The sequence below is a fragment of the Cryptomeria japonica genome, chromosome 11 (genome assembly GCF_030272615.1).
Source record: "Cryptomeria japonica chromosome 11, Sugi_1.0, whole genome shotgun sequence".
Taxonomy (NCBI): Eukaryota; Viridiplantae; Streptophyta; class Pinopsida; order Cupressales; family Cupressaceae; genus Cryptomeria; species Cryptomeria japonica.
The window spans coordinates 421,649,342-421,721,430 of record NC_081415.1 but is presented as its reverse complement, the minus strand read 5'-3'; the positions used below and the strand labels follow the sequence as shown (position 1 = coordinate 421,721,430).

At 37.1% G+C, this 72,089-nt stretch overlaps 1 protein-coding gene across 1 annotated transcript; it reads left to right on the top strand.

Moving 5' to 3' along the window:
- The first annotated feature begins 42,724 nt into the window (after nucleotides 1-42,724).
- Nucleotides 42,725-61,797, top strand: LOC131073632 (signal recognition particle subunit SRP54 2). Its single transcript, XM_058010123.2, has 9 exons — nucleotides 42,725-43,234; nucleotides 58,555-58,654; nucleotides 58,921-59,074; nucleotides 59,365-59,515; nucleotides 59,610-59,758; nucleotides 60,092-60,192; nucleotides 60,322-60,479; nucleotides 60,566-60,680; nucleotides 60,883-61,797. Exons 1-9 carry the CDS (start codon nucleotides 43,004-43,006, stop codon nucleotides 61,203-61,205), a joined length of 1,482 nt encoding a protein of 493 aa, XP_057866106.1. The 5' UTR covers nucleotides 42,725-43,003; the 3' UTR covers nucleotides 61,206-61,797.
- Nucleotides 61,798-72,089: the final 10,292 nt, after the last annotated feature.

Genomic DNA, 72,089 nt, shown 5'->3' with positions numbered 1-72,089 from the left:
AAAAAAGGAAAAAATAGTGAAAAAGCAGAAAAATCCAAAAACAGTGAAAAAGAAAAAGAAAAAAATACAAAAATAGTGAAAAAAAAATACAAAAACAGTGAAAAAAAAAAATCAAATAGGAGAAAAAGTGCAATAAAAACAGTTGGTGAAAACCTAGCAAACAGGCGTTGTCTGTCAAGCTAGCTCTTCCATCTATTGGTTCATGCATCCTTCCGCTTGCATTCTTTTCCTTCAGCGTTGTTCATATCCATCATAAAGCCTTTGTACATACGCAAGCATCCCAAGTGATTTCTCGTCATGGTTTGGTTCATTGACTGTATCATAATAAGGCCTGTTTCTAGGCTGGGGGCAAAATCCTGAACTTGGCTCGGGGCAAAAAGCTTCGATCATTTTGAGCTTGATCAAATAGGTAGAGCAACAGTTAGACAACGCTTGTCAAGCAAAAAACTGAGACGCATCGAACGTTGAACATAAGATCACATTGTCAACCATTAACTATCACATATCAATCTAAACATGACAAAACACATATCAATGGATGATATATCTTGACTCATGATTTTAACACTTTGGCAATAATGGTTCAACTATTTTATTTTGATTTTTGCTATCATGATTTATGAGTAACTCCAGGATGTCTTTGACTAGAGGAACGAGGAAGGAACATGATTTTTTCTTGTCTACTGTTTGTAAATTAATCATTAATATGTGCAAAGTTGTCTCAGGACATGATCATCGGAGTATCATGGAAGACATTTCGAATATAGAAATGGTTAATACTGCCTGTTTTATGCAAGCAACACTCAGGTCATCTTGGTTCAATTATACCTCGATGCTTGTGCTAGCTTGCAATATCAAAACCCAAGAAAGTAGTGCTTAGGTCATCATGGTTCAATTATACCATTGATGTTTGCACTCACTTCCCACATTTTAAAGGCTCAATGATGAAACAAAGCAATGACTCCATGACTGGTCCGATCACTGCATTTCATTTTCATTTTTGCATTTGCATTTTAAAGTAGATTTGGATTTCATTGTGCATGGGATCACAATGCTCATCTTTTCCAAGGCCAAAGACTAACATGGTGTTATCTCTCTTATTACATGATTAAGTACATTGGACAATAACAAAAAAAATCAATTCATTCATCCTGCATGATAAGTTAGTTCATCTCATGTAACCATTGCATACTAAGGCATCATTCATATAAAGCATCAAATCATTCTTTCATTTAGTTGGATCATTGCATGGTATTCATCTAATCTCAAATCATATAAAGTAGCACCATTGCATTGCATTGCATCCATCTCATATTAACATGCATGAGAAAATCATAAAAGTATCATAAACATAGAAAGCATTGCATTGCACATACATCACAACACTTATAAGCATCACCATACATATTTGCATTTGCATACATCATGTAAATACTACATCATCATGTATCCATCATCTAGAGTGCATAAGCATATAGAAATTAAAGCATGCATCAAGCATACATCATGAAAGTAACTGCACAACATAATCATATATCAAATAGAATGCATCTATCATCTCATAGGTCATGTAAAGCGAATAGGATCGACTGCATATCATTTCATCAAAACAAGATCAATGCCCAAGGTACAATGATATCACAAAATATATGAGATACATCACAAATATACATCATGGGAATCATCAATATCTCATCACAAAAAGGTGTGTACATGAATGGATCAATGTCCCATATCAGTGTGACCACTAGGACGCAAAGCGAAACTCTGTCCTGACGCAAAAAGTATAGTAGCACCAGCTGCTACCCTTGTACCCGAGTCCCCACCTAGGGGAGCTCTCTAAAGTGGCCTTATCACTCCTCGACTCTCATTCTGGCTCTGTCCCGATCTCTTGCTCAGCTATGAAAATCCTGGAGCCCTTCTATCAGGAGGAACAACAATAAAGTATAAGGTCCTATAATACTCAGCCTCTCGGATCCCCTGGCACATCATCTTTAGGGAAGTCTTCCCTAAAATAGACTCTCTTAACAACTGTACCTATACCTCGGCCTGCCGACACCTATCCCTAGCTACATCTCTCTCGACTAGGAGAGAAGCCATCTGAGTCTCTAGTTGGGCCATCTGAGAGTCCCTCTCTGCCAGTCGACTCTCTAGCTGTTGAACCTAAGCCTATAAGTCTGTAATCTGAGCCTGCTGTTGATGAGACAACATCTTAATGAGGATCCGTCGAGGTGCCTCTACCTGTGGTTGCTCAGCTTGTGATACTGTCATAGGTACCTACTCAACCGAGGGAACCTCCTACTCTGAAACCTGATGCCCTTGATCCCATGTGTCTGACCACTCGGGCCATCCAATCTGTATATACATCTCTGGCAGATCTAGAACTACTAGCTCCTGGTGTGTCTGTCGCTGCCATGGCCAGTACTCGACCATCTCCCCCATCATTATCTCCCTCATCCCCCCCATCATCATCATCTCCTCCATCGTCATCTCCAGCACCATGATCTCCTGCATCTCCTCCATATCCATCTCCATCTTCGCTATCATCTCTGCTTCCACCTCCTCCCCCCCCCACCATCCCTCCGTTGTTTGGGAGCTCTACGTTGTAGCCTCTCATCATCCTCATCTAAAACTGGCTCTGGCTCATCTGAACGTGTCAACCTCAAAAACCTGTGTACACTACAATGCACGACATACTCATGTGTCATCCCGCTATCCATCACACTTGGAAGATAATCCCAATCCAGAGGCCCCAATGATTAATACTCTGTGCATGCCTGGTCATATGAAATAGAAGGCCCCCAAGTAGCCACATCTAATCTCCGGTGAGCATAATGAGCTGTACCCTGTGGTATCCCTTGTATCCTGTCATACTGTCTCAACACCCTCATACAAGGGAATCGCTCGATGACATAGGGTGTCGATCCAATCAGATATCATGTCATGAATACATATGACGTCCCCATTGCATCCTTGGGCCAAATCTCACAATCCCTGTATGGTCTCCATATCACAGTATCCAGATCATCCAAGGTCCATTGCCAGTACTCTAATTTGCCCAGCTTTCGTTGGACAATGATACCTGGATACCCGTCAGCATAAGGCCTGCCTATAGGTCTCTCTCTATTAGCCAATGGTCATGTGATAGGTAGGTGCTCCCAGGCCCATATCTGAAGCACAATCACCCCTGCTGATAACACAGCCGATCTATGATACACAACTCGGTGTAGGTCATGATACAAGTGCCCCAACATACATGACCCCCATGCAAATCGGGTCGCCTCTGTCACCATCTGCTCAAGCAGACGACCCCATCCAACAAATAATCTCTTTGACCTGTGATCAGGACAAAGGAAACCTCCAATAAATCCAGCAAGCACAGTCGGTAATGTGGCATATCCTCACTCTAGCATCTCCTGCCATACAGTGTCGTATCCAACTATCTCATCATCCTCAAACACTCGACAAAGTGCATCTGTCCCACCCCGCTCGCTGAGATCATAATACACTAGCTCGCCCATCATAGGGATGCGCAATATCCGGTAGACATCCTCGGGTGTCACCGTCATCTCGCCCGTCGGCAAATGAAATGTGTTATGCTCACTATGCCAGTGCTCTGCTAAGGCTGTCAATAATCCCTAATTTATCAAAGGTCGGGGCATGTTAAGAAGGGAAGATAAACCACACCTGCCAATGTGGTCTCACTCCGCCTAGCTAAGGCGGGGTATCAACATCCATGTCTTCGGGAAGTGCTCCCGAGACTAAAGAACAATAAAGTGCTCTTGCAATCAAATCATCTCATCATATCAGTTTCTTGATTTATCTATCTATCAAATCAATCTATCTATTAGTCTATTTTGCTCAATTGAGATTTTTATCAAATCTCTTTGGGCCCCTATCAATGACACTCATCTATCATGAGGTCATTATCAATCCTATCTCATCTCGTGCGTACATCGAGATAATCAGAACTGATCATAAAATTTATCAATTAGGAGCGTCTAATTTTATCAATTAGATAGTTAATCAAATCTTACCCTATCAACATCAAACATCAAATCAAATTGACAACAAATCCAACTTCTTTATCAAATCAATTCAAAAAATGGCACAAATTGACACATCAAATCATTTTCTTCAAATAATCGACAAATCAAATCATTTTCTCAAAATCACCCAAATCAAAAAATAAAAATAAAAAACAAAAAAATCGAAAAAAAATCGAAAAATCAAAAAAATTAAAAAAATTAAAAAATCGAAAAAAAAAAAAAAAATCAAAAAATTGAAAAAATTGCCAAAAAATCGAAAAAATAAAAAAAATCGCCAAAAAATTGAAAAATAAAAAAAACGAAAAAAATCACCAAAAAAAATGAAACACCGAAAAATCTAAAAATAAAAATAAAAAAAATAAATATATATAACCCCCCCCCCGGTGGCGCCCAAGGTGCCGCCAACAACACCGGCGCCAAGGCTCCATCACCGCCCCCCAAAAAATGCAAAAAAAAACAAACGAATAAAAAAATGAGGCATTTAAAAAAATTTGATGTATTTTTTTTTAAAAAAATGAATGCATAAATAAATAAAAAATTTGGGATGCGAATTGAAAATTTTCAAAAAAATCCTACAAACCCATTTCGTAAATCGAAAAACCCATCTCAAAAATGTAATTTTTTTTCCAACCCATCTAGCGAAAACGCTAAAAAATGATTTTTTATGCAAACAGCTAAATTTTTCAAAAATCAACTAAAAATTAACAAAGTTGGGTTTTCTTGAAGTACATACTGGTAGACCGTATGTCGGAGGACGCTTGTATCACCGAACTCGCTCTAATCTATGCTAGTGGTACGAGATCGCCATTCCTTCCTCCAGAGCAATTTTTTTCTCAAACAACTAAAGTGCACAAATGAGGAGTGGTGAAAGGAATTCACCTTTTTAAACTCACGATGGGGCATTTAAGTGGGATTTTCATTCCACTGATTTTTAATCATCTAATCAACTAATCAACCTGGCAGGGCAGCGTTTCAAATTTCTTATCGGGAAATGAATCGGATTGACTCTGAAAATCTCTAAAAAATCGGAAAATCATTAAAAATCAAATTTTTTTCAAAAAGTTCAAAAAAAAAATCGCGAAAAATTCAAACATTCAAAAATTATCCATTTCATCTCCCGAGGGGGCATCCTCGCATCAATATTTATCAATCAACGTCTGGGGCATCATATCAAGATTTATCATCTCAAAGATCAGATCTGCATCATATTGAGATTTATCATTTCAAAGATAGAATCTACATCCTAACGAAATCAATATCATCAACGTCCTCAATCGAGTTTTTATCATCTCAAAATCAAATCAGTATCATATCAAAACAAAATCCATATCAAATCAAGATCGAATCTACATCCTATTGAAATCAATATCAACAACATCATCAATTGAGTTTTCTTTGAACCAATGCGTCGTCACACATCGCTTCAAAGAGGGGCAAAAATCCTCGCATCAATATCTATCAATCAACATCTAGGGCATCATATCGAGATTTATCATCTCAAAGATCGAATCTGCATCATATCGAGATTTATCATCTCAAAGATCGGATCTACATCCTAGCGAAATCAATATCAACAACATCCTCAATCGAGTTTTTATCATCTCAAAATCAAATCAGTATCATATCAAAACAGAATCCGCATCAAATCAAAGATCGAATTTGCATCCTATCGAAATCAATATCAGCAACATCATCAATCGAGTTTTCTTTGAACCAACGCATCGTCACACATCGCTTCAAAGAGGGGCAAAATGTATACACCTAAAAATGTTCTGAAGATAGTTGATTAAATATGCAGTTATTTGATTAATTCCCCTTCCCAATTAATTGAATTCACAAGCAATTTAATTAATTTCTCTATTCATCTACTAGTAAATAAATCTACATGATTTATTTATATAGTTCATTTCATGTCCCCCTTTGATTAATTAATTATAAATAAATTAATGTAATTATAAATAAATTAATGTCCCTCCATATAAATCAATTCTTCTAATCCCTAATTAAGATTAATAAACTCAAGTTTGTTGAGATTAATTGCCATTTTCCAATTATTTGAATTTCTAAATTCAAATGAGCACATGGCTCCTAATTTTTAACCATCTAACCTAACCATCCCCTACCCTAACCCATTCCATCTAATCCTGGGTCTAACTAACCCTATCCTATCTTGCACATCCTAACCTCCTTATCCTAACCTCTTATGGTGTGGATATTCTCCCCTTGAGACACATGACACTTTTGCCACATGTCTCCTCGCTTGGACACTTGCCCTCTCATGAGCAAGGATCCTTGACACTTGTCACCACAAAGATGACAAGTGTCCCTTCCTCCAACCTCTTCTCCAACTTCCTCAATCTTGACCCTTGATATCTTCAGATCGGATCTGGACCGTTGATTCCTGCCACCTCAACTTTGGCCTTGGAAATCCTATAAATATCCCCCATTTTGGAGCAATAAGTATCCCTTGCATTCATAGCTTTAGCATCATTGCTATAGGCAATTTGCATTTCAATTATCTAGTAATTAGCTTTTGGATTAATCATAACATGTTAATCTAGTTTCTTAAATCATGCATTTCATATCATCTCCATAGTCAATCATGATCAAATAGCTACTCAACTCTTGAGTTTCCACTTTGGAGGTCATTGCTCCTCTGAGAGCCCGTCAATTCAACACCTTCAAGGTCCTCAAGAATAGAAGAAAATGGGACATTTCAAGGAAGGATTGTGGTTTGCATTTCTAATCTAGTTTTCAATTAAGCTTTCCATCTATGTTTTTATTGTCTCATTATACATGTATGCCTTCTATATACCATATTTTTAGTATCACACTTTCAGCTACATCACTTATGTTTCTTTTCCTTTTGAATCAGTCACTTCACCTTCTAACGCCTCACTGCTTTCATCAATACTCCCTTCAAAATAGCATTGAGCAAAGAATTTAGAATTTTCAAGAAATATAATTATTTGTCGATCATCATTTTACTTGTCAATGATCAACATTATCAAGAACACTTGGCCTGTACATGGCCTCTACTTGAAAAGTCTTGTCTACAAAATCAAAGTGAGGTAGGAGTAAAGAGGCCGACACAGCCAATGAATTAGCTCTTGTTTATGAATTCTAGGGACTGATTCAATTGAGAAGGCATCAAAGGTTTCAGTGCAATCCCAAACTCTATTTCTATAATGATTCAGGAAACTATTTTTCACAGTATAAACTTTTCTCGCTTGCTTGACAATCAACTCAGTATTGCCTATAGCCTACAACTGTTTGATTCCCTTTTCCTTAGCTAATTCTAAGCCAAGAAGTAAAGGTTCATATTGCTCTGAATCCAACATTAGCACAACTTCCATCAAACTCAAGTGTCCACAACTCATTTTTAAGATTAGGGTTGATCTGATTTGAACTATCACATGGGTCTGAAGAACACATATAAGTACCAAGCCAAGTTTCAACAAACAAAACATCTGCCCTAGGATCTACAGATTTTAGTACGGTAAACTTGGCTTTGGATTCAGGGTTAACACACATCTTCTTGCCCTCAATTGGTATTAGAGCATGTGACCAATCCATTTGAATTTCTCCTCCCAAATATTTACAAAAACTCCTACTTAAAAGCATCTCATAGATGGCAGGTATATCAACCACTAATATTGTTAATTTTAGTCTCTTTTTGGGAAAAGTTGTAAGAGCTGCTTGGGTGTCTTTAATTTAACCTATGATTGGAACTGTAGAGCCATCCATAGAGTAGCATTTCCCTTTGGAAGAGGTAATGGATAAACCTAAATCTTGGGCTACGTGAGTAGGCATTATATTTTCGGAAGCACCAGAATCAATAATACAATTGCTTAGCCTAAAACCAACAATAAACAAAGATATATAAAAAGGTTTTGGCTTAGCAGAATTATCTTTGAATTTACGCATCATTTCACTAAGTTCCAACATATTCTCTTCAAAACTATCCAAAAGGTCGACATCCAAAGTGCAAAGGTTCTCCTTTATTTTCAACAAATCACTCAAGTAATAAAAATGCTCCCATGTTCTCTCCCAACTTGTTGTAGCTCTGTTAAAAACTTATTTCTTTTATTCCAAATATTTACATATAACATTCTGAACTTAGTAATATAACTGACACCAACACTATACATTTCATCAATCCAATTATTGGCATATCCTAAGTTACCTTTGACTTTTCTCATAGTGTCTAGATCAATTCCTTGAACCTATGAACTTGAAGACTCTCTACTAGTAGGATTTATGAAGGATGAAATGAAACCCTTCAATGATTACACTTGGGATTAGAGCTCAAGATTCTTCTTCTTCTATTCGCGTGCTCTCCTGATCAATGCATGGACTGAGAAGTCAACATGATAGACATCCCCTTCCAAGGTAGACGGTCCCATATCCACATGGTTGATCTTATAATCCTTCTCAGCTACACTACTTGCATCTATGCTCCCAACAGGATCAACAATTTCTAAGATTTGGTGGTCAACACAGAATCAGAGATAATTCGAGACATTCAATTAGCCTTTTTAGGCTTACAAGAACTTTGTAGCAACAATGCAACTGTTCTATTTCAGTGGAGACATGAGTGGAAAATTTTATGTTCTTTTCAACCTCTATCTTCAGCCAAGCTGGAGAGGTTATTTCAGATTTTGATCCTCTATTGATAATGTTGGGGGTACTTTGTAAATGAGAGGAGGGGATTTCAAGCAACGCAGAGAAAGACTGATCATCAATTATTTGTTAATAAATGCCTTCAGAATCAGAGAGGGGTGATTTTCCTTTGGGTGGTGTATCTCGGCCATCCCATTCACAAGTGGACTTTATCCTAACAATAGTTTCTTTAGGATTTTCTCCATCACTTCCTGATTAAGAGTTTCTATTTAGCGAACTATCTGTAGACTTAATTGCTAGTCTTTGAATAGGGGAAGAGGAAACTACTCCATGGTCTCTGTGAGATGAATACTTCTGACTTTGAGAAGAGTTGACCTGTTGTTTCCATTTGTCATTCAGCCACTCAGATGTTCTTAATACCAGAGCAGTATGAATCATCAGGTTTGAAACATCTTGTCTGGACCAGTTAACCTTTGCATTAGCAATAGTGTGATACTGGGTCAATAATGACCTCATATTCAGTAACATCATTGGGAACATTGAAGGAAACACCAAGGGTGTGAATCTGTTGTAAGGAGAGCCTCATATAACTCCTCTTAAATACTTAAACATCATCTAAACAATCCTCCCAGAAATCTTCAAGCTCGGGATGATGGATATAACCCTTGGCTCCATACAAATGGTGTCTCACATACCCTTTACTTTCAAAGCTGCTTCTGGCTGGTAGGGATGAAAAATGGAACCTCTCTAGAAGTATTCCCACTGCTTTGGCAACACTATTAGATTTACAACAAAAGACACTAGCGAACAATGGAAAAGAGTATCCCTTCTTTCCCATATTCATGTATTTCACATTTACTACAAAAATTTGGTGGCAGACTTCTAAAAACACAATATAATCAGAGGGAAAATGGGGCAATTTCAGTGGCTCTTTCTCAAAATTTCCAACTCTAAGGTATGAGAACCAGTCGAATTGGGTGTAAAATCTTCCAAATTTCATCACAAGGTCAACAGAGACATGGGAAAGCCATAGGCCAGGGTTTTGTTCTAATTTTCTAACTAGGCCCATTGAGAACACATCGTTAACAGGAGAAAAAAACATGTATACCCTTCCACATGGTTAGCTGAGGAAATTTTTGGTAAACAAGTGTGAAAATAGGAGGAGGGTGATGCATCTCTAAGCCCGGCCAAGCAGACTCTTGACTAGCTAGGATGTAAACAAGATATGAGTACATATGAAAGACTAGGGACTGATGGAAATTTCACAATTGCTCATTCAAATGAAAACTAATGATAGAGGCCTAGTTAATTAAACTTTTGGGAGCACAGATAATAAGAATGAAATGAAATGTCCATAATTCAAAAAAATCAGTGGAATTATTACCCACAACACGGTGCAAAAGAACTATAATCTCTACAACTTCATCTTTGAAATTCATTCTTTTAAGATTGGTGGGTAGTTGAGACTTACCTCCCTTTTCTGACTTCAACCAGTTCCTAGCTATACAATTCATGCAAAAGTCTCCATGTGCACAAAAATATTCCTCGCTAGCTGAAATAGACATATTCTCAGCAACTTCTTTTTTAGGGAGTCACAAAGTGCGAGAAACACTTTTATGGTTAATTCGTGCGACCACCCTACCACTTTCTGCCCGAATTTCTTGAGTCTAAGGGTTGTATCTCTCAGAGAAGGCAACAAACAAATCTGTGCGGGGAACGACAAATGGGAAACCAACTGCAGAGGCCAAACCACGCTGAACAATTTTCTCTCGCAGCGGAGTTCTTTCTCCTACTTCAAGCTCTTGCAGAAAGGTTTCAAAATTCAATTGCTATGTCACCGTGTCTTGCACGCCTACCCATTGATTTTGTATTATACTCTGCATGAGCATGAGATAGATGGTACACTTAGCTAATTCAAAAAAATGGAGACCAGTTCCAAAATCACTCGCCACCCCATTCATGTACTTAAATGATGTGACATGCCTTAAATGCCGCATTTACTTCACCTTTTTAAATGGTCCCTTTATTCAACTTGTTCCTGCTGACAAGGCAAACAATGTTATTCCATATAAAACCTAACACAAAGGTGGTGCCCCGAAACCTAGGAAAGATTTGACAAGTCGCTCGATCGGGGAAAATGTGAACTAATGAACCTATGGTTGGGACTTGCGAGCTTTCTACAACCTACAACAGAGCGACCAAACACATGATGGGAAATATCAGACAATTGGGGACTTTTAGAACTTTCTTAACTCCATGACTAACATAGAAAAGGGATGCAACAGACGACATAACTTTGAGAAATCACCAAGCCCATGACTAAAGGGTAACGATTCCAAAATTTAAAATAAGGGTAACACAACGTTACTACAATCCTCCTCCACCCTAGAGCTACAACCAATATTACTACTAATGCTCTGCAAAATGGACACAATGGTTAGACAAAAGCCCGTGGTCGTATAACACACAAAAACACAAGAAACTGTTAGTGTTAATCAACCAAAAACTAATCTAAGCAGGCATATCAAAAGAGACACTAAAATCATGATAAAGGATTTAACTATGGAAGTAAATACCACAAGACATCTCCAAATGCCTTTTAACATGCTCTTAGCTCCTTCTCCTTTGTTCCTCTCCTCTCCAAGTTCCAAATTAGTGTAGCTCTCAACAACTTTTTGCACTATGGATGCTTATGGAGGTTCAAGATTGTGGATGATTAACTATGCTATGCAAGTGTAAAACAAACTAATTAGATATATTATGAAATGAACTAAGGTTTTATTTTAGTCCAAAATGAGAATATATGTGATTTATTCTAAATGCTCTCTCTAAAATTCACTATAAATTAAATGCATACAAGTTTTCAGGATCTGGATTATGAATAAATGGGCTCTATTTAAAGGAAAAATGGAGCAATGGATGGTTGAGATTGAGTAATCTCAACAAGGGTCAGGATTGAATGATATCAAATCCATGTGAAGGCTTTCAACCCAATCCCAGGATGACAAGTGTCAATGTGAGATAGGTTGAGAGGAGAGGGAATAAGAATTAAATGCTTGACATGACCTGAAGGTTAACTTGGGAGTTAAGGTCAAGATTGAGTTGAGTGAATAATTTCTTTATTCAAAGAATAAAGCTTTTATCCAATGGATAAACTCTTGTGCAAAGGTAAAAGGGATAACCATGGTCAAAGCAATAAATGCTTGAGGAGACACATGAGTCACGTGAGGGTTGAGCTAGGGGTTAACCATAAATGGTCATGTAAGAGCCATAAGTGGTTTAGAAGACTTTGGAGGTTAAATTGTTGAACACACCAAGCGTTTAATGCTTTTCAAAGACTTTGAAAACTTTGAGAAGTGACTCCAAGTTGCTTAGGAATGTGATAATATTTAGGGGATGGATAAGGCTAATTGATTAGGATTAGACAGGTTCTAGAAGAATTTAGGAAGGGCAAGTGGGAGATGTAGGAAAATGCAAGTGGGGGGGAATAAATGATTTAAATAAATATTTAATTTAATTTATTTAAAAGAGGAAAGAGGATTAAATTGAATAAATAGAATTTATTCATTTAATTGATTGTGAATCTGGTTTAATGAATGAATTAAAATAAATTGAATGAAAATGATTTGAAGATGAATTAATTAAATATTAATTTAATTAACTAATGGCTAGTGGATTTTTAATTAAATAAATACGAAATATTCATTTAATTAAAATGGACAGATTTATGTGACTACAACTACTATTTTTTATACTTTAACACCAACACAATAATGATGGGGGAGACCTCCCTCCACCAAGTTGCTTGTTTGTTTAGTTTCTGCTTGGCACAATGAACCACTAAGTGGCCTTGTTTGTAAGCATATTCTATATCTAAAGGGGATTCCTTCATAATCTGCTCGTTGTAACCAACTTCTATTTGTAGATTTCAAAAATAAATACGTAGGGTGAGTTTTCTTCATATCCATCTCAACCAGAATTCGAGCATAGGTGGTATGCAAAAAACACAAAGAGCCCTCATCCATCCCCAAAAATTTACCCAAATAGTTTCCTATAGCTTCAAAGAAAGATTCAAACTAGTACTGCAATGGATTATTTGGAAGTCTTACCCAGGATGGAATCTTGTCAAAGGATTAGTTACAAGGTTGAAAGCTGGGTGCCATGGTTTCAACAAAAGCATACATTTCTCCTCCCAACTCCATTAATACTAACATAAGATTTTATTTTTGTCCTAAATGTCATAAAAAAAAACTACAAAAACCTTTGAGCTCCAGGATAAATCTAAACATCCCCCATCAGAATGGGGCTCCAAAACTCTGTAATCCATTTGTGTAGCTCACCAAGACTCATCCAAAAACCTTTGAATACCCCAATCAAGCCTATTTCAGCAAAATAATTCTCATTCTCTATCACTTCATTTTCTATATCTTCTCCAAAATAAATTGTAGGCCTATCAATAGTAGGTATACTCCAATTAAGGCATAAGGCAACATTATTGGAATCCCCATTCACTCAAATCCCTATGCATCACTCCACCCTCTTGTACTCATCCGTCTACTTCTTCAACACATCTTTCCACTCCTTCCAACCCCAATCCCTTTTGGCCTTCATCTCTCCATTGAATGATGGACAAGCACCAGACCAAGACTCATCATGAAAATTGAGCTTTCCATCATTCGAACTAGTTTTGTCCTTTGAGGAATCTTGACATTGACCCACCCCACCAACATTCACTCTACCCGCAAACCATCCATCCCTAGTGCATTTCTTTGACCTCTACTTTTCCTCTACTCACTTCATCCGTGTAGGATTACAATACTCCTATTTTGTATTAGCCTATAATCCACCGTGAAATGGGGGATATGGATCATTTCTAGAACCATCACAAAACCTATCACCATTCTTGTTGAACCAAAGCTAGTCATCATAGCAAGACTAGAAGATCTCTTAGACCAATCATTGAATTTGTGAATGGGTGCTGAAAACTTTGACGATTGACGATGCCAATGGTGGAAAGTCAACCCACTATGTAGACCCTTCGCAGAAACCCTAGTAGCGACATGGACCCAAAAAAATGTCATTGTATATGATAGAATATTATTGTTATTATTAATATCATTATAATTCTAATATTATGTAAACTTTCATGGAAATGATACTACTATTATTATTATATTGAAATTAATATTGTTATGAACAAAAAGTGCAGTTTAGAAAACTGAAAATATAAATGTATTCATATTACATAATCATTCATTTAATACAGATAGTACAAGTGAAACATTCAATATTTGAAGTGTTAAATAAAAAGAAACATACTCGCGTGATTAAAGAATTTCCTTGAACTAAGAGCTAAATACATTTGTTAGATGCATTTGGGATTAAATGGAATTAAAATAATTTCAGAAACATTTATTAAGACTATTTTTTAGTTGTTCATAACATAAAACTAAATAATATATACATGAATAACACAATTAAAAAGAATGTTAAGCCTTAAAAAAACCATGAAACCAATGTTATTAATACACAGTTTTTTCAAATTATAAATTTTAAGTTTATTTATAATTTGGGATCTACTTCGCAGTTGGTTCTTATTTTCAAGAACACTTTGAATTTAAGACAATAAGCTAAAATTGACAACTTAAAGTTCAAAACGTGCTTGCATATCAAGTAGAACACTGTAGAAGGTTAAGAATAGTTGAAGGACACGGTGTCAAATTGTAAGTAATCTGAATCTTGCAAGATATGACATTTGTCTTTCAACCAACTGGAAATAAGAAGTTTGGTGATGGGTTCGTTGTAATTCTCATCATTTAATTTATCAATCCAGGGCAATGTCCATGGTTGTATGCAAAAGAGAATTCAGAAAAATCATTTGACAGTCTATTCTAAATTGCAAGAAAGGAAAGCTAATCTAAGGCACACTTGCAGGAATTGAAAAGACTAAACTTGCATGAAAGTAAGTAGATAATCTATCTCACACTTGATATAAATGAAAGAGGCTAATATAATTCACACTTTCTAGAAATGAAATGCTTTCTTGAATTCAAATTTAATCTAGAAATCTGAAAATACATTGCTGGAAATGAAACTACAAACTATCTTATTTCCTCAGGCTGAAAGAAGCTTTTCTAATCCCCCCCTCTGCTCAAATGATTAAAATGGATTTATATAATTATCATTCCATATCTATCCAACCAATCCACTAAGAATGTGAATCCAAGATCCCATTTTTGAGGGGTCGTTTACAAAACTGAGAAAATTGAACTTGTTGTCCTTCATCCCGCCAATTTGTCTCAGTCATTTTCTGATATGAATTTCTCCTTATCTATTTTTAATCTTGCTAGAACCTCAAAAGGGTTTTTATCCCTTGAATTCTACTTTCCAGATCATTTTGAATTTTTAAATTTCATTGATAAATTAGGGAGATATCGTTGTTTTACTGAGACTACATTTTTCACAATTTCTAGGTGCCTGATTTCTTGGAAGTCTTCAAGTTCTCAACGTGAATGAATGAATTAATCATCAGTTCAGTTGATCAAATAATTGTTGATCATAATGAATAATATGCTACAATCATGCAATTAGATCAGGGTGCTTTGGTAAATTGAGTTATCTTTGTTGAAGAAAGATAACGTAGTCTAGTGTGCAACTACAACTTGTATGAAACAAATACTTTTCCCATTGATTTAGGAATGATTTATGCTCCATTATTTTGCATGAATGTTGGAGTGTTTTGGGAGTCTTCAATAATCTTATCTATCTTCTCTTAAATGTCTTCAAAGCCTTCTACAATGTTTGGAGCTCTTTGCTGCAAATATTTTTGAAGCTTCTTCTTGTCATGAGTTATTTAATAACTCATTCATCTGCATTGTAATATCTTGCACACTCATGGAAACATATTAGAATCATTTTGAATCACATTTATTTATTAAAAATAAATCAAATATCTACTTTATATTCTACCTTAAACAAGCTAAAGAACTTCCTTGATTATTACTCAATTCCACTTTTACAACAATATACTTAAGAATAAATAGATGATTTTGATGGGTTAAATATGAGACAAGTATGGTCTCATAATTTGGTTTGAAAATGGAAATTTCTATTTGGTCATTAGATAATTTTCACAATCCAAGGTAACTTTACATTTTGAATGAAATATTGCAAGCCTATACTTTAATATCTAAGGAAGGATTTCAAATTGATAAGGCCTTACAAAGATGCTTTTGCCTTCATGAATTTCTCTTTAGTAGACAATATTTCTATTATATGTTAGCCAACTCCTATTGGCCATTGCCAACCCAACACATGAAGAGTATGATATCCAAAATCTATTTGTAGGAAGATTCTATCCCTTAGTCTATACTTTTTAGTTCTACTGTAGTTCAAGGGAGGTTATTTATAGGATGTATATGCCACATAACAACATACACCTTTCATAGCTATTCTTGTATTTATTTCAAAGTATTATTTGTGTCTTTTTGCAATATTTATGTTTCATATTTTGCCAACAAGACATAATAAAATAATATATAGATGAGTGAGTGAAATCATATACATCATGCACAAGTTTATGTGCTAAGAACTTAAGACATGCTTTAGTGTCACATAAGCGATAAAATTCACTAAAGTTTGTTAATGTTATATCAAAGATTGTAAACTAGATTAGTCCAAAAATAATGATATAGAAACAACATACTTGAAGGTAGATTGCAATACCAAATTATAATTGAATTTTTGTTTGGTTGAAGTTCCAGCTTTAAACAATATGGTGACAATAGTGACACATTTTAGTTTTTTAAACCCATTTTCTAACTAATGTGGCCAACGACACACAAATTTGAGTGGTACTATTTTAACATGATTGTCTTCTCACTCAAACATAAAACACTTAGTTTCATAACATACAAAGTGGTTAGGACAAACATTAAAACTGCTAAAATCCATAGTGTGGAAAAAATACAAAGCTTTGACACTCCTGGAATATGCTGCAAATCCTTGCAAACGTCCCAAGATTGTTCTTGCCCTTTTTCTGGTTCTCTGAGCTCTCTGTATCTAGTGAAGATATTGTCTAGCCTTCATTATCTTTTGCTTGGCTTCTGGTATGTTGGACTTAAAGAGTCTTTGGAGGTGGTGCAATTGAGGACGATGCCGAGGAAATTTATTATTTATTGACATTTTTGATAGGCAATTTTGAAATAGTATTACTTTAATAAACACATGTTTGAGGTGGTTTAACAGGGGACCTAACTTGATAACGTAAAAAAAATAATGTTTTTATGAAACCCTAAAACCAAAAAATAATTATGGAAGTTGATGCTCTTGACCCAAAATTTTCAAATTAACAACCTCAATTGCTCTTGATCTTTATTCATGTACATAGACAACATAAAAAAAAGAGACTTTGATGGTCTTGAGATTTAATTTTTGTACTTAGAGAAATATGAATAGATTGATGAGTTGGTTTTAAGAAAATCAAGATAATTCAAAAGCCAACTTGCAAGAGATTTGGTAAATCATTTAAAAATAATTTGGAAACAAATACCTTAAGTTCTTGCGACATTCTAGTGTTGTGGAAGAATTCATGTTGAAACATATTTAATAATACTATAGTGATAAAGTGATTCAATTACAATAGACAACTATACAATAGTTTGTACGATTCTTTTGGTGATAAAACCAAATTGCCCTCAACTGATATCATTGATATTTAATATCATTTAAGTTAAAATGATCTATGTTGGTTTCTTATAATGCTTTACTAATAAAGATTTATGTTATTGATCAGAAAGCTCAATTCTCTGCTATCACTAACTCATTTATAAGGAATTCATTCAATTGTCAACTTAGGAACGTATACTTGAAATAAGAATGCATTGTATGTGCACTAAGAGACTTATGAGGAACACTAATTCAAACTTGAAACAACTAAACAAGAAAGTAGTGGAAAACATCAGATTTTAACATTTCTTCTACTGACATTAACTTGGCCTATTAAATGTGAAGCTTATAATTCTATGCAAGAAATAAACTAACCCAACTGGTAACTAAAACTTTGCTTTTCTTTGGCTGCAAGAACAGTCACAAAATGAAGTATCTGTGGCTGCAGAACAGTCAACCGAAAGACCTTAAACAACAAACTTAAGCTCAATAGTAAACTTACTTAACAAAGCATAGAAATGAACAAGTGTGGATGCTCCCCAAGTGGCCCCCCTTGGTTGAGCTTCCAAGATTCTAACCAGACCTAAAGATTATATATCATCTCATGCACATTGAAATTCTAAACAACAGATATGACAAAACTTGAATCTCTTGCTTTATTAGATTGTGAAAGAAAAGTACATTAAGTATTTGAAAGATAAAAATTGTATTCTAAAATTCATTCACGACTGATGGATTAATAGGAAATTCAACAGCTAATTAAATACATAGCCGATCCACTCCCAATAGACTAGGAGGATGAGTTTTATTCAAAGTAAAAGCATAGAAGGGTGAATCATCCCATGACTTGGTCCAATGCATGAATATAGGCCACAACACCCTCTAAATCTTCTCAATAGATTGACACATGTTCTAAAACAAAAATTGATCAACTGCAACTAGGAGATCTGCTAGGGTCATCAACTGCCAAATTGACTGGTTCAATAGTCCTTGTTTGAGTAGGACTGCAACTCTCTTAAAATAGCAATCGATGTCTCTTTGTTGGCTTAGTCTCTCTTCCATCTGCACACACAGAAGTTAATGCACAAAAACACATACTTGAACAATATTACTTCCAACCAACATTTCATCAAGCATTCCCATATCATTAAAAGAGATTTATCATATCATTAAGGTTGTTTTAATAAATGAAAAAGTTTATAGGTTCAAGCTGCAAAAAGACATATCCATCTTAACCGAAATGTATAAACTATAAAATGATAATTCTAACATACCATAAGTCCATATAAAACAACCAAAAAGAGTACCCATCATTTCCCCCCAACCTAACTAATGCTTGTCCTCAAGCATTTTGATGTTCCTCTAATGTTTCCACCCTAAAATCTATCACTTCAGTTTCCCCTGTGGCCTGAACATATGGATCCCAATAAAAACCTTGATTTTCCTCTATGTCCTTCCATTGAGCATCCTCAACTTCCTTATAAGTAGTCTACGGGTTCTTCCAATCTGGAATAGGGTATAGTAAGAGTGGAGGATGGAATGTGAGAGGAATCCACCTCTCCTGTAATGATCTTCCCATCTACACATACCTGGTTGCCCTCCTCAACATGGCATGATAGTTCTAAAAAGAGTGTGACTCATTGTTTCAACTCATCTGCCAAATGATTCCACTGTTGTGCAAGGTAACCAAACACTAAACAAGCTGAGGTTTTAGCCATGTTTTCATACTCCTAATATACCTGCTCCCTTCTTGTCAAGACAAGATCCTTGTTTTGGTTACTACTCAAAATCTGGTTCCATTCACACAATGCATCATCTAAGAAATATTTTTTAGCTCTAAGTTCCAATGGCGAAGTTAACTCTAAATCTCTATATTGTCTGAACTGTTGTCCCCAGTTATTCTAATTTTGTATGAAGGACATGAATGCTCTGAGTTGGATGTCACCAATGTACAATAGTATATTCCAATGAGTATCCACTGGCACTGCATAATTATGTAAATATAATTCACGAAGCAGATTTCTATCAATAGCACTAGATGTTTCATAGGCACACATGAATTCCTTTGGGGTTAACAATGAAGAACACTAGCTGGAAAATTCTCTTGATAGCTGATAGGAAAGATATAATTCCTTTAGGTACAGAGAATACACTCTAGGAGGAGGTCGACATTGCACAATTTGGTGAACTAATTCCATGACCTCCCCCATATTAGTTTTCAATTTTACAAATTTCTTATCTCTCCTATCAATTTCTTTTTGCAACCTTTTCTTTTCTTGTTTCTAGGTTTCTCATTCTTCCTAAATAAGTTGGTACATTTGAAACAATACTTCTTGACATATGAATGCAGGTGGTATTAGCAATTTAATCCTTACATCAGCTTGCCCTGCAAAAGCCATTTTCTCCGTAACGACAACAAGCTTATCTAGGCCAGTTGCCTCATTAGTTTTAAGCTTATTAGGATCTTGGCATAGCACATTTAAATTAATTGTCAGATTTATCCCCCACTCCTCTTCCATGCCTCCATTCTGTGATGAAAATTTATGACGAGGAGATGGAATATTTTGAGCTCTGAGAGGTGAGTTGTCGTACATCAATTTTACCAATTCCCCTACAAAATTAATATCCGACTCAGTATCACTTTCAATGATCACCTACTAAGGGTCTATCTTAGCTTTACCTTTAGTTTTACCTTGATTTTGACCGTTACGTCTCAAATGGAAATTATAGGGTTCAACAATCTTTATGCTTGTTCTAGTTGTAGGAAAGACTATAGGTGAGGGTTTGACTTTATTTGATTTAGGCTTCAGAGGACTGTCATTTTTAACACTAGACACCTCTTTTATGTTAATCTCTTTCTGTTCTTTGGGTATATCTTTTGATGGTGTTTTATCCTTCACAGGCTTCTTCTTTTTCTATTCATCAGAAACATGGGTTGAGGATGCTAGGGTTTCTACCTCAATTCTATTATCAGGGTTTGAAGAGGAAACCCCTGTAATAGACTTCCTCAACTTCCTCTTTCTAGAAGAAGATGGTTGAGATATAGTCCCTAAGTTCTAAACTTGTTTCCCTTGAGGAAAATTATCCCAAGACAGACTAGGGTTAATATCCTGAATACTTCTTTCTACCAATAACATGATTAAATAGTGATGAGACACATAATTATCTCTACCTTTTTGTGTCTCAGAAGACATATTCCTTAGCATGTGGTACAGGACGCTCGGGATGTTCATGTGTCTCCCATGGCAAAGGTCAGAAAGAATCTTGAAATGCACAACATTAAGGAGAGACTGTTGACCTTCGCAGGTAAGGTATTTGATGATATATATAGCTACAAGAGCCCACTTTGGATGTAAAGATCTTCTACTCATCCCCTACCTAGAAATCTCTAATGGAGGATCCCCAAGATGTATAAATTTAGCTCTTACTGATCTTGCATCAAAAGTGTCCAAACACTTTTCCCCAATTGTAGGAAGACCAATTACCTCGACAATTCGTTCCTCCATGGCTATTATCTTAACCCCTCTTACCATGGCTTCCCCTTCTCGAAATCTGGATGCAAACTCACGAGCTATAGCATAATCAAGATAGTTAAGATTCAAAAAATAATCCAACCATCCAAAGGCTTGAAATACTGGCGCACAATCGACATTTGAAAGAATAAGCTCATGGTCTACTGGTTCATGTCTAGTTGGCGGTCTCGTTGTGCTTTAGAAATGTCCATATCCAGGTCTAGTGTTGTCCTTGGAGTTTTGTATTAAAATTCAATTGAAAGGACATTTATTTTTCCATAGAGCAACTCAAATGGGGTGAAGCCAGTATTTGTCTTCCATGAAATTCAGTAAGCCCATACTACTTCTGTTAATCCAAATGCACAATCCTTCATGTGGAGACTCACAGTTTTTGTTAGAACGACTTCAATTTCCCTATTGGTGACCTCTTCCAAGCCATTGGCTTGGGGATGACAGGGACTGGACTTTTATGGCAAATGCTATAGTCATTCATGAGAGCTATGATTAAGGTGGAAGTAAATTGTGGCCCTTGATAAGTGACCAACTCCCTAGGGATTCCATATCTAGTAAAAAATTCTTCATACAGAAACTCTGCAACTTTGTTATCCATAGCATGTGTCATAGCTCTAACCTCCACCCATTTAGTAACATAATTAGTGCAAACAAGTATATAAGACTTACCATTAGAAGGAGGATAAATAGGACCAATGAAGTCCATTCTCCATTTATCAAACGGTGTAATAACTACCTATGTTTGCAGGGGCATCTCATCAGATTTAGTTGGTCATCCCATCCTTTGGTAGTGATCACACTTTTTGGTATACTTAATGGTAGCCTTGTGAAGGCTTGGCCAATAATAACCAGTGTTAAGAAATTTTATGGCAGTTCTTTTGGCAGCAAAATGGCCTCCACATGGCTCATCATGGCAGACATGTAGAATATCATAAGTCTCATCTTCTCTAACACATCTACACATAACATGATTTGGTTCAATATAGTATAAACAACTTGTAATCCAAGAATATGGAAAACGCTTTTCAACCAGTAGCCTCTTCTCTTTAGGGGAGAAATAGGGAGGAACCTTGATTGAAGCCAGATAATTTTCTAGGTCAGCATACCATGGTGTATAGGTACTGATAGAAAAAAGGTGCTCATCTGGGAATGAATCATCAATGACAATATCAAGGCTAGATGTTGTAACTCGTGAGAGAAAATCTTCTACTGCATTGGCTTTCCCTGGTTTGTCTACTATTGTAATATCAAAGTCTTGGATTAACAACAACCACCTAGCCAACCTGCTTGCTACCAAAGGTTTATTCATTAGGTGCTTGATAGTTGAATGATTAGTATGGATAAATATTGGATACCTAGTGATATAATGCCTAAATTTGTTTAAAGCATAGACTACTGCTAGCATTTCTTTTTTTGTCACTGTGTAGTTCAGTTCAGCTCCTTACAGGTTCTTATTGACGAAATAGATTGCATGTTCACTGACTCCTTTTTTGCCCAAGACATCTCCAACTGCATAATCAGAGGCATCTGTATGAACATGAAATGGAAGCTCCCAGTTAGGCCCTCTGAGAATAGGTGTTTTATTCAAAGCATCCTTAAGAGTGGAAAATGCATGATCACAAGAGTTTGTCCAATTGAATTCAACATCCATTGTTAAGAGACCATATAGTGGTCCTTCTATTTTGCTTAAGTTTTTTATGAATCTCGTGTAATAACCTACATGTCCCAAGAAGCTCCTTACATCTTTATGCTTCGTGGGCTTTGATAGATTCTTGATCACTTCAATTTTGGTAGGATCCACTTTAATGCCTGATGAAGATGTATGGTGACCTAGTACTATTCCTTCTGTCATCGTCATGAAGCACCTCTCACTATTTAAGGATAAATGATGATGTCCACACCTTTGCAAAACCTTTTCCAGATTAGACAAGGTGTCATCAAATGTGTCTCCATAGGTTGTGAAATCATCCATGTAAATTTTCATTATGTTGAGAGAGATGTAAGAAAATATGCTAATAGCTACCCTTTGAAATGTTGCAAGGGCATTACACAAACCAAAAGGAAGGACTGAATAAGCATATGTGCCCCAAGGGCATATAAAGGTAGTCTTCTCCTGATCCTTAGCAATTCCAATCTGATTATATCCACTAAATCCATCCAAGAAAGAGAAATAATGCTTGCCTGCTAAATTATCCAATACCTGATCAATAAAAGGTAATGAGAAGTGATCTTTCTTTGTGGCTGCATTCAACTCTCTATAATCAACACACACTCTCCACTTACCTCCTTTATTTGGTACAATGACCAAAGGATATACCCACTGACTATCAGAGATAGGATAAATAAATCCCGCATCTAACGATTTTTGTAATTCTTGCTTGACAATTTCTCTTACTGTAGGGTTTACTCTCCTCTATGGTTGCAAGATTGGTTTGCACTCCTTGTTGATGTAAATTCCATGTGTGCAAAGCATAGGATCCAATCCCTTCATATCATGATAGTCCCAAGCAAATGCATGCTGGTGGGTTTTTAAGAGTGTTGCTAAAGATTCATGTTGTGCTGTGGACAACTTACTGTTGATATTGAGAAATTTTCCTGGGGAGACTTCTAATTGCTTAGTCAGTGCTATCATGGCTACTTGACTGACATCAGGGATCTTTATTTCATGTGGAAGTAATGCATGCAACATGTGTGCTTGATTTTGTGGTACTGAAGTAGAAGATGATGGTAACTACTTTTGCAAAGGACATGAAGTATAATCATATATTTGACAATTGTTCTAGAGAAGCTGGGGTAATATCTCATCCTCATCTTGCAATTGCTATATATAACTCCTTCCAATCATCATTAATGATTGTGGTAAAGTAACCTCCTCGACATCATCACCCAAGTCAGGCCATACTACAGTATCATTTTATTCATTAGGCTTGGCAAGTGGAAAGAGAACAAGTTTCTTAGTGGTATTACCATTGGAGATTGTCATATCTCCATACCTGCACCTTATGTAAGCATCTAAAGTAGCTAGCCATGGTCTTCCCAATATAACAGGGTATCCTCCCAGAGTGGATTTGGGGGATAGAATCATAAAGCTTGTTGGATACTCCCAAGAGTCCAAGGTGACAATAAGGTCTTCAACAACTCCCTCTAGGGTAATTGTTGAACTGTCAGCCAGTTGCAACACAGTAGGTGTGTTCCTTAGAGTTGTAATATTCAAGTTTTGCATCAGGATCTTGGTCATAACATTTATAGCGGTTCCCAAATCTATAAGAGCATTTTTAACCAAAACTCCATTAATGGTTATTTCTACCACTAGACTACTAGGATCAAAATACTTAGGAGTGTTGACTTTACCCAACATAATATCTGGCAATTGACCCAGAACATGAACAGTTTTGGGATCTTTTCTTTTCCTTCCTAGTTTCTTGAGACACATTTCCCTTATTGATTTACTATAGATGGGAACATCTTTAATGGCTTGAAATAAGGGTATTTTGACACATACATGCTTGAGCTAGTCTAAATGGCTTGAAATAAGGGTATTTTGACATAGACATGCTTGAGATAGTCTAAATAGTCAAAGGTTGGCTCTACTTCTGGTTCTTTGACTGCTAACCTATGAGGAAATGGAGGGTTTGACTCACCTTTTTGTGCTTGCTCAATGTGTCCTTTAGGAGTAGACAATGTGACTCGAGGGTGATCATTTTCTAACCATTCCTCTTGTTCAGGAGAGAGTTCAGTAATAATTGGTGAATGAGGAACCCTCAAGTCATTTCCTGAGCGGAGTTGCATGTTGCTGATATTCACAACATAAGCAGGGTTTTGGACAAGGTCAATAGCAAACACCTGCTACTGCGGTTTACAGTTAGGATTTGGTGTAGGTTGTGCTAGAAATTGAGTGGGAATGGGTGGATTTGCATTTGGGCTAGCTTGAGGTAATAGGGCTTGTTGAGGAGGAGGAACAGGTGGCTACATGTAACCAACAAATTGATTTTGCCATTACTATCCTCCTCTCCATTGAGGTGCTGACTGTCGGTTCCCTTGAGGGGGTTGCCAATTCCCTTGTGGTTGCTACATGTTCATATTTGGGTAATTTGGCCATGAAGGATTCTGGTTTCCCCAATAGTTTTGCCCATAATTTGGCAAATTAGCAGTATTTTGGGACTTCCAATTGCTATTAGCATTGGGATTTGCATAAGGATGATTAAAAGAGAGAGGGTCTAAAGGCATAACTTGTCTTGTTGCCCATGGTCTCCTTTGTGCAACAAAGAAAAAATGTCCTTCTTCATCCTCAACTGGTCTAAATTCTGGATACTCTCGCTTGCTTTCAATGCTTGAAATATTCCTACATCTACAATCCCTCTTCTTTTGGCTGCAATGGGGGCAGTACTCTGACAACATGGCTTTTGCTTCAGCATGCTTCTTATTAGCCTGAAGTGTGTCCAATCGTGTTGCCATGTTGTTGATAATGTATTCCTTGAAATCCTTGAGTAAATAAGTTATCTCCATCCTGGAGACTATTGAAGATGCTTTTGCAGATGTAGACCCAGGTCTATAGTATCTACCTTTCTTAGCAGAAGCTCTTGAGTACTTCTGGCAAATCTTCCTGATATCATCCCATTCAACTTGAGTAATGTCTGCTCCTCCCATGAGGTCAAGTGCTTCAATACAGTCCTCATTTATTCCCCTTAGAAAGATTACTTTCATAGAGTTTGCAATCAAGGTGTTATGCTTGGACTTCTTAACACTAAACAAGAATCTCTCAAGATAATCTTCCAGGCTTTCATCTTCTTTTTGTGCCATTCGGAAGATATCATCACCATGTCTATCCATTCCTCTACAATAATCTTTATATTTTGCCAAGAATTTTTCCTTCATCTCATCCTTTGGTGCACTAAAATTGAATCATTGTCTTTTGTGTCTTGAGTAATAGGCTCTTTTTGTTTGATCTTTAGAGGGCCTGTCTTCCCGTGTGGTCATTAGGACTACTAGTGAGAAGAGAACGACCCAAGTGGTAGCGAGGAAAACCCACCTCATCCAAACCACTATAATCAAATGTGTTCATGGTGAAAACTATGAATAACGTGTGCTGATTAGTTCATACCGACACTATGTCTCCCCATAAACCCGTTTGATCAAATTTATTTGATCATTTGTAGGGCGTAACCCCTACCGGCTGGGAGCCTTCTGTATTTAGAGAGCTGAAAGTGCTGCATGTATGGCCACACGAGCGGATGCCCTTACTAGCACCTCTTTGTTTTAGATGCCCAAATCCTTCTAGTTGTTGAGGCAGGAGGTCGGACCTCTGGTAGCGGCCCACACACATACGGTTCTTAGTAGAGATACAAAGTTCGCCATGGGGAGTTTTCATGGGGATTGATGCTTGGCTGACCCGAGAAGTGAGTGCCGAGGGTGGAGCCAGTGAGGTCAAGCATCTAAGTATCCGCTCTGAATAGCGTAGCCTTGGGGGTAAAACCCTATGTGGGATCAACAACTATTGTCTTGGCCAGCCCTAAGATTTGTGCTTGTCTTATGCTAAACACTCAAACATTCAAGACAAAACAGCAAAACATTGTGTCTTTTGTGTCTTCAAGTGTATGCAAAAACTTTTTACATCAAACAACACACTTTTGGAGTCTAAACAGTTTGCAAACATTGAGTCATCAACATTGTGTCCTCTTGTCGCGAAAAACAGTCGAAAAATCAAGTTTGGTCACAACAAAACAACTTCACAGATAGGAAAAATTGCACTAAGGTTACAGAAACGCGTCTGTGTCTGTTCAAACCGCGTCTGCGTCAGATAAGCGCGTCTGTGAAGTACAGAATAGCATCTGTGTTTTTATCAGCGTCTGTGTCAAACAGAGAGGCGTCCGTGTCAGATAATCGCGTCTGTGAAGTATACAGAGGCGTCTATGTTAGGATTTGAAAACTTTAACAGTCAAGCAAACAAAGAAAATCAGTTTCGGCATACTTGAGCTTCTTAGGTTGTCTCTTCAGGTTTCATCTAGCATTCAGCCTGTTCTAAGGTTTCACATAGTCCATCATTGCTTCACATCTCATTTTACATTCACAATTGTCTAAACTTGAGTCAAAAAGGGTCACTTGCTTGTCCTCACTATACTCTTTCAACACACTACATACTACTACACTTTGCTAAGTGGTCCCTCATCAAGGTTTCTTACCTTTGGGTCTCATTTGGTCTTACTTAGAGTCAAGGTCAGCTTACCTCATCAAGAGAAACTATCCTCTCTTTGGAAGTCACACCTACTCTACTACTTACATACTTGGTCTTACACTTTGGATATTGCAAGTACACCTCAAGATTCACTTACACTTCATACAACTCTTGGTCTTCCATACTCTTGTCATTTTTCATCTAGTTTCTCACATCTTGGTCTAACACCTAGTTCATGGTTGAAACCCACCTTCAAAAATCTAGGAGAATAGCTAAAGAAGCTCAAGAATCCGTAAATATGAGTTCTTATGAGTATGACAATGATCTATTCTACAATCCTGAGCACACTACATTACCAGACATGAATGTTTATAGACACAATCCAAATGTGGAAAGCGCAAACACTATAAACAACAATGCTACACACAATGACACAGTGGACAACTCTTCAATACTATCAGCAGACATACAAGAATCCATAATGGATCCTCAATTCAATAGATTGGTTGAAGAGATAATGAGGAGAGATCGTCAATACTTTTTAAACATGATGGCACAAAGTGGAGCTAAAATACCGCATGATTTTGACTTATCTCAACTTATGGAAAGTCGACCCTCACAACAAACTCAACCTAACATGGATCAAAGGAGACCAAATAGTGGAGGAAATAGAGGACCGAATAATATGATGCCGGAGTCACCATCAGCTTTGCTTCAAAAGCCAGCAATCCCACATACACAAGCTCAAACATATGATACTTACACTCAAGGACCATCATGGAGGCCTTATGCTCAATCACATGCTCAAGGTATGAATCAATCAAAACAAGTGGATACTCAAGGACATCCTCAAAATTTTGACACAAGGAGACCTCATGTCAAAATTGGGGGCAACACAATGGAAAATGAAAGGCCTATTGAATATGGTATATATGCACAAAATAGATATGGGGTCCCTCAACAAGAAGTTATGCCAAGTGCTCCATACATGTCGCAACAATATAGACCTCCATATGGACATGTCTACGATCAGTATCATCCATACATGCAACAAGCTCCTCCTCAAATGGGTGTTTCAAACATGGGGTATGCTACAAGAAATCCATCTCCTCCCAAGAATAATTTGGAGCAACAAATTAGAGATCTACAAAAGAAAATGGAGGACATGAGTACACCAAAACCTACATACACTATGAGAGATATATGTCCTTATCCCTTCGATAAGAGCATTCCAATGCCTCCATTTCCTCCACACTTTGTAACGCCAAAATTTGACAAATATAGAGGGAGAGGAGACCCCAAGGCACACATAAGACAATTCTTCACAGCTTGCATTGAGGTAGCGGCAGAAGAAACATACTTGATGAGGTTATTCCCACAGAGCTTAGGCGATCAAGCTATGGAATGGTTTTCTCAATTACCTCCTGGTATTAAGTCATGGGGCGACTTAGCAGAGGCATTCATTCAACATTTCTCCTACAACATTGAAACAGATGTCTCAGTTACTACCTTGTGCAATACTAAACAAAAGGAAGGAGAATCTTTCGCAACATTTTTACAGAGATGGAGAAACTTAGCTAGCAGATGCTCTTGTGAAATCCCGCAGAAACAAATGGTGGAGATGTTCACACAAAACGTTAATAAGGCTATTGGCTATGATCTCAGAAAAGCTTGTTTGTCCACCTTCAAGGATGTTATTGAAAAGGGCTTAGCAACAGAAAGAGTCTTAATTGAACAAGGAGTTATCAAACTATTCAAAGAAAACAAAGAGGACTTCAAAGGAAAGGACAAACCAAAATTTTGGAATAAAAACAAGAACACAGTCAACGATGGCGTTGTTGATGCCAATACAGTGAGACCCAAGTTCATCTTTTCAGGATCAAGTTCTACCAACAATCAGGTGAATACTCAAACAACTTCTAGACCACGAAGGAAGTACACTCCATTGGGGGAACCACTTGAATCAGTATTCAAAAAGCTTGTAGCAAACAAAGTAATTACAGTTCCAGATTTTCCTCCTTATGAACCAAAGGTAAAACCAAATTGGTGGAATGATGATGAGTATTGTGAGTTTCATAAGAGCAAGGGTCACAAGACAGGTAATTGCCATCGATTGAAAAACATTGTGCAAGATCTCATTGACAGAGGAGATATAGAGATTGAGGGACATTCATCTAATCAAGAGCATGAGATGTTTAAGGAACCATTCCCAAAACATGACAAAGGAAAAGGCAAAGTCACAGATGATCAAGCCAATTATACTAGAGCACCTTACAATTATGATTCTACTATCAATCACATCTCAATGGACAATCATATCTCTACCATTACTATCAAAAACAAAAATCCTGAGAATCCTTCTCAGAGACCCAAAATTGTCCTAAAAGGTGTGGGATCTTCGTCCGAATCTACCTCTGAATGTCATGTTACAACCCGTCGAGGTAAGATCACGTTGCCAGGTGCCTCCACTAAGAATACCAATCTTTCATCAATCAAGCCTGAGTACGACCTTGTAGAACAACTAGGGAAGACACCTGCACTCATCTCTATTCTTGAGCTCTTACGTATATCTCTTGCACATAAAGCTATCCTTGACAAAATCTTGAGAGATACTGCCGTCCCTACTGATCTGAACGTGGACCAGTTTCAAGCCATGGTGGGATACCTATCCGTTCCACACTCCCTCACATTTACAGAAGCCAATGACGCCTCCATAAGTCAGCCACATAATGCACCTCTACATGTTGAAGCCTTCATACATAAACATAGAATAAAGCGAGTCCTGATAGATGGAGGAGCAGGTCTTAATATTTGTACCTTGAGTACCATAAGACAATTGGGATATTCTGACAAGGCTGTGAATGCTACAAACCAAATCACCATCAAGGCTTATGATGATGAAGAGCGCTCGTCCAAGGGCACAGTCACCTTACCGCTAAGAATAGGGCCAGTCACAAAGGATGTGGTTTGTCAAGTCCTAGATCTTGATCTCACATACAACATATTGCTAGGACGTCCTTGGATTCATGAAATGAGGGCAGTCCCATCAACATACCATCAGTGCATTAAGTTTCCTCACAATGGAGTTGAAGTGACCGTCAATGGTGATCCAAATCCATTCATATATTGTAATAACTTGAGATCACATACTGAGACTATCATCCCCAGCAATCGTGAGGCTACTCCTTCTTCAGCATATATTGATCCTGAGTCATTAAAGCCCTCGACATCCAAACAAGGTGAACTTAGAGCCAAGTTTCAAGACAAAGGCATGGGAGAATACACTTTGAATCAAACAATGTTTTTACGACAAGTCATGACCTCTCCCAAGGAATATGGGAGGCCACATCCTAACAAGCAAATCTCCATCATGATGCTCAAATGGGATCCTACCATCTTTCAAAAATGGGGTGAACTAGAAGAAGAAAATTTATATAAAATGCTCTATAAGGACGTTGAAGAGGACACACATGATCAGATTATTATACCCTGTGAGAACTATGGCAAAGGTTTCAAAATTTTGCAACGATTCGGGTATGACGGAAAAAGCCCTCTCGGACTACGCAAAGAAGGTGTCATGGAGCCCTTACAACCTGAGCTAACTACAAGAAGGGAACGCTCCAAGGGGCTTGGTTTTCTGAATCCCAGACTACATAATAAAAGAACAAAAGAGGTATGGCGAATTAAAGTTGCCGAAGTTCAACAAGAGGATTACTATTCCACAGACTCCAATGAGTGGGAATGGGGTTCAGACAAATCCTCCAGTGACTATGAGCTCACTGAAACATTCAGAGAGCCAGATGAGCCCACAGAGGAGGAGGAATTTTACAAAAAGTTCAGAGTTGGTCAAGAACCAACCCATAAGGATCCCGCACAAGCTTCGTTTCAAGGTCCTAGGTCAAAATCACATAGGATGAGGACACCTGTCCCAGAAGGCTCTACTAGTGATGACAATTTGGATTCGCTCACGATCGAAACTGATGAGGAGAGTGCCATCGATGACCTCAATGATTACCTTGACATACCTGAATATAACCACATCTTCACTATTAGTCCTGCAAACCCTGAAAGCACTAAAGACCTTCCCCTTGTTCACCCCCAACTCATTGACTGGGATCATGAAGGACCAGCACAATTTGATACATTTCAAAATGACGAAGCTATTGTCGACTATTTTGGCATTCGAGATGATCTTCCCCCTGGAGACCACAAAGCAGGATATACCATAGAGCTCAACAACGTGGCATACTTTGGTGAGGGTGTCGGACCTTCCAGTCGCAAAAATGTGAAAATAAAAACAAAACAAGGGTCTTATGGCGAAAACCACACTGTGGCGCTATCTGACTCCAAAAAAGTAAAAAGAAAGGACGTATCTGAGGGTGAAAACCTCTCTGAGGCGCCTGAAGATGGAAGGCTCGACATTCTCCCAGCATCATACGAGGAAAAATCATCCATGTTGGTAGAGGAGACTATAAAGACAAACATTGGTACAGCAGAGGTTCCACACAACATATTTTTGGCTCAATCATTGACAGAGGCCGAGAGAGCAAAATTCATAAGCTTCTTTAAGGGACGACAAATCAACTTCGTATGGTCTTACGCGGATATGCCTGGGCTAGACCCGGATTTGGTGATGCATCATTTAACAGTCAAACCGGGGGCAAAACCAGTAAAGCAGAAATTAAGGAAAATGCATCCACAAGTGGCATTGCTAGTCAAGGCAGAGCTAGAGAAATTATTGGATGTCGGATTCATACGCCCAATTGATTATCCTGAATGGATTTCCAATTTAGTACCTGTCAGCAAACCGGATCGCAGCATCCGAATATGCACAGATTTCAGAGACATCAACAAAGCTTGTCCAAAGGATGACTTCCCATTACCAAATATCGACTTGATTGTTGATCTCACAGTAGGTCATGAAATGCTATCTTTAATGGACGGATTTTCTGGATATAATTAGATCAGGATTGCACCTGAAGATCAACATAAAACATCATTCACTTGTCCATGGGGAACCTTCTGTTGGAATGTCATGCCCTTTGGGCTGAAAAATGCAGGTGCCACATATCAAAGACCTATGACTACTATCTTTCATGATCTAATGCACATAACCGTGGAAGATTATGTTGACGATCTTTTGGGAAAATCAATAGACAGAGACACACACTTGGACATCCTTTCAGTTGTCTTTGATAGGCTGGAAAAATACAAGGTAAGATTAAACCCAAAGAAATGTGTCTTTGGAGTAACCTCCGGGAAGCTCCTAGGATTCATTGTGTCTAAAAGAGGAATCGAAGCGGATCCAGCAAAAGTCAAAGCTATCTTGGAAATGCAACCACCAAGAAATATCAGTCAACTTTGATCTTTACAAGGGAGACTCCAGTCCATACGAAGATTCATAGCACAACTTGCAGATAAGTGTAATCCTTTCCAGCACCTGCTACACAAAAACATCAAGTTCAAATGGGATGAAAACTGTCAACAGGCTTTTCAGGCGCTCAAAGACTATCTTTTGAACCCGCCAATTTTGATGCCACCAATTCCAGATCAACCATTGCTACTTTACATATTAGCTACTCCGACAGCACTGGGGGCACTCCTAGCACAGCAAATACCTGACGGCAAGGAAAGAGCAGTCTACTATATCAGTCGCACATTGGTGGGATATGAGCTAAACTACACACCAATCGAGCGTGCATGTCTCGCTGTGGTCTTTGCTTCACAAAAATTACGACATTATATGCTCACTCACAAGACTAAGTTGATTGCCAGAATTGATCCACTAAAATATCTTCTCAACAAAGCTACACTTACTAGGCGGCTGGCCAAGTGGGTAATGATTTTGAGTGAATTCGACATTGAATACGTGGACAGAAAAGCTATAAAAGGACAAGCAATTGCAGATCAATTGGCAGATGCTCCCATGATAGATGATGCTCCTCTACAGTCAGAATTTCTAGATGAGTCCATTCTAACAATATCACCTGCAAAGTCATGGCAATTATATTTTGACGGCTCATATACACAACACGGGGCAGGAGCGGGTATACTCTTTATAACTCCTCAAGGCGATTCTATACCAAAATCATACCGCTTGTCATTTCCTTGCACCAACAATATAGCGGAATACGAGGCATTAACAACTGGGTTAAGAATTGTAGTTCAATGGAAGATCCAAGAACTTCGTGTTTTTGGGGATTCTCAACTTGTCATCCGTCAAGCAACTGATGATTATCAAACAAAAGATGAAAAGCTAATGCCTTACAAACAATTGGTAGATGATCTGAAACAACACTTTGCAAAGATAGAGTTTGAGCAGATACCAAGAGAACAGAATCGCGTTGCTGATGCCATGGCTACAATTGCTTCGCTCATTGATCTACCGCAAAATGAGACCTGCTATGAGTTCCTGGTAGACAACCTGCTGATTCCGTCATATGAGATCACTCCTACGGAAATGATATGTGTTGTTGGTCCTGAATCCCAGTTATATGGTCCCATATTCACATACCTTCGCGACAATATCTTACCTCCCGATCTATCGAACAATCAACGCCGCACTTTCATTCGCCAATCCTCTCGATACGTCATTTTAGCAGATATCCTATACCGACGAGGTCTAGATGGCACCCTTCTTAGATGTTTAGAGAATGACGAAGCTCAGATTGCGTTACGAGAAGTGCATGAAGGGATATGTGGTCCGCATACTAGTGGTCCTACCTTGGCCAAGAAACTCATCAGGACGGGATACTACTGGCCTACTATGGAAAAAGATGCATATCAGTTTGTCAAGAAGTGTAAGCAGTGTCAAATTCATGGAGACCTCATACATGCACCAGCACAGGAACTACAACCACTTGCATCTCCTTGGCCCTTTTGTCAGTGGGGACTCGATCTCATAGGCAAAATTCACCCTCCTTCTTCCAATGGACATAAATTCATTATTACAGCCACAAAGTATTTTACAAAGTGGATTGAAGCCGTGCCTCTCACACAAGTTACTGGGAAACAAATTGCTACCTTCATCCTGAACTACATCATTTGCCGATATGGGATTCCTACTTCCATTATTACTGATAACAGGCGTCCTTTCAAAAATCAGGATGTTCGTGAACTCTGTGAGCACTTCCATATCTCCCATCGTTTCTCCACACCAAATTACCCCCAAGGTAATGGCCAAGCTGAGGCGTCTAATAAAACAATTCTCAAAATCCTTAAAAAGATAGTCGACAACGCTGGCCGTAACTGGCATATCCAACTCAATCCTGCACTCTGGGCCTATCGCACAAGTGTCCGCACACCTACAGGAGCTACACCCTACTCGCTTGTCTATGGCGCTGAAGCCATCTTGCCTATTGAGGTCGAGCTACCTTCTCTACGGGTCTCCTTGAGAAACATAATCAACGATGAAGACTACAGGGTCTCTCGCTTACAAGAACTAGAACTGCTAGAGGAACGAAGGCACACTGCTTTTAATCATCTCAAGGCTTACCAACAACGAATGAGTCGCAGTTACAATCACAAAGTTAAGCCTCGCACATTTGAGGTAGGTGACTTAGTACTCAGAGAGAACCCCAAGAATCAGCAAGACAGAGATAAGAAGGGTAAGTTCGAACCAAACTGGCTTGGTCCTTACATCATCACAGCGGTATATGGATCTGGGGCATATCAGCTCTCAACTACATAAGGTGAACCTTTGGAGGATCCTATCAACAACATGCACCTTCGCAGGTTCTACACATAAGCTCTTCAGAGCATCCTAATTCAAAAATACAAAAAATGTAAAAAATTCAAAAATACAAAAAAAAATTATAAAACAAAAAAATCGTTACTTGGTGAAAACCTGACAAACAGGCGCCTTGTGACAACAAAAAAAATTGAAAAATCGAAAAAATTAAAGAGAAATAATTTCGTCCAACGGTGAAAACCACTTCGGTGGCGCCCTGGGCAAGTACCATGGTGAAAACTGGGTCACCAGCGCCATGCGTAGAGACTTTGCTCCTCCATCCTTCAGGATTCTCTTTCATCCTTTCACTTTGCACACACTCACAACCTATTCATCCATAATAAAATTACCCAGTCCCATCATGGCTTGTTATTGATCTACCTAAGATTGGTTAGCCATTCATAATAACCCCCCCTTTTCACTCCCTTTCCATCCATAATAAATCAGATCCTATCTGTGACTACGACCAATCCTACGTCTAGTAATGGGTGTGGAACTAAGAACATCACGTGTTTCAAGGAGTACAGTTTCTTACAGCTTCCTTCAGTCTATCCGCGCACAATCCACAATAAAGCAACATCTGCATCACCAGTCCACAATAAAGTTCCATCTTCTCCACAATAAAGTATTAGTTTCATGGATTCAGTCAGTTTCAAATGAGACACAGCAGCAACAATGGGCTTCAACAAATCAAATCTTTCAACAGACTCAGACAACATATGGTTCAGTGCTATCTATCCTTTTTGTGAAAGTGAACATTGTGACCACAATCAAAATTCGACTTATACAAGTGACAAGAGACACTAAACTTGAGGACTACAGTGGATGTTGGTGTCGGGTCTTGGTTTTGTTTTGATTTTATCTTTTGGTGACATGTCTTTTAGCTTTTCCAGGATGTCTTTGACTAGAGATTCTATCTCCAGGATGTCTTTGACTAGAAAGGCGAGGATGAGGTATCGTCACCTATCTGCATTTGCTGTCTGTCGATTGTCTCTTAGTAATGCTATGACTTGTCCAAGGATATGAGGACATTGTGAGTCTAGTATGAACTGGGGCATTCCTTGTTTGTGACTGTCTTATCTCCATGCAAACAGGTACAATGACTTTTTGGGTCAAACAAATGCCTCGATTGTCATAACCTACTTGCCATAATAAGCTCAATGATGATACCGCACAAGAAGCTCTTTCACGTTCATATCTTCTATCTTCCATCCCCCTTTCTTGATTGACTTCCATTGTCCTTCTCGAGTCCACGTGACCTGCTCGCATCTCCAACCCGGGATCCTGGAATACCCGTCTCAGTGCCTCCCTGTCACCATCTCGATCATATGGAATCAACTCTCCATCGATCGAAATATGCAGAATCCTGTAGACGTCCTCAAGCGTCACTGTCATCTCCCCCATAGGCAAATGGAACATGCAAGTCTCGGAGTGCCATCTCTCCGCCAGTGCAGTCAGCAAACCCATGTTTGCCCGAAACTCGGGCACATATAGCACATGTGTGAGACCCATCTCCTCAATAGAAATCATGTCCTGAATCGACAACTCTGGTCGCAACCTCTGAGTCGATGGGAATCTCTCCCGTGACTCCAACATAGGCAGATACTCCTGCAGTCAACCAATCAATCATGTCAGTTATCGTGGCATTCACTGTTTATCACAAAATGCTACTTGCTATCTAAATGCATATGGTTATCTACCCTAGTGACACTCACTGTTCATCACAAAGTGTTGCTATCTATCCTAGTAGTACTCCCTGTTCATCACACAGTACTACGTGTGTGACATTCCCTGTTCATCACAAAGTGTTACTCACATTCGCACTCCCTGTTCATTACAAAGTGCTGCCTATCTTGGTGCTCCCTGTTCATCACAAAGTGCCTTGATCTATCCTAGTCTTCCTAGAGGACCTGCTTGAGTGTATCCTCTCAGCAGCTTATCCAATCGACAGCGTATGTTCATCACAGAACTGCCGATTTGACCTAAAAAGACTCAACCTATGCATTTTGCAACACAAACGCGCTTTAAGCTTATAAACATGCTTATAGACTACACAAACGCGCTTCTGCAACACAGACGCGCTTTCTGAACACAAACGTGCCTATACCATTCACAAACGCGGCCAGGGAACACAGACGTCCCTACATGACATAAACGCCCCTACAGGGCACAAACGTCTCTACATTTCACAAACGTGTCCGTATTCAGCACAAACGCGGTTCCAGGCACAGACGCGCCTGGACCCGACACAGACACGCCTGTCCGACACAGACGCGCCTGGCACTGACACAGACGTGGTTCCGCGTTTTTGCATTTTTTAACTATCCTATTCCTAGTGCATTTATTGCTACCTAGCATGCATTAATGATAAAACTTGAAATGCGTGAAAGTACGAGGAGGTTTTCGGGTACTTACCGGCTATCCTGCATCTGCTGGTCGCTGGAATCGGCGAACACGGTCAAATCTATGAATGAAAGCCATCGCTGCTGACTGCTGCTGCTCTTTTCTCGCTCTGCACTGTGATCTTGTAAGGGTGTGGATGACAATGAGGATGTCTTTTGCCCGTGGTCTATCTTATAGCCTACCCTAGCCCTCGCCCTCATTTCCCGAGTCAGTATTCTTCTTCCTGTGACTTTGTCACTTTATTCGGTCAACCCATTCTATCCCGTCTTTCTTATCGAGAGATTGTCTGCAATTTTTTTTCAGACATTTTCATCCAATCTCTCGAGGGGGCATATCATTCCCATTCTGGGGCAACTCTGTATCAGTTCATCTTATCTTCTTTGAAACAACGCGACAAGCCGCATTGTCTCAAAGAGGGGCAAAATGTAGACACTCAAAATTGTCATGTCTAATTAAATAAATATTTTATTTATTTAATTATCTAAGCCTAATTCTTCTATTAATTAAATAAATTTTTATTTATTTAATTAATTCATTTATCCTCTTCTAGCCTTATTTCTCATTTAAATAAATACATTTATTTATTTAAATTATCCTTTTCCTAAATTAAATAAATATTTTATTTATTTAATTGTCCCACTTCTTCTATTAATTAAATAAATCTTTATTTATTTAATTAATTCATTAGCTTTTTCTACCCATGACACATGTCATTCATCTCTTAATTCCTACACTACCTACCTCTTTCATTATTTTGGTATTTCCTTTACCTACCCTCTAATCCTAGCCGACCTCCTTTTTACACCTCTCAATCTTAACCCTCCATTTCCTATTGTGTCTTCTATTTAAGGAGATGCTTTCTTCATTGTCTAACCCTAATGACACATGCTAATGATCTTTTATGCAATTGACTACACTACGATCCTACTTGCAACCACATTCCATTCTTTGTTGAGCTCTTGTGCATATAAAAATCTGAGAGCAAATATATCAAGCAAGATCAATGGAGATAGGAAGAATGGAGATCAAAACCCTATTGGACATATGATGGTATAATCTTTGTGATTTTGAGTTATTTTGCATTGTCTTAGGTTATCTTCATATGTTATGGTGGATCTTTGTTGATTGTTAGGCTAGGGTTTGGTGGTTGAATTCATTTTAGCCTTTCAATATTGTTATTATTGTTATCCATTTTCACCATATACAACTATATCCCTACCTAGACTCATGAACCACCTAAGAGTGGCTTCCTTTAGGGCAATAGGGAATAGCTTGAGTTTATGAGCATCGGTAGTATAGTCATAGCTTCTGCAAAGGATATCAAATTCAAACAAAAAGGTATATGGATCTTCAGTGACTAGACCATAAAACTTTGGAAGAGAGGAGGCTAGTATATTCTTCAGATCTGTATTATCATATTGATCAGGAATGGGGAACTCAAAAGTAGGAGGTGGAGAAGCTCTTCCTCCAACACCCGCCATATTTGGTTGATAAAGAACTAAAGGTAGAATATTTTCCTTAGGGGGCTCAATTAAGAAATCAAGATCACCCTCTTCTAGATCAAAAATACCTTGGTTCCTAGCTGCCACAAAAGCTTCAACAAAAAGATTTATATCAGGAGCTTGGTAAGGATTTATCTCAAGGTTAGACTGAGAGGGAAGAAACCTTCCTAATGCATCCCTTCTTCTCCTTCTCCTATGAATGCAAGTTTTGCTTCAATTGCCAATATGCCTACACAAAATATTAGGTAATAGTTCTGAACTGTATTTCTCAGGTAACTTACATACTTGACCAACTTTTAATAACATCAAACAGGGGCTAAAAGATTATGAATTCTATATTCCCAACAAGTTCTTAGTTTGACACTGTCCCTAGAAACGACGCCAAAAATGTTGGTTTCTTGCAATGCTTTAGTAATTAAGATTTATTTCCTTGATCAAAAAGCTCAATTCTCTACTATCACTAACTCATTTAAGGAATTCATTCAATTGTCAACCTAGGAACGTATACTTCAAAACAGGACTGCACTGTATGTGCACTAAGAGACTTATGAGGAACACTAATTCAAACTTGAAACAATTAAATAAGAAAGTAGTGGAAAACATCAGATTTTAACATTGCTTCTATTGACATTAACTTGGCCCATTGAATGTGAAGGTTATAATTCTATGCAAGAAATAAACTAACCCAACTAGTAACTAAAACTCTGCTTTTCTTTGGTTGCAGGAACAATCACATAATGAAGTTTTTGTGGCTATAGGACAGTCATCCGAAAGACCTTAAACAACAAACTTAAGCTCAATAGTAAACTTACTTAACAAAGAATAGAAATGAAGTGTGGATGCTCCCTAAGTGGGCCCCCTTGGTCAAGCCTCCAAGATTCTAACCAGACCTAAAGATTATATATCATCTCATGCACATTGAAATTCTAAACAACAGATATGACATAACTGAAATCTCTTGCCTTATTAGACTATGAAAGTAAAGTACATTAAGTATTTGAAAGATAAAAAAACTGCATTCTAAACTTCATTCACGATAGATGGATTTATAGGAAATTCAACAGCTAATTAAATACGTAGTTGATGCATTCCCAACAGACTAGGAGGACGACTTTTATTGAAAGTAAAAGCATAGAAGGGTGAATCATCCCATGACTTGGTCCAATGCACAAATATAGGCCATGACACCCTCTAGATCTTCTCGACAGACCGACACACATTCTAAAATAGAAACTGATCAACTGCAATTGGGAGATCTGCTAGGGCCATCAACTGCCAAATTGACTGTTTTAGCAGTCCTTATTTGAGTAGGACTGCAACTCTCTTAAAATAGCAATCGATGTCTCTTCGTTGGCTTAGTCTCTCTTCCAGCTGCACACACAGAAGTTAATGCATAAAAACACATACTCGAACAATATTATTTCCAACCAACATTTCATCAAGCATTCCCATATCATTAAAAGAGATTTATCATATCATTAAGGTTGTTTTAATAGATGATAAAGTTTATAGGTTCAAGCTGCAAAAAGACTTATATCCATCTTAACCAAAATGTCTAAACTAAAAAATGACAATTCTAACATACCATGTCTATATAAAACAACCAAAAAAACAACGCATCAATATCTAGTGTATACTTGTTTGAATTTATCGACAATGCTTAAAAAAGTGTATAATTGTTTGAATTTACTAGCAATGCCAAAAAAAAGTTGTCATGAGACATGAGGATTCTGGTGGGGAGTTCCCCACTAGAAATAACCTATCAACTAATTAGATTTAGCTAACAATTTTCAATTCCCCCCCCTTCACAACAAAGAGGAGAATACAACTCCAATGATGGCAACAAGAAAAATCATTGATAAACATTTTGGGTTTGGTAATTTTTTTGTCTAAATATTTTATATCCAAAGACAAACCTTTTTAAAGATCTTTTTTTTAATGATATTTTTTTTACTGAAAAGACAACAACATGTCTAGCAAAGAAAAAAATAATGTAACAATATAAAATAACTTTCAAGTAAATAAAATAGCTCTCGAGTAAATAATTTAAAAAAAAATAAAAAAAAAATACAACTCTTAAGTAAATAGAAATAACACTTGAAATAAAAATAAAATAAATAATGTAAAAAATATTAAAATAAACTAAAATATCACAAAAAAAATCTTAAATAAAAAATTTAAAACTGATCTCTTTAACATTTTTAAATAAATGAGAGGGGATAGAGCTAGAATCGAGCCAAGCTCTTATTCTGAATTCAAAGACAATGGGATTGTTTGGCACATATGTTATGAGGGTGGGGTTTCTCTATAGCTTTCGAGCAATGAATGAATTTAATAAAAATCTTTTCATTTAGTTTGCTGCTTCCTTGGAAAATTGTAAAGTGAAGGTCAGGGTTATCTTATTTCAAGTGAATGAATATGTGATTGCCAAAGCCCCTGGTCTTCCCACTAAAGGGAGGAATTGGAGGAAACAAAGTCGTGTCGCGAGCAACAAAAGCCTAGCCCTGTTCTTTAAGGATGGGGAAAACCCAGTTAAACTGCATGGTGGCTTCAATTAGGAGATGTTCCCATCCCCTTGGGACTAGGTATGCTTCATGATCATGAATTTTTTTGCCCTTGAAGGTAGGTTTAAATTTTACTACTATTACCTTCTTCCTTTGTTAAACTATTTTTACCACGATGTCTTGATTTGCTTCCCGTTCTTCCTGCTCAATTCCCTTGAAAGTTCCATCAAGGATGCTTGGAAACCCATTACGTTTCATCAAGGTCTTATCTTTAGGCTCTATTAGTTCTACCTTGCGTTATGCCCTCCCAAACCCATTACTATTACTGAGACTCCTATGCATTCTGACTCCCCTCCAACAACGACTACCCTGGATTCTCTTGGTGAAAGCAACAAGAAACACCTTAGAATCCCAGATGTTGGCAAGACAATCACTAAGACCCTTTTCTCCACCCCAATGAATTCCAACCCGACCACCCCTAAAAATATGTTAAAACCACTCCGACCACTTATGGACTTCACTCGACGACCACTAGAGACCTAAAATAGTTGGCCACCTCTCCATCTTCTAGGAAAAAAAGGAAAAATGACCCCACCTGCTAAAAACACGAAGCTCCAACCCCACATTATTAAGAGTGATGGGGAAGACAAAGGTGGGGAAAACACCAATCCCCATCGATTCAACAGGTTGATGAGTAAATCCAAGGAGTATATGGAAACAAATGACTTGATTGAAGACCCTGATGAGGTGGAAGTGACAAATGAAGATGTGGACATGTGTTCGGGAAAGGCTACTAGCTCCAAGAGTACTCCGATGCTCTTAGACCTGACTAAAGCTGTGCACTTATCAAAAAATGAGATCCCAGATGAGAAGATCCGCTTGGCAAAGGAGGGTCATAATTAGATCAAATGCGTTGCCACTACAAAGGACATGGTTGCTTTGAAGGTGAAAGTGACAGACCTCAAGAAGAAGATGGTTAACATCTCTAGGTTTAGTTCCAAAGTTATGCATAGTTCGTCGACTGCCCTGTGTTTGCTACAAAAGATGGTCCTGGTGATGATGCTACTAACGAGGGAAATTATAAAGAGCTCTTTAAATTCTTTTTTGAAGTTTGGGGCAAAATGTTTGCTTAATTGCCCGTTTTTGTTCTTTTTTGGTGGTTTTTGTCATAGTTTTATAAACTGGTACAGTTTTTAACTTGATTGACTCTAGTTTAGTTTATGTTTTTGATATTTTATCTGAACTATGGTACTTTTAATGTGTTGTTAATGACCTACTAATGCTACCTTTAGACTGTCCATATTTAAGACTCAACACCCTTATTTTGCTACTTAATATATAAATATATTTTTAAACAAATATATTTAAAATATTTTATATTATACTCATCCCTATTAAAAAAATATAATACTCATAAAAATATTTCCCACGATAAAAGTCTAAAATTTCAATTACAATAAAAGTATTTTAAAAAAGTATCACAGCAAAATAAAAATACTAAAAATATAAATATAAATATAAATATAAATACAGACGTACAGGCGTTGGGTTTCCAATAGTGAATAAACACGGCAGGCCGTAATTAGAAGGGAAGAAACGTTTATCATATCATTAATGTTCGCCCAATGCAAATCTCTGTATTAAAAATCCTTTTTTTCCCATCTGTTTCTTCGTTATTTTCGTCTCTGCTTTACGGGCGGAGATTTAATACCTCTTAGTTCTACGAAATTTCTGCAGAGGTTTTCTATAGGTCCAAGCATCGAAACCCCCCGAGAACAGAAAGAAAAGTTTTACCTTAAAAGTTGTGGGGTGAATTAGCAGGGGGGAAAAATGGTGCTTGGTGAATTAGGGGGCAGTATTGCCCGTGCCCTTCAGCAGATGAGCAATGCGACTGTTATTGATGAGAAGGTCTTGAACGAATGTCTAAATGAAATTTCTCGTGCTCTCTTAAAGTCAGATGTGCAATTCAAAATGGTGAGGGATATGCAGCTGAACATTAAGAAGATCGTCAATTTTGACGATCTCGCAGCTGGTCACAACAAGAGACGGATTATTCAACAGGTAACAACATTAGGGTTTTTATTCCCTTTATAAACAAAAAAGGACAATTTTAATGTGCTTTTCATAGGGATTACGGTATGCTCTGTTATTTTCGCGTCTCTGCTAGCTAAGATGAGTTTGAACTTATAACAAAAGTACCCTCTAAACAGTCAGAATAGGACGAGTTCAAGTGGTAAAACCGAATGGGATCTAAAAAGCTTTCTCTTGAATGCAAACCTTAGGAGACATACTAGTATGTTGGAATTGGGTAAAATACAGCGTCCAAACAGCTATCTGGTTAGCTTTAAAAAGTAAAATTTTACCAAATTCCAAAAAAACAAAACGAACGAACTTGTATTTGGCTGTAATTTTCTCTGTGGTGAATTATGAATACCCCTGAAATTTCTTGATTTAATGAACGGATACCCAATCTTATGGTTTCTGTAAGAGAATTTTATATCACTTTTCAAAATTCTTCTTTAATTGTTGCTTCGAAAGCCAGAAGATTTATGTTTTCTGTAAGTGTTTTTCATGAGTTTTCCAAAGGACAGTAGCAAACAATCCATATTTGAAGCCAAACATCATGACCGATTAAACTAGGACCATTGATATTCATACAACTTTCTTTATCTTTTGGCTGTATGGTTAAATCGCATGTTTGTTCTAAAAGAGAGTCGATCAGTACAAGACTAAAAGTGAAAAATGTAGAGCCACAGAACAAGACAAAGAATCTTTAGCACAATAACAAGGCAGTTGAATCATAAAGCCATAGCCTAACACCAGCCGAAGCTTCAATTACTCGAAGGGCCAAGCCAGCCTCCAAATAGCTACATCAGACTATCCTTTTCTTGCATTTTCTTGATCTCTCACATCCGCAAGTACTAGCATCTCTGCAAGTGTTGTCTCTGCCTGTACCTTTCAAAATGCAGCAGCTTCTTTTTGGATGCCTGCAGCATCATCTGGCTGGAAATGGGGCATGCATTGGTGATTTCCCTCTCCGAGAAGTGCCAAGACTTGGAGGCAAGGACAGGATGAGATCAAGAGCTTCCGACTCCCGCAGACGTTTCATTATATTTACTCAAGTTCTTTGACAAACTCCCATTTCAGCTTTAAGTTTATTAACCCTTAGCCTTGTGGAGGCTTCTTGTGTAATGTTTGACGCTAAAACAATAATCAAATCTGATTCTTAACTTTCCACAAGCACTTATTATCTGGATAACAACACTATCGGGCCCCACTATTCAATCCTATCTTAGACAATGCAGAAATTACTGTTTATGCATCACCAATATCAGTACATATCAAACAGCAAATGACAAAGTAGCTTCTGAACTCCTCATTATAATGAACAGCAAATAACAGGTGTAATCCTCAATCTTTTTCTTATTACAATAATGGCTGTATTACATTCAAATGGTTCTGCAATATCAGTAACTACAACATCAAATTCATACCAAAAGCATTGGCAAATCGGATGAATACGATGCGGCTAGAGATATTAACTTTATATGAGATTGCCCTTTGAAAACACTAGGGGTTTCATCTTAGGATTCCTATGCTCGAACCCAAGTGTGCAAAATGAATTCTGAAAGGAATTTGGTTAAGTTCAGATCAACATCCTGAATGAAAACATTCACTCTTTTATATCCTCTACAAACAAATCAAGTTGGCCACTAGGCACTCCCACAAGGCCACTAGGCACTCCCACGACTTCAAATTTGAACAGTGATCATGGGTGTGAACTTTGAAAGTTATGGTGCCAAAAACAAACTATTGGAAACAATACAATACGTGTTGGAAAGATGGGAGGGGAACAAAATCACAGATGGAAATATCAGGGATTGATGGCTGGCCATACCTCCAGACACATACTATAGGTTGTGGCATTGAGGTCAAGCAACGCGCATGCCAATAAGGGCAAGTTTGAAAGTCTGACAAATACAATGGTGGGATGGGGGATAAATGGAAGGCATGATAGGATGGAGAAATTCAAAACTCTAATAGGTAGAAGGGAAGAGTAGAGTTGGAAGAAAAGGCATATTTTGGAAGGGAAAACACATAGTAGATGGAAATGGGGGAGACACAAGTACAGACTTAATATGTACAAACTTAGATTGATTGAAAATGAGACATGGCATATTGTGTCCATAATTGTAAGAACACCAAAGGAATGACCAAAATTTGGCAAAAGAAATGGAATAACATATTGAATGCATTGGAAATCATGACCTAGAAAAGAGCTCATGAAAAACCTTTTTGGAGTGCTACTCATGAAGGATAGCTTTTCTTAAAACTGCAGGAACAAAGTCCAACAAGGAGCAAATATGTCAAAGCTGGCAGGCCTCCGAGTTAGAAATAGATAGTCTTTGAACGTATCACTACTACAATAGCAAAGAAGATAGTCGCAAAGGAAACACACTTTTGAACATTCCCAAAGATGATGAATATAAGGGGATTGAAGAACATGAATGGCTGTTGTTTTATCCTTTATGAAAGTGACACCAAGTAAATCCAATTGAGAGAAGAAATCCATCTTGGCATGCCATGCTCGAGGTGACTATTTGAGGTCATAGATATATTTCCTAAGTCTACATTACTAAGGGAGAGTCATTTAGAAACCTTGTGGCTGCACCATGTGTATCTCTTCCTCAGGATCCCTGCAAAGAAATGCACTCCTCACTTCCATTTGACAAACCTGCCAATGACATGCAACGACAATAGCAACAATGAGTTGAATAGAGTTCATCTTTGTAATAGGTGCGAGGCTTTTGGTGTAGTTAATGTTGGGAACCTATGACATGTAATTTTGTGCCCTAGATTAGTAATCAGATTTATATCCTTTAATTATGCCCTAGATTGTAATCAGATTTATAACATTTTAGTAATTCATAATTCAGTAAGCTCAGAGATGGAGGAAGTAAACAAGAGACAAACACAAATACCCTGGGAAAACCTCCAAGGAGGAAAAACCCAGCATTAAAGACCCACAGGTCAGATTACGTATTCTCCCTTAATCATATAAATACAATACTTAGCTTCCTTGACAAATCTGAATCCTTCTTGAATGACAGATCTGCACTTCTAAGCCTTTTAAGTCTGCACCAAAGATTGCCTTTGTTCTCTAGAACAAGTTCGCATAAGTCTGGACAATTTTGCACTTTTCATGCAGAGCTAATTCGCTGGGTATGAATGAATGATTTGTCTTTTGCAAAGTATCTTTATTTATATGCTTCTTCACCTTTATTATTGCAAGTCGGCCTCCTTTCTTTTGGCGCCAATATTGTTATGTGGCATGGGGTTTTAGGATGGCGTGAAGCATAGGGCTGGGCTTATCTTGGGGCACGTTACCCTTTAGGATAGGGCCCAGTCCTAAATGGGTTCAGATGTTGCCTTAAGGCAATCCGAACCCATATATTACCCTAGTTACAAACAACATGACAATCCCTTAGCAAGTAGGAAAGCTTTCAACTTATCATTGACCAATCTATATAAAATTTAGTTTGGTAGATCCACTTCTATTAGATGAGTTTCCTTCCCTTCATAAAGGAGACTAAATTCCAAGTGTGGTTCCTCATGAAGGAATTGATTCCTACATAGCTACATTCTAGTCAATAATGCCAAAAGCCTTGTTGAAAAGATTGGATCTAATGCGGTGGCCATGAAAGCATGAGGTGGTGCCTGGAACTATGATTAAGTCCACTTGGTGTTTGAAGGATCCTTGAACCAATCACCTACATATTGTAATGTCTTTCTTGCCCAAAGTGGAAAAGAGATAGGAGAGTCAGGATGAGATTTTGTATCCTCATAATGCTGACTAGGAGAAGAGGGAGGATGATCCTCATGATCGCTCTCATCATCCAAATTAAAGAAGAATCCTTGTCGTTGACAATGTTCTCAAGTGGATTTCCTCATTTGAAGAATTGCCATATGTCCCACGTGCCCCAACTGATTGAAGAAGTGGTAAGAATTGGATTTAGTTATTTGAGTCATACGAGGCTTGACATTTCATATGCTGGTGCTATTGGCTCAGTCTCTCAGTTTATGGAAGAAATCTGTGAGCTGCACTGGAAAGCAGTTTAGTGGATACTTCACTACATTTAAGGCATTCATGTTATGATATTCACTATGTTATCATCCAAGTGTACCCCCATTAGCCTTGACCTAAACTTAGCACGCCTAGCTTTTTAGAATTGATCACATCTTAAAAATTTACAAATTAAGTCTACTTTTGCAACAAAAAAGTGGAAGGATTATCTTGCAGGGACAGCTCAATCATGATTAAGTCCCCTTGAAGCTTATTGACCCTAAGCACCCTTTCTTTGGCTTTATTTTTGTGAAAGATCCTCATAAACTTGACAAAAGCCTCTACAATTTTGTTACACCTCTCAATATTAGTATTTTATTAAAAATTGCCAAAATTAAGAGCTCAAAATTGAACACTGTGCTATTGTAGGAAGAATCTTTAAGATGAGAAAAACCCCACCTCAAATGATGCCGAGAAAGAAGGGAAGAGATGACATTAACAACATTATTATCTTTAGAAGGAGGAATACCAAAAAAGGATCTATCAAGCAAAAATCTATCCAACTTGGAGAAAACTTTCTTATTCCTTTTCTGGAAATAAGATCAAGTGAATCAGATTTCCTTGCTATCCTGTTTAAAGCCAAGTAGAGGATCAACAAAATTCCTTTACCTTTTGAATCTGGCCCTTTCTTTTTCTTTCCCCTTCCAAGTAAATTTAAATCCACCAATTTTATTAGCTCTGGACTCAACCATATTATAGTCACCTCCACAAATCCAAGTAATGTCTTTTAAATTGTTGACTGGCCAATTCAACAAATCAGTTCTAGCCTTATAATCATTTTGAGCATAAATAGAACAGGTACCAAAAAATTGTTTATAGATACTCAATTAAGTCCAAACAGTTCTAGTGCAAGGAGAAAAACAATGACTAATCACATAGGACTCAGTAGGGGATTTAACAAAATAGAAATTCCCCCTTCCCCTTTTTCATGCTTTGAAGAAAAACCAATAGCCTTAGACCATATAACTGTGCATGCTCCTGCCAAATCCAGTCTAACAGATTTAACTTCTTGTAACAAAATATAATCAAGTTTTTAGATTTTACATAGAGCTTTTGTCATGGGCCTCGAGGCCTCTCATGTTCCAACTAAAAAATTTTCATCAAAGAAAGAAAAAGAAAAGGACAAAAATCTAACTAAGGGGGGAAGGGGGAGGGATTGATTCCCTCTTTGCTAAATGTTTCAAAGTAGGAGTGAAGATCATTATTCTTCAACCCTCCCACTAGAGTCTTGATGTACCCCTTTTGGGATATTCCTAAATTTTGCCCTAAAACCACAAGTTCAATTAAAATAAGAAATGTGATACAGTTACGAGTATAAATTTACCAATTGAAATGTCTTTAACAAGATCAATCCTGGTTCAGGTCTTGCCATCATGTTAGTCAACATTTGAATTGTAATCCACGAGGCCAACTATTTTTATAAGGGTTAGGAATCTGATAACATATAAATGCATATATAATCAATACCATTAGTAATCATCCAAAGCATATTCCTATAGTAACCATATTAGGAATTAGATAGGAACTTTGCAAATTGCAATCTCAAGGATAGTTATTCTTGTATTGCAAGAGCATGGGTGGAAAATGGTCCACTCCATCCCTCAGTCCACCTTGGTGGTGCTCCATCCCCCTCGATCAAGCTTAGGAGCACTTTACCCTCCCAGCCCATGAGGCTTAACCCCTAATGGGTGGCATGCTTGATAAGAGTATGAAGACTACCTTCCTCCACCAAGCCCGGAAGCACACATATGCCTCTCGGACCACGAGGTTTAACTCCCTATGGGTGGCATACTTGATGGAGGGTATGTCGGGTCTTCACCTCTTGTGAACTCAAAAGGTTGATCGGAACCATTTCTACCCAATTCAAAATAGATTAACTATATGAATATGTCATCATATATTTATCAAATAGAAATACAATTAATTTTGCTTAAATTGGGAAACAATTTAATTACATACAATTATCCCTATATATAATTTCAGCAAAGAATAAATATTGCATTCATAAATTCATACCACACTTCCACACATAGATTCACTTATTCTAGGCTGATAATAATAATTCAGATTTCTGCTCGTAATCTGGATCAGATTACTTATTTTCTTCTCTCTCTTGCTCCGCCCTCTCAAGTGATTTGTTTTCCTTCTTATACCTTTAAGTGAGAAGGAGTCACACCCTTTCAATATTATTGTCCCTTTAAAAGAGTCACATCCTTTCCTAATGAATCGCTTTGATAAATGTATGACTAATTTTATTTTGCATGCTTTATGAAATCGGTGGCCTGCCAACAACTTTTAATTAATTTCCATTTGTTTGTTTTGGTAATCGTTATTAATATAATTCATCTTGACCTCGATCGATCCCCCTAATTGAATGGCTTCTATTTATTAATTTAATCCCCTAAGTTTGACTATAGAAAGGCTGTGATCTGTTTTTTTAATAATGCCCTAATCTCCTATTTTGGTGGGGAAAGACTGGACATTACAGAGTCCCTGATTTGATATTATCAAGAGTCATGGAACAATCTGCCGCATTTTTCCCAGAAGAATCAGAATCAGAATCAATCCCCCTTAAAGAAAAATAATTTTTTGTTTTTTGAAACAATCTTCCTATTTTTAAGAGTAGAATTGACTTTTTTTCCACTAGAAGACTTGCTAAGGCTTGCCTTAGCTAGGTTTTGCTGAAGCACACATAGACCTTTCTTGAGTTTCTAAATTTTTTTTGTTTTTATCATTCAGACCAATAGTCAGAGAAGGGGGATTTGAAGCGATGTTAGAAACATCAATGCTGGTGTTGTTCTCAAATTTTGATTTCTCTATCCCCTCTGTAATAAAATTCAAAGCCTCTGTTGCATGTGGAGAGAATGACAAGAAAATCAAAACCCAGAATAACATATAACAAGGTTTATGCAAAACCTTCTACACTTCAAGCTTGTCATAAGCTTAGGTGGGTATACCTCTCGTGAATACTTTCACAATTTTAATATAAGATCCACAGTAAACCAGTGTTAGAAACCTGTGAACCTCATCACCTCAATAATACTGAAAACTAAAGAGAAAACATGTATTCATTTTCAGTCTTGACCCCAAGGAAGATAGAAGAACTCCATAAATGATATCAGTGCCTATTCCGGGCTACAGAGTCACCCAAACTAAACAAGAATTCCAAATCTGAGCATTCACATACTTTTTATTGCTTCGGCTTTATCAACCTAATATATGCCTGACATATATATAAGTCTTTTCTTTATTCTAAACCCAGTCATCAAATTCAAGCAGAAAACAATTGATTTACTAACAGAAAGGTCTCACATATATTTAATTCCCCTCCTCGAGAGAAAAACCTAAAACATGTCTGTAAGATTGCCTTGCAAACCCTATTCAATCAAATAACCCTAGATTATTTAAAAGAAACCAGTAAATCAATGAATGCACACAAGAAGACAACGAAGATTTAGGCTCATAATGCTTTGATCTGTATATTAATATTCATTTTGAAAATCTTACATAACTCAAGGTGATTTATGAAAGAACCAGAAAACCTTAGATATATTTCAGCAGAGTTTCTTTACAAATTCTTGTGATCACCTATTCTCAAGTCTTGGTATCCATTTATAATGATATGGATGCAAACAAGCTTCGCCCTTTCCTAGGAATAGTTTGTTACAACCGTGATTCCCTCTTAAAAGAGGTTGCAAGTCATTTTCAATCCTAACTTCCTGAGGGTTATTGCGATACTGTAGTATCAATTAATCACTCTTGATCCTCCGCTTCTTGCACAACATATTTGTCTTTCCATCCTTGAAATGTGTCATCATCAGGCAATGGAAAGTTAATAATTTTCTTTTTTAATTTATTTAATCTTTTCCAGGTGCTTCTTAAGTGCTTGACTTCAGCCTCCAAAAAACCATAGCGTGACTTCATCTTTTCAATTTCTTCAATTGTTCGAATAAATAAAGATGTGTCATCTGAATTAATGACTTCATCCATTGAGACAATTTATGTCCTAGCTCATATAGCCATACTTTTTCATCTTTCAACTGACTTGAACTAAGAAAACCTCCAGGAAACAGTTCAAACTTTTGGTTAGCATATTCTTTTCTGTACAGGTTGGCCTTTCTCTCTAAACCATCTCTTCCTTCTGCTAACCTAGACATACCTTTAACCAACTCATATGTGGATTTAATATTGGCATCAGCCTCTGCCTCTTCATAAGATGAACACATAAGTTCCAAATCTGCTTCCCTTGCCATCCACTTATTTAAAATTGGCTCCAGAGTAGCCTTGTCTTCCTTCAGATCAATCAACATGCTTAAAACTCTTTTCATATATATGTACACAATAGAAGCTTCTACCGTGTCAACAAACTTCAAAATTGTGCCTCTAATCTTTTCCTCATATTTACTAGCAAATATGGCTTGAGTCTGCTTCAATTTCTCCATTTCATCTTGAATAGATTTAGTGGATTGGAAACCGGGGTTTACAGGGGACAAGGGAAACTCAATGATTGGGCTGTTAGAGGGAGGCTTGGCTGGAGAAGAGGCAATCATCAAGGTAGAGGATTCACCTTGATGATGTTGCCCTGCTATTTGATTCTTCAATCTGGCAATCATACTGTCCCTTTGGGCTATTTCATCTTTGGCTTCATTGTAGGCTTTTAGAATTACCTCCAATTTAACCTGGAGATCTGCCTTTTCTTTTGCCTCTTTCTCAGCCACAGCCATGTTGAATTTTGCTGATTCCAATATTGTGCCAGCAACCTCCACTACCCCTGTGTCTTTTACCCTCTTCACAATCATGCCTCTGAGATAATTTGATTCTAAGGTGTCTCTCCTCTTTTTATTCTCATCCCTCTTTAGTGACCACATAACTAAAGTAGCATGATCGTTGCTATAAGTTATTCCTTCCAGAGGCTTTGTCTCCTTCCCCACGGCCTCGAGCACTAATGCATCTGCTATATCCCATTCAGGGAGAATCAAAACTCCTGTTTCTGCAATCATTTTCCTCCCTTGTTATGGGGTGATGTTCCCAAATTTTGTCAACATTTCTTGCTTTATGTCTGCTTCAACTGCAGATGCATCTTTGTGAGGATTCTCATTTTTTCTTTTCTCACATCTTGCCTTGAACTGGCCTATATTTCTCCTCCAAACAAACTGCAAGAAGGACCCTGTTTTGATGAAGCTATCATTTGCCAAAAATTCTTTACTGGCCTGCTTAATGACAAGGTCCAGTTCTTTTCCTATGAAGTCCTCTGCAGTTAGGTCCATTTGGGCACTTGCCGGCTCCTCAGGCATTCCTTCTTGCAACTCCTCATAAGTGAGGGCAATTTCCCCAAGGCTTCCTAATTGCAGCAGTTGTTCTACTACTACATGTTCATCCCCTACATGGATTGGGGATTGAGATGGAGAATACAAAGGCTCATTTGTTTGTACCTCTTTTCTTGCCCTTTGCCTTTTAGGAGAGTCTTGAATCTCAACTATATCTTCCAATGCCCTTTTGTCTTTTGAAGTAGATGGCTCTTCCCTTATTGGCATCACTACACTGTACTTTGACCTTTTTTGCACTGTGTATTTTCCTGGGGAGATCACCTTGGATAAGGAAGGGTTAGCTAAAGCCAATTTGGCTTTTTCAGGGTTGGCTTTCATCACAACCTCCTTCTTTTCCTTTAGGGTTTGCATTAGATCCTCAAAGTAATCTATCAAAAATTTAATCTTTTCTTGAAAAGGATGAAAACTGACAAGGGGATCATAACCACTGTCAAAATAATGAATGAAATCCAAAATTTTCCTGAAAGCTAACCATTTTTCTTTCCTAACTTCTTGCTCAGCAAGATTGAACTCGTTCCTTATTAAATCCTCAGGGAAATGGAACTGGTGTGTCTTACCTCTGCATACTGCTCTCTTCTTAAACATACCATTAAAGAAGTCTTCAGGGTCAGCGAAACTTGCCATTGTAGTAGACAACCTGTATGGCCGAAAGAAATCATCAAAATGTGTCCAACCACCCTTGGTGATTACAAATTGATGTGCTACGGTGACAGTTGGGAAAATTGTTCCTTTCCCCCTATTTGTCAATTTTGCTTCTTGCAAACCTCCAATTTGCCTCAGGACCTCTGCAATTCCTATCTTCAATGGGACTTGATAGGGGAGCAAATATGGAGTTCCTCTGAAACCGAACACTCTAAACACAGTGGAGACATGGTATAGATATATGTCACCCCAATTATGCACAATCTTAATATCTTCAGCAAATTCCTTAGGCCTAAGGAATTCAAGGAGAGTTTTAGGAATCCTAGGGTTTTGTGGGCACAAAAGGATTCTAAGCCTAGATGCAAAGCATCTATCAAACTTTAAGTAACTTGCATCTTCTTTGTCCCAAGATAAAATTGTGCTCCACAACTGAACTGGCATCTCCTCACCATCCTTTTCCTTGATCGGGTCCATTTCATTAGCAAAATATTCAACACCTTTAAATAAAAACATGTGCATGAGGAGAGAGTACCATCCAAAAGGTCTGTCCACCTTAGCATTTTTTATCCCTATCAATCCCTCATGAATGGCATCGGTGAGCTAAGGTGCAAAATCAAAAGTCACAGCCAAAGATGGGTTCAAAATTTGTGCTATCATGAGCATGTAGTGGGTTGGCATAGTGGTTTCTGCATCCTCCCCAAAAATCTGACATAAGGACCAATACATCCCTTTAGCCCTCAAAGTGAACAAGTTTAATGAAAACGGTTCAATGGTGCTAGGGCCTACAACTGTTAATCCTCCTATTTTGGCGAAGAATTCCTTCAAGGGGCCATTTCTGAGGTGGTCTCTCTGTGCATTATAGACCTGTGCAAGTGTTTCAAAATTGATGGGCTCTAAATAATTTGACACCTCACTAAGTCTGAACACTTTCTTGAACTCATCATCATTTATCTCAATTAAAGACCTGCCGTTTACATTCTTTATTGTCTGGGTATTGGGGTCATAGTTATTTGCAATTTGGGTTAATAGGTCCACATCCATGAAAACCCCAGGGACTATGAGCTTCCCCACATCTAGTTCCCATATACTATTCATAGGAGTAGGGGAATTTCTCTGGCTAAAACCCACTTTGAAAAGTCCCAAACCTGATATTCCTATTTGGGGATCCCTCAACCAATTGCCTTTATCATATAGGCCATCGCCAATTCTCAGGCGGGAAGCTTTAGGCACCAATTCTTTGATTTTACCTGGGGCATTAGTGGACCTATTTAACTGCTCTAAAAAGTCATCACAAATGGCTCTCTCCTGGTAATTAACTTTCCCCGTGAAATCTCTCCTTGGTGCCATCTCAGAATTACAATTATTTCAGCTAAATTTTAGACAGAGTTCTTCAAGAAATCAAACACCCGGTGATACCAATTCAACTATAACTGTCAAGAAATTTGGAGAAACTTACTTGTCGCTTGAAAAACTTCGCTCTGTGCATTGGTTCCTTTGCAAGACTCTTCGAAATGACGCCAAAGTTTCAGCTGATGTGAAGCTTATTACGGCAATTGAGTATTGACTAGAAACATTTAAGCCACATGCTTCGGCAATCAATTCGTAATTGAATTTGAAAAATGGCTCCAACGGACCACAAAGAATTTTCTAAGTGTCTTGCCTTTTCGCTGCTTCGCGAAAGATAAAAGCCTTGCATCTTTTCATTTCGAAACAATGCCATCTGTCGGATCCTGAAAGATGTGCACGTTCTTTACCTTACCTGAGTCATCCTGCTTATAAATGGGCCTCGCCTTCCTTTCGCTGCTTCACGAAGGATAAAAATCTTGCATCTTTTCCATGCGAAACAGCGCTAACCGTTGGATCATCCACTATCCGCTCGACTGTTATCCTTCACGGCGACTGCTTTGTCTATTCAACTAATCGTGACCGCCACTGCTAGTGGTTCTTCGCTGCTTTGCGAAAGGTAACCATCTCGCATCTTCACCATGTGAAACAACGCGAGGCATCCGATCAACTTGAAGTTGATAGGTCTTTAGTCTTCGAAGTGGGCCCCCTTAGCAAACTCACTCGTCCGCAAACCCCCTTTAAGTATCTTCCACGTGGCTATCACTGATTTGTCCAAGCGATCCGATAGTCGCCACATCCGAACCGCCACGTGTTTCACCGTACCATGCATTTTATCAACACCGCCACCTTTTCAAACAAACCGATCCTGAAATCTAGTTGGAGCCACGTGCCCCATTGACTAATCACCTTTAAAAACAGTCGTGCCTCCAACTGTATCGCCACGTCAGAGCCAACTCCTTTTCGCTGCGTCGCGAAGAGTAAATTTTGTGTTACTTCGGGCTGCGAAACAACGCGCACCATTGGATCATCTTGGAGATGCACTTTCTTTAACTTGCAAGCCACCCTTTCGCTGGGCCCATTGCCTTTTCGCTTCTTCGCGAAGAGTAAATAGCACGTATCTTTAACATGTGAAATAACGCCGACTGCTAGATCTTGTCGAAGATGTTCGGCCTTTAACCAAGGGATCCGCTTATCTTTGGGGCCCGCCATCCTTTCGCTGCTTCGCGAAGGATAAAATTCGCTCGTCTTTTCATCGCGAAACAACGCGGACTGTTGGATCATGCCAGATGTGCACTCTCTTTACGACACTCGGCGGGTAAAGATAAAACGAAATAAAACTTAGGAACATGGCTTAAAATTAAAAGAAATTTATGTCCCGCCTAGGCAAGAAATCTAAAAGGAACCCCTCTCTAATGATAACCGACCCCTTCCACTTAAGTGAAAAAAGTAACAAGAAAAAAGAATGCAGGGATTATCAGACGGACACAAAAGGGTAATATTGCAAGAACCCTAAACCCTTAAACAAAAAACCCTTAGAGGCAGAATGAAGAAACTAAGCCCAATTTTGCAGATTTTAGCGGGGATTAAAGAACAAAATCACCCAATAATCAAAATAGTGATAACAGCTGGGTTGTGAGTAAGAAACCGTAGGAATGATAATATAATCTTCTTGACTTTCAGAAACAATATTTAAAGGCAATTCATCAAATTTTCTTTATCCTTTAACTCATCATCTAACATTAATTTGGAACACTCCAATCTGGATTCAGAAATTACAGCTGGAGCTTTGACTTTTGGATTATTTTCTTACCGAGGGCAACCTATTTACAAATGCCCATTTTCTTTGCTGTAAAAACATGAATTTAGCCACCCCCCCAAGCCATGAAAGGGAACATAAAGGAATTTAAGCTTACTAATATTGTGCTTTAAAGACATCAAAACCCTTACATTCATGTGCAGCAAGCAAGACCTGGTGTCTTCCATTTCTATGACATCACCAAGAAGTTTCAAACCTCATGGAAGCAAAAACCACAAACTGGGTAGCATGTTACAAATTTCAAGCCACTTTGGGGAGGATTTAACATTCACCTTATCAGGATTGGCAATAGGGTCCCAAGCAAAGGCTCTAAAAAGAGATTTGACAACATTCCAAAAGCCCTTGCAAAGAATATCTTTCTGCTTATTATTTTTCAAACAAAAAAACAAAGACCCTTTTAAATCATTCTACAAAATGTAATGTATAACTTGAGCTTAAGAATTACTAGGAGGAAGAGCATCAGGAGAAAGATATATGAAAAAAATCTCCACAGATTTCAACCTATTCTCTTCCCTTATTAAAACACCAACCATATCTTTGTTAGGAAGCAAGATCAAAGTAGAAGAATGTTTACCTTGCAGACCATTTGCTTGCTTCTGAGCTTGAAGGGTCCCTCTATTTTGCATAATGAATGCAGCTCCTTTGTATGTGTTTGAAAGATATGATATTTTTGCCTTGAGAAACAGTAATTCCATCTCTATCAATCTCCATTAAATGCAAAAACAGCTAAGCCCGCAACATCCAGCTTAGATATTCCAATTGCAGTACCTTTACACACGGGGATGGCATACTGTATTTAAATGAGCCCAATGAAAACTGATATGAAAAAACAGAAATAAAAAGTCACTACAAGGCAAGGAAAAACCAGACATAAACCATAACAACAAAACAAGGAAACCAATAAAACAAAGAACTCTCCTCTCCCCTTCCAGCTCAACCCTAGAAAATCTTGGCTTATGAACTTTTTTGCTGTATGCTGTTTATAATGGGCAGATTTGATGGACAGCAAAGCTGCCTATTACAAGTTTTGTAGGTTTCAGATTCTGCATAGTGAATATGCCTGACAACTCCGTTCTTTAATGCTAGAGGGGTCCCTAAGGGTTTGGAGTTGGACCTTATTTAGTGTCTTCAATCAATCTTGTGCATGTACTTGTACAAACTATTAGTCATATTTTTGTTTGTCGTCATTATTGGAAGTATCATAACTGAATGTAACTTGTATAATGAGGAAGTCTAATCAAAGTACATTTGTTTTCACTTGCTGGTGAGTTAGGTTTGCTGCAATAGTTAACCAAATTTATACCTGTATCCTAAGTTGCTGAATTGTGGGATTTTCCGGGCGATTCCGGGTACGAAGCGTACCGGAATCAGATTCTGAAACGAATCTCCTGTGGGTACATCCGGGGTTCACGTTTTTAGATGCTGAAATGTTTTTGCAGTGTTTAGTGATTCTAGTTTGATCTTTTTGATTTTCTTAAGACCTACAGTGCTGATTAGTGAACTAAGAACTTATCTATCATGAGATTCTAGTTTGATCTTTCAAAATTTATGTTTCAAAATTTGAAATTTGTAATGGTTTTGTTTAGCATATGTATTGGTATATGACATCTAAACTTAATTCTATTTTTTAGCTATATATCTCACACACACACACACACACACACACACACACACATACATACATACATACATTTATATATACATAAAATAAACGTACCGAAAATGTACCCAACCCCCAAAACAATTTTTGCCATACCGGCGTTTCATACCTGTACCCGATTCGGCAACTTAGCCTGTATCCTATCGGACAATCTCTAGCTTATGGGCATGCACTGACCTTTGTCGTTAAAGAAGTCCTAGATGCTTTCTCTACAATCGTGATGTTTATAATAATTTTAGTAACAATCATGAGATTTTTTGTTAAAAGTGCATGTAACAAGTAAAAATTTCATACCTTAATAGGATGTTATTTTGAGTTGCTTGGAATAATAATCACCATGGTTGTGGCAAAATCAACAGGTATCACCTATTCTTGGCGGTAACTACTTCATGTGTGTAAATGAGTTGCTATTTAGAAGCATTTGTTTTGACCAGAGATACTTACTTTAGTTCTCTGTGCTGGCAGGCCATTTTCAATGAACTTTGTAATATGATGGATCCTGGAAAGACTTCTTATACACCAAAGAAGGGAAAGCCAAATGTGATCATGTTTGTTGGTTTACAAGGTACTGTCAGTGATATTCTTTGGCGTGATAGGCTAAGTTTATAATGCAATATGTATGATTTATTTGTTGTTAATGTTTATATTAACATGGATGATACTGTATTACCATGTTGCCAAATTTCTCTATGCATTTGGGAATTAGAAATACTTTGCATTTGAATTTGTAGCTTAAGATTACTAAATATGATAATTAGTTGGTTTAACGGTTCCTTCATGTAAGGATTTTACATGTTACACTTGATTTATTGTCATAAATAAATAATGCAGGTTCTGGAAAAACTACCACTTGTACAAAATATGCTTACCATTACCAGAAGAAGGGCTGGAAGCCAGCACTAGTTTGTGCAGATACATTCCGAGCAGGTGCCTTTGACCAGCTGAAACAGAATGCAACTAAGGCTAAGATTCCCTTTTATGGCAGGTGAGTTGGGAACTTTTAAAGTGATCCTGTGTAGGTAACTCTCATTGACTGTATTATGGATATCGCTTGGAGTGAACAGATCATAATGCAATCTTTTGTATTTGTTAACAAGTAAATCTTTTTAACTTTTTAGCATAAACATTGAAGTTATGTAATGCATTGGCAAAGACTAGAAATGGCAAATACTGAAGGGTACACATAATATCAGATGCACATCAGGATAAATTTTTTCTATATGACATACAGAGATATTGAATGATATGGAGGACTTTTGTAATCTTTGTTGGCAGCTATACAGAGTCAGATCCCGTGAAGATTGGTCAGGAAGGAGTTGACAGATTCAAGGAGGAGAACTGTGATCTCATTATTGTAGATACTAGTGGACGGCATAAGCAGGAAGCTGCACTTTTTGAGGAGATGCGGCAAGTGTCTGAAGCAACGGTATAACCCAATCTATGTTAAGCATACATTATGAGGCATTAGTGGTTGTAAGAATATCATGTTTCTAATTCTTGCATTTTTGTTGAGTTTGCAGAAACCGGATCTTGTAATATTTGTAATGGATAGTAGTATTGGACAAGCGGCATTCGATCAAGCACAAGCATTTAAACAGAGTGTTTCAGTAGGAGCTGTCATTATCACCAAAATGGATGGTCATGCAAAAGGAGGAGGTGCACTCAGTGCGTAAGTGTTCTTATATAATCCATATTTTCTACTGTAGAGTTTGGTTAAAGTGCCCTTGCTATATGGTATGTGTAAGTAATCCATGAATGCAATGAAATATAACAATCAGAAGACCTTTATTTTGTTCATGCACTTCAGTTTTCGCCCCCATTAAATTGGATTATGTTCTTTACTATTTCTAATTTTCTTACATTTAGTTTATAAGGAACATGTTATTGTTGGTTTTTAGATTGTTGCTTGGTTTGGACAATATACCCTATGTTTTTCATTTTAATTGTTTATGTTTAATAATAGAACAATTTTGCTAAATAAATTTACATTGTGGTGGAACAGTGTTGCAGCAACCAAGAGTCCTGTTATATTCATTGGTACAGGAGAGCACATGGACGAGTTTGAAGTATTTGATGTCAAACCATTTGTCAGCCGATTGCTAGGTCAGTTGAATTAAAGCTATTTAAATTTCCCAATAAGAAGGATTTCTTGTTTGTTTACTGGTATTCCATTATATTTGTGCTTGATGCCAGTTTATTTTGATATTTCATGACCTGCTTTCTTGTGATTAGGCATGGGAGATTGGTCTGGATTTATGAATAAAATTCATGAAGTGATGCCCACGGAACAACAGCCCGAACTTCTGCAAAAGTTGTCAGAAGGCACCTTTACTCTGCGAATCATGTATGAGCAGTTTCAAAACATCCTCCAAATGGGACCACTTAATCAGGTATAATCAATTGAATCAAAGACCACATTTAATAAAATTTCAGGAGAAAATTCCAATTGCATATGAAATGAAACCCTATTTTACAGGTTTTTTCCATGATTCCTGGATTTAGTGCTGAGTTGATGCCCAAGGGGCAAGAAAAGGAAAGTCAGACTCGGATAAAAAAGTTCATGACAATGATGGACTCCATGACTAATGATGGTAAATATCTTGTCCCTATTCCTGTTCTCTCTTTTGAAAATAAAGATTATAGAAGCATCGAGCTGAAATGAAAGCAGAAACCAGTGTATAGAGTAGAATTTAAAAATAATAATTTTTCATTCTAGTGATGTTTTATGGCAATCCTATGTTTAGGTCAATTAATTGCACAGGATGTTTGATAGTTTACATATGATTTTTGCAGAACTCGATAGTACAAATCCGAAACTTATGACAGAATCACGGATAGTGCGCGTGGCAAGGGGAGCAGGTCGTGCTGTAAAGGAAGTTAAGGAGATGCTTGAAGAGTATAAACGTTTAGGAAAGGTTTGGAGCAAAATGAAAGGACTTAAAATTCCGAAGAAGGGTGATATGAGTGCTTTATCAAGAAATATGAATGCACAGAATATGAGCAAGGTTCTTCCTCCCAACATGCTAAAACAAATTGGTGGCGTTGGAGGCTTACAGAATCTAATGAAACAAATGGGCTCCAAAGACTTAGCAGGGATGCTAGGAGGCAATAAATAGTTTTTCAAGGAATCTACAATGTTCATCAAGGTTTTTGGAGTATATTTGGAATGCTCATTAGTCATGATTTTGTCTGTATGTGATTCGGCTCTGTTTTTCTCATCTAATTCTGATATAACTATTGTAGTTTCTTGTTCAAAACTTCATGTCATTTTCAAAATTTCTAGCAACATTAAGTTAAGTGCAGGGCTTGACTTTTCACATCATCATTTCTTTTGTTATTTATTTGGGTTAGAACGGTATACATTTTTTATAGAGCTCAATATGTAGGCGGGGGACTTGTTGGCTAGAAAGAATGAGAGACATATCATCTTTTAGGGTGCCAGCACTTCATAATGGCTGCCCTGGTAATTTACTTGAACAAAGTTCAATTGTGCACCAGGTAAAGTTTTCTCATCCAGATGCATATAAACATACAGTGGGTAATTCCACTATGATGGTGGAATGTCAATTCTACGGCCCAAGTCTGCATTGTTCAAAAGTTTATGTTCACAATTTACTTATTCTGCATCTATGCTGTTGTAACATACGGAACAAGAGTTCAAATTAACATGATTTCTTTGTTGCGAACTGCAACGAGTTTTCATCTTCACTATTTTGTATGGTTGCATATTATGCACAATCTTGTGTTCTACATTGCATCCCAAGATCAAACCGAGTTGAAGTTTTAAGTTATAGATGACTGAATATCCATGATGTGCAGTTACAAACAATACTTAGCTGGAACCTTACCTTGATTTTCTGTTTCAGGCAAACTCATGCACACTGATATTTTGTTACTTTCTTTACGCAAGGCTTCTATAGATTACTAGATTTTGAACGGATCTCTTGAAGGATAAGGAGGCAAATTGTTAAGGCTCACTGTTTTGTTAACTTGAAGAGAATAGAACCAGTGATTGCCTGTGTGTCATTTCCTAATCGCTCACCTATTGTATGCAGCCAAAGAATAAATTCTTGCGTAAAATGTAGAATAATCAAATTTAAGATATCAGAGCACAAATATAAATGAATCAGTAGCAGGTTGTTTTTCTTGAATCAAAATATGGTACCAAGGATTGTTAATGATGCTTACCACAGCAATATTATTTTTGTAATGCAATAAAACCAAACAGGGACAGCAACAAAAAGAAAATATATTAACTAACAAAATTTGAATTCCATGTGATATGATCAGCTGCTTGTTAATCAAATATTGTATACTCATGGCATAATAGTGATTATGTCAAACAACAATACACGCACTTGTTCCTTTCCCACTGTATCAGGATCTAACGTAAGAGTTATTTCATTTGAGAAGACGAGGCATAAATATAAATGTATTAGCAGCAGATCACCTTTCTCAAATTAAAATATAATATCACTGAATGTTAAGCATATTCACCACAATAATATTGGTTTAATAATGTTTAAGATTATAATTGCAAAATGGTGAAAATAATATTAATGTAAAGTGGTTTTTATTTATTGGTGAAGTTGAACTACTTAAACGAGTCTAAGTTTTGTTATCTTGTTAAATATCAAAATTTGTGATGTTTTTAAAGGATGAGGTTGAAAGCATGTGTCAAATAACTTTACTAGAATAGATAACCCTCAATCTTTAATATGAATATTAGTTTAAAAGAAATAATTATTTGAATATTGTAATTTAAGCTATGAATTCCAATCGATTGCAAAATATTTCAAATAATCTACCTTTGAAAAAATATAACATTAAAATTTAAATAAATATTGAACTACAACTAATATCATCAATAGCTCTTTAACCAAGTATGCCATCCTATTATATATTCAGAACCATAACTCATATCACCATACTATTCAACATGTTGGTATGTGTTTTTAGAGCTACTTAATGTTTTTGGTTATTTTCGGTGGTATTTGTGGGGCTCACTCTCTTGACATGTATGTTTATTGGTTTTTAGTCTTCAACTTTAGATTCAAAATATTTTCTTCCTCTTAAAAAGTTTTAGTTGGTATTTTAAAATATATTATTAAAAATTACATATTTTGTAACTTCTAGGTTACATATAGTGTTCATTTTAGTGAGTAAATTTATTTGATTTTGGTCTTCAACTTTAGATTAAAAAATGTTATCTTCTTTTTAAAAAGGTTTAGCTGACTTTTTTAAAATATATTGTTAGAAATTGCATATTTTATAATTTTCACACTACATATTGTGCTCATTTTAGTATTTAGAAATTGCATATTTTATAATTTCCACACTACATATTGTGCTCATTTTAGTATTTGTTAATGTAATATTCATTAATGACATCTAATTAGTTGTCTAATATTTTTCTCTTTATTGAGCTATTCAGATTTAACATCAATTGTCTTAAGTTCATCTTTATATATGTATTTGGAAATAGATGTGATTGTGTTAGTGTTTATATATATATATTCTTTTTGATGTCTAAAACCCTAATCCAAAGAACTTTGCTAACAACTATCATTTCATTAAAAAATAGATTCCTTTGGAACCATTATATAAGCTCACAATTCTCATAAACATTTTCTCTCATCTCTTTAAGATTTTTCCTTCTCTAGTTGTTCTATTTCTATTGTGCTTCCAAAAACATTATTTGTGTTTTCATTACAAACATGAAATCTCTCATTCCATTCACATATTTGTTAGAATCTCATTGTTCATTTTGTTTATTTGGATTTTATAAGGAATTCTAGTCTCCTAACAACATTTCATTAAACTTATTTTTTTTTGGGTTAAGGCTCTTCTTGGCCTCCATAATGTCATTTGAAAATTTCTTCTTTGTTGTTCTATTTCTGTTTTTCTTCTTTATAAATTCATTATTTTTCTATTGTTGCTCTTTTTTTTTTAAGCAACAATGTTTATTTTTTAATTTTATTTTAAGCAAAAGCTTAGTTCTTTCTTACTTCTAGTCCCCTCTTTAACTTGGCATCTCTTTCCTAATATTTGAAAACACAAAGGAGATTCACCCTTTCCTCACTTAACCTGAGATTTTCCTCTTGATTAATCTCCTTTTCTTGAGGACAACAATCTTTATTTATATATTTTTAATAATATTTAATATCTTATCGATGTAAAAATAAAAAACCTAATACATAAATATTGATTGTCTTTTCTCTCTCGAAAATATTAATGATTTTGTTTCCTATTTAATTTTTTTACATAGATTTAACAAATTTAATAATTATTTACATTGCAGTATATTTTATTTTATACTCTTAGTCTTAGATACACTTAGGCTAAGGTTGTAAACACATATATACACAAATCTATTTAATTTATACCTGAGGTGAAATATCAAAATAAGGATTTGACCTCCTTTGGTCAACATTGCCACAAAGCTTTTCATTGTGCAAGAGATTAGGATGGGTATTAAGAAGTTGGGTGTTGGAAAAGAAAAAGACTTATTTGAACTTCAAGCAAAGTATCTAAACAAGGGTATGAAAACTCTTGCACCTCACATTACAATTTTTTTCAATAGCATCATTCAACATGGGTTCCCTATGGATTGGACAACTAGCTTAACAACATCTCTTTTCAAGAGTGGTGATGTCAATAACCCCTCCAATTATAGAGCCATTATGATAAAGCCTTTGTTTGCAAAGTTGTTTGGTAGTATGATAGAAAATAGAATCAACAAGTGGGTGGAAGAAATAGATAAACATGCTAAAGGGCAAACAGGTTTCAGACCTAAACATTCCATGGTTGATCAAAGTATTGTAATACCATATAAATGGTCACCTAAACCATGGGCCCCTAATCTCGACAATATCACCAAAGTCCTAACCAAAGGCAATTAATCAACCTTGAGCACCTAATTAATTAATTCTTCAATCATTAATGTTACATGGCAAATAAATCACTCTATATTAATTAAATATTTATTTAATTAATTAAATCATTCCAAGTAAATAATTTTGATCAATTATCTTATTTATTTAATTAAATATCCTAGCATATTTAATTAATAAATAAATTTGCCATTTAATCATAAAACAAGAAGGAATTAATCATAAAAAAATAAATTAATTTACAAAAAGAGGAATTAATCTACAAAAGAAAATAATTAAATTGAAAGAAGAAATCAAACTTAAGATATTTCTTTTTCTAAAAATTGAGATAACTTGAGAAATCAGAAAAGCAATTAAATTGAATTAATCATTTTCTCTAAAATTAAAACTCAAAGCTTTTGAAGAAAGAGGTTTAGTTGCATTGAAAAGGCTTTTTTCTAAATAAAAACCTTGAGCAAATTAAAGAAAAGTGCATGGAATCACCTATTTTTATCTCAAGTGCATGGAATCAACTAAATTTATCTCCAATGTAGACTCCGACTTATAATCTGAATGCATTCAATCAAGCTATAATTGAAATCTATCTCAAGATTAATTGAATCTGATCTCTCAATTATTTTTAATTGTGCTTTTTCTTGAGGAATCTCAACCGCTCATTGTTAATCGATCTTGACCGTTGGTCTCTCTTTTGAGTCTATAAATTCAACTTTCATCTCTCATTCAAAACACCATGGAGATTTATTGTTATTGTCCAGTTTTTTCTCTGGAGTCATTGAAGATATTGTGCTTTGAGATTATTGCATCTTATTTTAGCTATTTGCATATTTAGTTTAATCGTTAGTGCTTTCATTTATCTAGCTTAATCTTGCATATCTAGCCTAATATTCATTCATCTAGCTTATCTAGCTTAATCTTGCATACATTTAGCTTATTTTTGTGCTCATATAGATTAAATCCTTCGTCTTGGTGTAGTCTAGTCACTGGTATTACTTATACAAATTTGAGAGCAAGTCTATACTCACATCTTTTAGAAGGTAATAGGTCAATTTGTTATGGTTTTTATATTCATGATTATATCTGTCTAACCATGAACACAATGACTTAATTGAAGTGATGTGCCTTACAACTTGTAGATTTTATCCACTTTTCACACACACATTTTTGGCGCCCACTGTGGGGGCAAAGACTACATCTTTCAGTCTCGCAAATTAGCTTACTTTTATTTTTCAGATCTATTTTTCAGATTTTTTCCGTACAGTTTCTGCAAAAACTCATACGAGTTTTCACAGAGGCCTGAACAACAAACTGCAGGTATCATATGGTCCGTCGCGAATTATCGTACGATTCAATAAGAATACTCATACGGTATTCTGGATTTTGGTATTAAAACATATTGCATTTGTTAGGATTTTTTGTTGTTGAATTTTTATGGTACTAATGCTGACCCTGGCTTGTCGTCTGTCTGCCTGAGAGATTTTGACAGCCTAACCAGTTTTTGCAGAATGCCTGTCGAAGAACACGCCTGTCGCACAAAAACAATATTACTATTGATTCATTGTTTTTGCAGGTTGCCTGAGGAGATTCAAGTGAGCTTCGTGTATTCTTTAAATTCATTTTTTAGGCACTTAAATTGCTATTTGGTTAATGAACAAATCTATCTTTTGTGTTTTAAGAAAAATCTAAGAGGTAGGAGAGTATGCTCTTGTCTGCACAGACAATCAGAAATCTAGACCCTCAAAGCTTTTTCTAAATTTGATATTTGTGTACCTTTAGTGGGTCTGTGACAGTGGGAAAAAGTAATCACCCTGTGAGAATGACCCAAGTGAGTACAATTGGACCTGAGCATTCCAACCCACTATAATAAATAGGCCTCTAGTGATTAAAGTCTCAGAGGACGAGATTATTTGAGTTTTCTCTTTGAGATCTCTCATATTGAACATTTTGTAGGCCCTCGCGGTCTCAATCATGTTTACGTGACTACATCTTGTTTCGATACCTTGTCAGGCTATAGGCCTCAATCATGCTTGCGTGACTTCAAGGGGTATTTTTGAACGAAATTCCTGACTAAGAACTATAAGATAGAGGCTACCCGGTTCACCTCCGAAAGGGGGATAATCTTTGTGCAAGAGATAGTAACTCTCCCAAGATACTTGCCATTTTGTGCCCCCATTAGCGTTTGGAGTTGGCTAATACGACGTTGAGAATCCATTGCGTGAGACTCAACGATCATATTCTGATTAGCTATTGGGTGTGTACTTGAGTATGCAAGCAAAGGTTTTCTTCTCTAAGCCAACTTCCGTAGGGTTAACGTGCTATCCTTGAAGTCATTATACATCTTACATGTTTGCTGTGTTTTCATCCCTGAAACTGAAACTGAAATTGAAATACTGAAATTGGAGAAAACAATCAACAACTTACTCATCAAAACCCTGTCTGTGTAAAAGAAAAACTAGTCTCTGTAAGTCATCAAAACTCTGTCTTAGTAAAAAACTAGTCTCTGTCAGTCATCAAAACTTTGTCCTACTCAAAATCTAGTCTCTGTCAGTCATCAAAACTGTCTGTTTCAGAATCTCGTCTCTATCCAGTTCATTGTCGTACGAGTTTACTGAATTATCGTTTGGCTATATACGTTTTGTCATACGAGTTTTAATTGGTCATGTCAGTTTATCGTCTGGTCCTGTCATAATTATCGTCCGGGTTTACAAAATTGTCGTTTTGTTACTAGAGAATTGTCGTCTGGCCTTTAGTCTACTATCGTACAAATAATCATCATCCTCATCAGATTGTTGTCTGTAGAGCACTAAACTGTCGTGCGAGTTTAGGCAACAACTTGTACGAGAAACTGCCTGTGTCGTCTGGGAACTATTAAATTATCGTCTGGATCTAAATACTCTATCGTATGAATTTCTAATTTTTTCAGTCCAGAAACTTGTCTGTCTGCACACTTTTCTAGAATTTTTATACTTGCCTAATCGGTCTACAGCGACCGTATATATGGTCATCATAATTATGAGCATAAACAATCTTGATAGTGTACCCCTGCCATTGTGTTGCACGATTTTGTCGATCATCTTTTAGCTAGTTCAATCAACTACTTATCAAACTTAAGTTACTTAGATCACGTCTTATACAGGATAGATCATTCCTGAAACCAGACTGAGTCTTAGTCACTTCTCTCAAATCAAACTAAGTTACTTAGATCACGTCTTATACATGATAGATCGTTCCTGAAACCAGACTGAGTCTTAGTCACTTTCCTCAATCACTACGTCAAACGAATAACTAGCTTCAATTTGATCTTGACTTCTGCATCACATCTAGCTCTCGGTCCCGTCAGTTGTAAATGCCTGTCCAAACCAGAAGCTCTTCTAAAAATTCTGACAAAAGTAAGAAGCCCATGGCTACCTTGGCCCAACAAATTCAAGATCTCAAGAGAGAAATATATGACATTCAAGCCCAACAAAAAGATTTAATGACACCTCTTGAGATAAAATTTCATGATATCAAGAACACCAGACTTCCAGAAATGCTAAAACAATTATATAAGGTGGAACAGAAAGTAATTGAAAATCAAAAGCCAAATCTCATACAAGATCACAAGACATCTTCACCAAGACAAAAAGACATCTATCCCCTAGATAGACAGTTTACACCTTTGGGGCAATCTATTGAGTCAGCTTTGGAAGAGCCTCTTAAGCATAATCTTATCATATTGCCTAAAAAGACCACATGGGGATGTGAAATTTTGAGTAATTACTATGCATATCATAGGAATATAAAATATAAGACTTCAATGTGCATGAAATTAAAACATAAAATTCAAGACCTCCTTGATGATGATGTTATTGAAATTGAAGATCATAATGATTCACCTAAGGAGAAACCAGATGTCATTACCAAGCATGATCAAAATGATGAACCTCTGTCTAGCAATGGCCCACATGTCGCCTCCATCTCTTCCATGATGCCTCCATCTCCTAAGGCTTCTCAAAAACAATCCATATCATATCCCTCAAATAATGAACCTAATGATGAAACTTTTCATGTTGATCCTCAAGGGCTATCTCAAAGGCCATCGCATCCAATGGTTGAAAAAGATCCTATCTCACTGGAATCCCATGATGATCCCCTTATACCTTTTCATTTCTTCCAAGATGACCCCCTTCCATCTCAAGAGCAAAGCATCCTTCCTAAACAAGATCATGATGCCTCTTCCACCTTTTCAAACGATCCTATTCAAAATGAAGAGTCAAACACCCTTCCTACTCTATTCAATGGTCCCCTTCCACGTGAAGATCAAAGTATACCTTCATCTCCTTGTCATAATCCTCCACGTTCACCTCAAGGATCCATCATGCCTACAAAGCCCTCTCATGATCCTACAAGTCAAAATATTTATAAACGCAAAGGGGTAGACCTTCACAAGCAAGAACCTCTCCATATTAAAGAAAATATTACAGGTCATGGCCTCAATGACATTCCTCAAGATGTTGGTATCCCTATTAAATCAAAATCCAAATACATGCCTTCCCCTTCATCTCTTCCATCCATTTTAGGACCCTATATTCCTCCATCCCTTGTGCAAGATCAACAAAGGCGTACATCTTCGTATACCTTCCATCCATCTAGAAGGACACAAAGTCTCACTGAGCAAAAGAAAGCAAAATCAAAATATATATGGGTTCCTAAGGAACTTGTAGACACAATACGTTCCAAGAAACTAAAAAAGCATGAAAAATAAAAAACCACATGGATCCCTAAGCGTCTCCTTGAAGCACACCAATCTAAAGAAAAATCCAAATCAACAGCCAAGATTGTTGTTCCTCCATCCAAACCTTCCAAATCTATTTCTCCATCACCTCTTTCATCCATTTTGGATCCTTATGTCCCAAAATCCCTGGTTGTTCCTCCATCCAAATCTCAAAATTTGAGATCCACTTTTCCTCCATTATCCACCATCCCTCAAGATGTGTGCCAATGGTGATCTCGCAAACGTTTCCATTCGCTCATGCACCAAACTTTCAATATCCGATCCATTATCCAACACCTCTTTTTCATCTTCCCATACTGCTTATCCAATCCTTTGCATAAGATTTTACCCTAGTTTCATCACCAAATCCAAAAACTAAGGAAATCAACATTGGAGATGATGGACATGTACACTTAGCTGAGTCCTTCTTGGAAAGACATCTGTATGCTGGACTAGTGAACTACCTACACAAAAATCCTTGACCCTAGGAATAACATGCACCTTAAATGATACTATATCTAAGGGCTGGGTTAGTTTAGGTTTTGCTTATGCATTGCATATCATTTTATTCAAAGCACTGCATCAAATATAGTTTTTTAAATGCATCACATTTGCAAAATTTCTGCATTTGCATATAGCAACATTAATAAAACAAGGCAATTGTCCACGTTTATCATTTGTTTGCATTCAAGATAAACAAGGGTTGTCTCCTTTCTTAGATATTCGAACATGAAGTCTTCGAGGTCCTAAGGTCATTCATTTTCAACATTACCCTGTGACGACGCTTTACTTATAGTTGGGTAGTGATTTCACTATTTGGGACTTGCTAGCCCAAAATCTATCAATTGCTATATCTAAAACACATCAACAAAATCTCTAATTCATTCTAGACACCTAGTTGATCATATGACTGGTGAAAGAGTCTAAAAATTCTACTGCAGCGCCGCTGTAATTGTCACACCCAAGTAGGTTTCATTACTTACAAGTCAAGACAAGAAATAAAAAAAGAAAAGTGTTATGTCAAATATTCATCTCAAGGCAAAAGAGCAATGATATATAACTGAAATATCACGCATGCAGATACGACAAAAAACCTTGATTATGGGAACATGCGCATAACTCCATCAGGGCTATGAACGCTTGCTGGCAATGGAGCAATATTTGAGAAATTACAGTCTATAACCTCGTCGGAGCTCTTAAAGCTTGCTGGTAGTGAGGCTCTATTCGGGATGCTTTTGAAGTTAGAATAATCCACCTAGCTAGTCATATAGGATGCTAAGGATATTTAGTGAACACAAGAGCAGGAATTAACTCATTTGCACTCACATGGGCAAAAGAAGATCAAAGTTTCAAGAATCTATGGGGAAGTTTTCTGCGTCTCCATTTGTAAATCGTGTTAATTTGGATGTTCCAAGGGACCTTAAGGATCGATTGACCGCTTATCTATGAAATGTTTTGTACCTCCAATTCAATTGGTGTATAACAAAATAATGAACAAACACGATCATCCTTGTTCGAATAGGAAATGCATCTTCATCATGCAAATTGCATTAACATAGGTCATATCAAGAATTCATTGTCTCCACATGCATTCTGCAGATCATCATGTCATATAGGTCTGCATATTGGGGGCATAGTTGAACAAACTTCTAAAAATCATAAAATGTCTTGAACAAAATCCTAAAAATAAAAAACTCGCAAAATAAAAAACTGAAAAATTAAAGCGAGAAAGCATAGACTATCCTTCAAACCAAATCAATCACAGACAAACTCTCAAAGTCTGCAATCACACTTATCGCATGTATTGTTAATCAATCTGTCAAACTCCATCAAACATCAACATGTCTTATATAAGGAAGGGTACACTCGAAACCAGATAGATCGGTCTTATACGGGGTACTTACTCTTTGAAACCAGACATTCCTATCAATGATCAAATCAAAACAATGCCATAGATCAATATGGCTGCTGGATTTTGTCTAGGTTAGTCTTATCTCTTGTACTGAAGTCCTGCATCTTTGCTTTCGCTTGTACATATCTTTTAGTCACTTTTGTGACATCCTAGTTCTTTTGGAACCCTCATGGCTTGAAACCGATCAATGTCCTAGTCTTAGGGTAATCGACTGATCAATTTACGTGTCCTAAGCAATATCAACCAAGTCAGCTTTCTGTCGGTAGTATCAGGTCATCCGCTTTGAGTCGGTCACCTGTCTCCAAACTACTGAAGAGTTTTATTACTGAGTAAACAAGCAAAACAAGACTACTGAAAACAATCATTAAATTGTTTGAGATATGATTGAAATTTTCTTTGTGTGCTGTCTTTTCAATTGATTTTTAGTTATTATTCCCTCTGAGTA

Coding starts and splice junctions, on each gene's coding strand:
- LOC131073632 (XM_058010123.2), top strand. CDS start 43,004: ATGGTGCTTGGTGAATTAGGGGGCAGTATTGCCCGTGCCCTTCAGCAG. Junction 58,655..58,920: donor CATGTTTGTTGGTTTACAAG/GTACTGTCAGTG, acceptor TAAATAATGCAG/GTTCTGGAAAAACTACCACT. Junction 60,480..60,565: donor AAATGGGACCACTTAATCAG/GTATAATCAATT, acceptor CCTATTTTACAG/GTTTTTTCCATGATTCCTGG.